Genomic DNA, 72089 nt, shown 5'->3' on the forward strand with positions numbered 1-72089 from the left:
AAGTACTGGGACCTGTTCTGGTGCCTCAAAGCTGGGTCCAAGAAGCAGTCAGAGCCTGGCCTGTTTCTGCATGCAGCAGGGAGCAGCAATCTGTACTGGTAGAAGGTATGTGGGGAAGATTTGGGGAAGAACAGTCTATATCATGTCCAACACCAACTTACAAGGTGAAAACACGGTGATAGAAGGCAAAAGCGTGGCTCTTGCTAGAGCATCTATGAGAGAACCTGTATGAGTTCAGTCAGAGGAGCATCACTAGGAAGCTTTTGTGGGTTCGAACACACTGACAGCCTGTGCACCCATAGGTAAATATCAGGCCCAGTTGCAATGGGTGAGTTTCTATGGAAAAGAAAAAAGCAGCAACAATAAACACTACTAAAATTATAAAAGAATTATAACATTTATAATATAAAATTATAAAAAAATGTAAACATTATAAACTAACTCTATTTCTAACTAATTGCTATTATCAGTTCTCTGGTTTGGGGGCAAGGGAAAGCTTTCCTTTCAGATTTCTTTCAGATACAGGTCAAATACTGTTTTTACTTTGTTAAAACATTTTTCTAGTGGAAAGCAGGAATAGTTGCAAACATCCCTGAACAAAGCAACCTGACAATTAAATCATGTAAATAACAGGATTTCTTGTTTCCAGTGCATTTGTTAGCTGCCTGCAGCCCCATGGAGGGGCCGGCTCTCTGTTACCAGTTTTCTGGCAACCGATACCTTGAAGACTGCCACTGTTTGGACAGATTTTGTTGAAGCTGAGCACTGAGCTCAAAATTTGGTGAGGAAAATAAATAAGCCAGTTTTCCACGGAATGTATTTACATTACCTTTATTTCTTTAGGATAAGGGGCTAAAAATGAAGCAATAGTAATATACTGTCATTATCACTTCTGTGCACGCCTACTCAGACACCCAGACAATGGAGGAAGTGAGGATTAAACCAGAATACTGTCACACAGAATTATGGGAATATTCTGATTTTTATCGAAGCCTGGGTCTTATATGGGAATTCAGTCTGTCAGGCTGTATTTCATAGAATCATGGAATTGTTTAGGTTGGAAAAGACCTTTAACATCATCAAGTCCAATCATTTACCTAGCACTGCCAAATCCACCACTAAACCATGTCCCCAGGTGCCATGTCTATGCATCTTAATTAAATATTTTGAGGGATGGCGATTTGACCACCTCCCCGGGCAGCCTGTTCCAGTGCTTGACCAGCCTTTTGGTGAAGATGTTTTCCCCAATACCAATGTAAACCTCCCCTGGTGCAACTGGAGGCCATTTCCTCTTGCCCTATCACTTGTTACTTGGAGAAGAGACTGCCACCTCGCTACAGCCTCCCCTCAGGCAGCTGTAGCGAGCGATAAGGCCTCCCCTGAGCCTCCTTTTCTGCAGGCTGAACACCCCCAGCTCCCTCAGCTGCTCATCATGAGACATGTTCTCCAGCCCCTTCGCCAGCTTTGTGGCTCTGTGGACACGCTGCAGCAGCTCAGTGTCTGCCCTGCAGTGAGGGGCCCAAAGCTGAGCACAGCATTCGGGGGGCAGCCTCACCGGTGCTGAGTGCAGGGGGCTGCTCACTTCCCTAGTCCTTCTGGCCACACTTTTTCTGACACAAGCCAGGAAGCTACTGGCCTTCTTGGCCACCTGGGCACGCTGCTGGCTCGTACTCAGCTGGCTGTGGCCCAGTACTCCCAGGTGCTTTTCTGTGGGGCAGCTTTCCTTCCAGCCACTCTTCCCCAGGACTGTAGGTTGCGTGGGGTTGCTGTGACCCAGGTGCAGGACCCGGCTCTCAGCCTTGCTGAACCTCATACACTTGGCCTTGGCCCATCGATCCAGCCTGTCCAGATCCCTCTGTAGAGCCTTCCTGCCCTCCAGCAGATCAACACTCCCACCCAAGTTGGTGTTGCCTACAAACTTACTCGATCCCTTTGTCCAGATCATTGATAAAGATATCAAACAGGACTGGCCCCAGTACTGAGCCCTGGGGAGCACCACTTGTGCCCAGCTGCCAGCTGGAGGTAACTTCATTCACCACTGCTCTTTGGGCTTGGCCATCTAAACATTTTTTATGCAGCAAAGCATACACCTGTCCAAGCCATGAGCAGCCAGTTTCTCTTCCGTATAGTCCAAGAACCTCCCAGAGTGTTTCCTCTCTGCTGTATTGTATTTCCAGAAGACATCTGGAAAGTTCAAGTCCCCCACAAGAACAGGGGCTAGCGATTGTGAGACTTATCCCAGTTGCTTATAGATTTTTTTACTTGCCTCCTCATCCCGGCTGGGTGGTCTATAACAGACTCCCACCATAATATCTGCCTTGTTTGCCTTCCCCCTGATTCTTACCGATAAACAGTCAACCCTATTGTCACCATCATTAAGCTATAGACAATCAAAACTATCCAACATATAGGGCTACCCACTGCCTCTCCTTCCTTGCCTATCCCTTTCGGTCTCAGTGGTTTCAACTTGCCAGCTTGCTATGGCCAAAGAAGTTTTTTTTAAATGAAAGAATAAGAAAATTAGTTTGTGCTATTACTATCAGACATCACAGTAAAGCTACCCACTGCAAAAGTATCTTCTGTAGGCTTCTCCAGTTTTTGTGGTAGTTTTGCAGGCAGCTTTATATAGGCATATCTGAGCTACTGTTTTATTTGCAAACTGGGTAGGACTGTGTATTTTCTGACTATGGCAAAGAAAACCTCAGGAAATTAAATGTGTTAACCTGACATTTTCTGAACGTTGTTGATATTGCCAAATCATACCTTTTGGTGAACAAGCTGAAAGTTCATTGTGTCCCCTGAGTTTTTCTAAAGCTCTTGTAAAGCACCACCTTTCTCTTCCAGTGGAGACTGGCTGTGAAGTTAATATATGACAAATTTGGGAATGACTCATCAGCTGTTTGTTATTGTGCATGTATTGTATATTCATTACCATCGCCATACAAGGAGTTTCCAGATCTAGCATGCAGTTGTGAGTCAAGCTGATATTTTGAAACGAGGGAGTTTTGTGGGGAAAATGAGCATGCTGGTGGTACTGTGTTCTGAAGAAAGGCAGATTCTTCCAGTAGCTCAGGAGAGAAGCTGCCGCATAATAAGTTGCTGCTGTTTGAACTCAGGAGAAAAAAGTATCCTAAGAACCTAATAAGAATATTCAATCCACTGCTTTTATAGACAGGCCTCACTCAGTAGGAATGTTCCAGCCTTAAATGTGCAGGTTCAGCTCAGTTATGTGAAAAATTCAATTGTAATTCAAATTAAAATAATAATTTGAATAAATAACTCAAAATCTGCTTCCCAATCAAGCACTAAGGCAGGACTTCCAGCTACCTGAATTATAGGATGTGTCTTTCCGTCTCCTCTGACTATTTTACTTCTTATGTGGGAAACCACTTGATAGTAAACATAACTGTGACAGTTGGGTTGGTTTACATTAAAGCAGAGGTCAGGTAGGAGGACCTTATGGCAGGAGGGGAAGACCTCCTTCCCTTGGAGAGTAACAGGACTTGCTCAAGAGTGAGCAAGAAAATGGGAGATTGCTGCAAGGTGCAGGTAGCAGCAGGGCCAGTTTTGTAAGGGATAGGTGAAATTTCCCATTGACAGGTGGGGATCACGTATATTTTTGTTGCCACTTGGAATATTATGGAGGTGGCTGGAAAGGCAAGCTGCCTGCGCAGCTGCAGTGGGTGGGGAGTGGCAGTCCAGAGGGTCCTGGGCAAAAAACTCGTGCACCAAGGTGCAGGATGAGTCCCGTGCTTTCTGATGTGTCGCCTTATCTTGGAATGTAACTGATATTTCCTGCTTTCTGTCTCCCAAGGAAATGTGCTGTGATCAAGGTAGGACTCAAATGCTAAAGTCCTTTTTGAACTCAATCCTCTTTGAATTGTGTGATCTCTAATGAAAGCTGGGGAAGTTTAGAGAGGAAAACAGCTTATCTTTTCCTTCTTGCTGGATGGATGCCCTTATTTTGTTTCAGATCATTCAGCATTATTTTTGCTAGGGAAATGTTATTTATTCAGCTTTCAAATGTTTGGTCATCTTATTAATTTTTCATATGCAAAGGCTTTGAATATTTCTCTTTGAAATACCATAACTAACCTCGTTTTTTTCTCAGGGCAATGTATTTGGCTCTCCAGTTATGACCTTCTCCCCAAAGTTGCCTAGAAAAATAGGCAGGGACAAATTCTCCAGCTCATAGACATCAGGTGGGACTGCTACAATTTATGAAGTTCCCATTACAGATACTGAAAGGGGTGAACATGAAAGATGTGTGCCTGGGAGAGCACCCAAGACCACAGTGGTCAGAGGGGAAAACCAAGTGGCCGCCTTCTCTGTGTCTTGTCTTGCTGTCCTTGCAAATATGCCCTCGGCAGAGCTGCTCAAAATTGAAAATAATCTGCTTGAACCCATGGAGTTGCAGAGATGGTAACATAAGGAAAGTGGATCTCCTCCCTTGGCTGAGGATGAACTGTCTCTACTGTCGCTTTAGTATGGTTATTGTTTTGTTTCCTGCTGTTATTGCTTTATCCTCTGGTGTTGCCTTAAAAGGCACAGGCGTTTTGATCTTTAGGGCAAATTCTCTGTGATGCTGAAATAAACTAAACGTAGAGGATTTGCCTTGTTTCTTGTACACAGTATTTTTCTTGCTTTACTTCAGGCTTGCTTCCAGGTTTTTTTCCTGTATGAAGAATGTAGAAACAGCACCAGCATGGACTTGCTGTCCTTGCTTTCCACCAGACCATGTACTGCTCCATCCTTACGACCTTTTTTTGCTGAATTTACCCTTTTCAACTTCTCTAGCCTTTATTTAATATTCATCCTTAATTATTCTTTTTTCTTATTTGTTCTCTAACAGAATAATTTTATTTCACTCAACACCCTCCATTACACTGCTGTTTTCTGAGTTTCATATTCTCCTTTTTGAGTTCAGATCTGCTGGCTGCAGGCTCCAGCTGCCTCGTATAGTAAATAAATGCAGGTTCTTTCTCGTTATATGGTATGAATTGCCATTTCTTTCACTCCCCATAACCTGCTCCTCCAGGCAATTCATTTCACACATCTTTACATTTGGAAGCTGGGAACTGTATTATAGATCAGCACTTATTTATTGACTTGTGTCCTGTTATTATTTTGATAGACGTGTTTTGGTGTATGGCACACCCACCTCAGGTATTTGCTCTTCCCAGTTTATTACTTCTGTGTGGTGTTTCTCTTCACTGTTTTACAGCACTCCTCTCCAGGTGGTGGGTGAGCTGCAAGTGCAGGGGAAACCATGCCTTGTGCAAAGCAATAGCATGTTGGTGGTTGATGTTAAAGCAGCAGATACCAAGGGCATATTTGTACAAGAGCAGGATGACTAATAAACTTTTTAAAAGTGCCCGTGTGACTTAATATACCAGCTCATGTCAGTGTTCGAAGATATTTGGAAGCCTGAAGTCCTCTGACTTTCAACTGTTAGTAACACGTATGTGCCTTTGGTGCTTGTACTTGATTATTCTTAAAAATTAAGCAAGATCAGAGACTCATGATCCACATTTGAAAAACCTAATGTGAGCCTGAAAATATGCCCTGATTTGTCGCCACATCAGCACAGAATCAGAAGAAATGGTGACAAAGCAGCAGGTCTAAGGGCCTAAGTAGACAGTGCTGAGCGAGTCCAAGCTGGCCAGTTGGTTTTGGTGTGACACATTGCAGTAGGTATTGCTAGCCCTAAAAAGAAATCCCTTGGTATTTTGTGGGGTTTTCTGTTTTGTTTTGTTTTGTTTTGTTTTGTTTTTAAATGCTGGTTCCCAAGCTCTCCTGCGTAAATGCAGTTCTGTGGAGCAGGGTGTGCTTTCCTTCTGTGCAATGAAGGAGAAGTGAGTGTGCAAATATCCTCTTCTGAGGCTCCAACACACCGCAAAAACATGCTTTTGTCACTGTGTCAGAATTTATAGTTAATATTTGCAAATTCTGGCAATGTACCAGTGAATTTAATACCATCTCACCACAACAGAAATTTTGTATGCAGACACAAACTTTGCTAGGATATAATTGGTACCTATAGCTCTACTTTCAAAATACTGCATTCAAATACATTCTCACGGAAAAAGAAACCGATGAATCTTCAATACCAGGAGAGTCTGAGACCATCAACAGACTTTCAATGAGTATCAGGCTGCATTTCTTCTCTTGCAGTGCTGCTAAAACATGGCCTTGCCCAGAGGGGCACTCAGGAGCAAATACATCCATTTAGAAAAATGAGTTTGTGGTACCAGTGGAGCAAAGTATAGAAAAAAGAAAAAAAAAATGGTGCTTAAAACCCCAGTTGTGTATTCAGAAAACAGACTGAAGGAGGTAGGCAATGATACAGCACAGGAAAAATAGGCATTCAAAACTGAGCACTGGGCGTGTGCTGGAGCCTATTTCTTAGAGGGGCCTGTAGTTTCAAAGCTGTGTGAAGGGATCAGGAGGGCAGGGGTAGAAATATTAACCGGTAAGTGGTTCCAGAAGGGCTACATTATTCTTACATGACATATCAGTGAATGGCACTTAACTATGCATTAGCACATGGGCAAAAATATTAAGTCTATATTTATGAGAAATACTAAGTCTGTGTTTATCACCTTGCAGCCAAAGAGCTCAGGTGCTACGGCAATATAAATGAATGCATATGTGAGGTATAGCACTTGTGGCCCGGTGCAGTACTTTCCACGCTTTTCTAGTGAATTGTCTAGCTCTGGAAAGATATGGTTGACATAAACTTGATTCTTTGATTTTTAAGGCCCTATCTGTAATTTTAGTTTTTCTAATAATTTTAAATAGCTTTTACATTGTATTTCATCTCACTGTATCTTGCTGTTTTGTGGGGCTTTGAGGTGTTCAATTTGTACACACGCTTGGAATTGGAGAAAACATTGGAAAAATTCCCCAGTGCAGAAATGTTTTGCTTTTTGAGGTTCTCCCTCTCTCCAGACTACCATACGCACTTCAGCATCTTCTTTTGGCTTTCCAGATACTGAGACATTCTTGCAATTAATTTTGTACATTTCTTTACAGCCTAAAAAAATCCACATGTTCTTTTTTGCAACCAAACCATACAGGTGTCTGGTAGCTTGGTTAGACACTCTGGTGTGACCAAGTAAATCAGCTCACAAAGGGTGCTGCGTTACCTACAGCTACATACAGAGCTGTTCTCAGAAAGTGTCCGTGTGAAGCTGGTCTGTCTAGACAGCAAACATGCCTTGAATCTCAGTAAATTATACCATCATTCACAGCAAAATAATCTTGAATTATTTTGTTGCTCTTTTATGAATTCAGATGTCATTCCTATTTTAATTCACGTATTCCCAGCTAACATTTAATTAAGACAGGTATTCTGGGGTAGCTGTTTTTAATTTTCTTCTAGCTGTGCTTCCATTTCTGTTGTTGCTTCACTGCTGATTTTACTTTAACAATTGGTTGGAAAGGTTTATTCTTCCTTTAATGTTAGTCTTTAAATACTTGCTCGCGATAGGGGCTCTCAAACGCTTATTATACTGGACTACGTGATGAGAAACAGTCTGCACTGCCGGATCTGGTGGATGATCTCCTGCTATATATATTTCTACACAGACACGTATGCTTTCAATATTTTTGCTACCTGTCTTACTTTACATTATCATTTTTGCAATTATTTATTTCATTGCAAACTACCAGATACCACAGGAGCCACACAAAGTAGCCATCAAGGAAAGGTTGTTTCCTTCATAGCTGTATCAAATGGTCACGGTCTTTGGCACAGTAAGTTACTGAACAGTGCTACTTTTGTTCCTGTGAGTATGGAGTAGGAATGGATTTAGGCACATGGAAGCTGTATTATTAACCTGCTGTGTAATCGTAGTCCAGCAATTTCCCATTGGCAAATTTAATGTGCATCATGCTGACTAAAATACAAATTGGAAAGTATGAACACAAGCAACACCAGGGAATAGTTACCTTGGAACTAGTTAAAAAGCAAAGAAAAGTAACAATGGGTGCCATGACTAAGACTAAGGTAACATTGTTTGCTTGTGATAATGTCGAGTGTTTTTTCATTTTGTCTTCATCAGAATGACATCTACCATAATTTATTATGAATACCCACAACAAAGTTGGATGAAGAAGCAACTGAATCTCATTAAGGTATTTTTTTCTATCAAACCACTTGGTTTAATAATGTGCATCTAAACCACCCTCAGTTTAGGGCTAAAATTGCCTCAATCCTTACAAAGCACAAGTGAGCCTTCATGCCCTTTCCCCCAGGGAGGACAAAGGGCCTTAAACGGTGCTGAGCACCAGTTAATGGCGTTCCATCTCAAGGTCAGGGATTCATCCTGGTTTGCAGTGGTTCAGTGAGGGGAAGATCTATCGGGCTGTGACACTACAATACTTAGCAGCAGAACTAGAAAAAACTCCATCTGTATAGACGACACGTTTCCAAAACTTAGTTACAATATCTTTGTTTTTAACAGAACTTGGGTTAGGAAAAGGAAGACCTTTATTAAGTACTGTTGTCTTGGCATTTTTTGAGCCTGTTCCCTTCACTGTGATGTCTCAGATGGTAAATTCAAAGGCAAAAATGTCATTTTATATTAAAACCTTGATCAGCCAACAGTCCAAACTCTTCCCTGGGGTGACTTTCATAGTGTTATGCCAGGAACAAATTTGATTATTCTCGAGAAAGGACAAAACCCCCCAAAGGTCTGAGGCCTGTTACCTCAGTGTTATACTCATTTGCAACTATTTCGAGATCTGCCCTTCCAGTGGTTTGGAAAACTCGGACCTGGAATGATGGTGACAGCTCCCTGCTCTGAGAAGGTCTTTGTCTTTTGGATGGCCAGTTCAAATTCTTTTTCCCTGGCCGTGAGGTCACCTAATGAAAGTTAAAAGCACTATTTCCACCTTAGTCCTCATAGCGCTGCATGGATGTGAGCTTTTCCCATTCTTTAGTTTGAAAAATTGATAGCTTTGACATCTGAGTCTGAATTATACTAACTGGTAACGATTCAGCAATCTTGTTACTAATGCTCAGATCATTCACAGAAATGTCAATACCAGCTCTGTGACTTGCCCTTCAGAACAGTAAAAAAATGTTCTGAATAAATAAAACCCCAATAGCCCCACACCTAAACCTTTACACACTTTAACAGCCAAACCAGAGCTGTCACGGTGTGTTTCTTGCATGCTTTGTGTGCTCAAACCTGACTGCAGCAGAAACATGGCACTTGACTTTTTGCTGTTTCATGCTTAGATCTATAAAGTTGCCAGGTTGTCTGGAGAGGAAGCCAGGAAGCTGTTTGCAGAGATGGAGTGGCCAGAGGCAGCCAGAATGGGAGATGAGGACTGAGGAATATTTATGAATACTTGAGAATATTCTCGTCTGAGTCTGGGTTCTTTTCCATTCCCATCATCAATTGAAAAGAGCCTGGAGCTAGTGGTTTGTAGTGAGACAGTCGTTAGAAAACAGAAAATGTAAGCAGTAGGGGAGAAATGTAAAGCAAAAGATTTTGTTTGATGCTCATGAAATATTGGAATAAATTCCACTGCATTGTGTCTACGTGCTTAGGAAAATATAAATAGCATACGGTCGTACCAGTCAGCCCTCGCTATTCTGATGGGGGACAAGGAATGGAGTGGAGTGGGAGATACTTCAAGCGCATCACCAAAGATGTGCTCTACAAGTGGTAACCTTCTTATTAAAGCAAATATCAATCTGTATGTACCATAACAATGAAGGGGAACTGCAAAACGATCTTCATTTCTCAAACAAATTTTATCTCCTTCAGATTTTATTAGTGGGTGGATTGCTCCAAGTGTAAAGGATTGCCTGCCCTGCAAATAGGAAGGCACTTATAGCTGAGGCTGTAGTAAACACCAAAGAGACCCAGGAACTTGCTTTTTGGGATCATTAAAGAATTTATCCGCTACCACGAATGAACCAAATGGTTGGAAAATTCCTATCCCAGTTCCTACAGGGATGTAGTTTGATTAAGCTTGATCTTTTTGACACAAATCTTGGAACTATCCAGTATGAACAGACCTCAGGGTGTTACCAAGACCTGGGGAGGCTTGGTAGCAGTGTCATCCTGACAGACATCCGTCTAGCCTGTTAAAGACACACAGAAAGACTTCACAGCTCTGTGTCTCAGTGATTCACTGTTGTTACAATTAAAAAGTTTTTTTTCCTAATATCTCCCTTGAATTTTTTCAGTTTCAGCCTATTACCTTTCAGCCTCTGGGCTGACGAGTGCTGATGCCTACTACACACCGCTGCTGGGCAGACTGGAGTGGCTGCCCCTGAATTTTGGTAGTCTTTCCTTTGACTAAAGCATGTGATCAAGACAGTGAGGAATTAGCCTCTAAGTTGCAGAGTAAAATGCTTTAAACTCTTTTTGATGTGCAGTACACGTAGGGAAAAGGAAATATTTTAAACAAGATAAGCTGTTAAGTGTTATTTAAATGATCTCAGAAAAATCCATGGCTTCTGTAAAGAAGAATGAAAGCTCCAGCACAGTTAAATACAAGCGCTGGTGAACGTTGCAAGAGTGAGTATCACTTACTGTAAATATTATAGCTTCTTCTAACAGCATGAGATGGTTTATGTGTCTTTCATCCCTGCAGATGTACTTTAACACGTTAAAAGGTCAAATTTGCTTTTTTGTTTGTCATTATGTAGATCCTTGCAGTTGTTTTGTAAATGCAACGATCTAAATAATTCATAAGAGCGGAGACGCCAGCTGTCGGTGCCACAACCAGGTAACTCCTAATTCATGACCATCTCTGTCTTGAAGACCACAAAGGATGTAGCTGTGCACTAACTATGCCAAATTGTGGTATGTTGCTGGAGGCTTGTTTGAATTTCAGGGTAAATCTGGCAGTTGCAGACAAGAATAAAATAGGCAGAGAGAAAATATTGATCAAAGGGAATTTTCCCCTTGACATAACTTGGAAAGTGCACCTTAGGTGCTTAATTAGGATCAAACCAGGCAGAAACTATATTGGAAAAAAATTGACAGTATATCTAAAAATAGAAAGACCGTGCCTCTTGTAGGAGCAAGTGTGGGGTTGTCAGGCATAGCAAAAATCAATCCTGTAATAAGATAGACTGATGGCATATCAGAATAGCTGCAGTTATTCTCTGCCTCACGTGGAACCTGACAGTCAGCACGTATTTGTGTCAGCCATTCCCCAAGTTACAAACATTTTTGGCTGAAGTGACTGTATTTTTGAGGAGGAGCTTGGCCTCCTCCTCAGGCAGGATGTTAAAGCAGCTGGGAGTCACCCCCTGTCCCTGTCCCGGTATTGTCCTTGGAGGAGCTGTTGTGGCGGAAAGCGTGTTTGCTGGAAATCCATCTTGAAAGTTAGGAGCTACCTGGAGCTGCCTGTTCAAGGGATTTGGACTTATCTCCTCAAGCACAATCGGGCAACAAAAATCTGCCAAATCAGAAATTCTGGAGGTCAGTGGCAGTCTTTCACTGTCTTTACAGGAAGGCCTATATGCTCTTCAGCTGGAAGATCTTCATCTTAACTCACTGAAAGAAATAATATTGCTGTGTGAGCTGACTGACTGGGGCTTATCAGTCTGTCTTTGATTTTTTTCCTGCTCTCTCAAGTCTGTGCAGGTGTAACTATAAAGGAATCTGGAATAGCAATAGGAACAATGTAAATTCTATTTTTTACCTCTCTGAATAACAGGGAAAATGTAATTTCCAGCTGCCAGGACTGATTAGCACAGTTTGACTGCAAACTTATAGCAGCTGTTGTTTTTTGTGTACTTTGTGTCTATTTGCATACAGATTTGACAATGTAATTGTCTACTGACATAAAGCACATTGAAGGGAAAAAAGTGAGTAAATCCAGAGAAAAAAAGGAGTTCTTACAATCTGCTTCTGTATTCCAAACAAAATTTAAAAATCTACCATTTTGTAGCAGAAGTTGACTTTTTATTCCATAAAGCATACATGGCCAGCTTAGAAGCCTTGGAGCCAAATTTAGTCTCGTAGCGTAGACCCAAAGTGAACCCATGGCACTGACTTAAGGTCAGATCACTTGTAATTCAAGATTTAACAATTTGCTTTACATAGTAAGTAATATTCTCCAGGTAAGGAAAACATGAAGAAAATGGATGTCACTGCATCTACTGTTAGCATGTTTGATTTAGAAATCTGTAACAACTTTCCACATTGCGTGAGCTGACCCATCCTGCGTTGAGATGACCCATATGAGGCTCAGAACAAGCAGGGCTCTGACGGTGGGTGGCAGCCCATCTCTGCTAGCACTGGAAAGGGAGCATATTGCAATACTGACTGCAGTGGAATCAGGACTTACGGCAATCACGACTGTGTGTGAAAACTTTCCTCTCCCTGTCTGCCCTACTTTTCTGTTTCATCATAATTCAAAAGCTTCAGCATCAGGCTGATTTTGGAGGGATTTTGCAGCCAAGGAACTAACTGTGTGTGATAGGAAAATGTGCTGTGGAGAGGAAAAGCTGTTTTTCTTGAAATTTTAAGTTGTGATTTCTGTTAGAATCATAGTATTAGCCTGGGATTAAGTGGAAAGCAATAGGTTAGCAATCATCTTTTGGAAAGACTAACAAATCTGAAAGGCAACTTTTTTTTTTTTTTTTTTTTTTTTTTTTTTCCTGCTTCATTTAAGGCTACCTGATTTAGAATTAAAAAAAACCCCACACCCGTGAAAAATCATCATCCTTTCTGGTACATGTCTCATTTCCCTTTTTTTCTTATGCAAACAGTTTGGTGCTGAAAATGTCTCCCGTGAAGCCTGGTACTGTTTGTTATGGTTAATGACAAGGTTCATGTAAGCTGGTGATCCTGGAAAGCAGATTTTGCAGGAGCACTGGTGCGGTCCCATCCCTGCGGAGGTCGATGAGAACAGGCTGAGGCAAGGTCGGGGTCAGCTGGTGGGTGTGTGCTGCCCAGGGGGAGCAGAAGTAATTCGTGAAACTGTGTCCAGTGCTGTTAACAACAGCTTTCCATATGTACAATTAAAGTAGCGAGAATCAAATTTAAAGATGAATTAGATGCTTTGAATGTGTCTCTTATTATAAACTAATGACCCGTCTGTTCCTTGGCTAACACCCTGTCAAGCATTTTGACCAGTGGCCTCACAGAGATGCCAATATGAATCAGCAGAATCTCTTCAACCGGAGTGAGTATTGGAAATGGTTTCTTTTCCTGTGTTTCCCATTCATTTTAAATATCACTCCCATCACACTAGAGATGTCAAATAAATGACAGGCAGGAGATGAAAATGAAAAACAAAGCCAGATGAGGAGTAAGTGTTAATTAAAACAGGACTTGGAATAAACAGAAAGTTCTCTTTACATATCTGTTGCATATAAACCTTTGTTTATGACCCATTTTGATTTTCTTTACATGGCGATTTGTAATGATTTCTAGTAGCTATTAAGTGTCTGAAATGTAATCTGTCTGTGATAAAACTTGGTCGCTTGTTGTAAGTCACGGACGGCACTGCTATGCTGCGCAGCGTCAATATTCTGAACACAGAAACTTGACATTAACAAATGTATGCTGAAAATTATGGCTTATGACTTGGAAATAAGTGTGTCATACAATACCTATCTGTTGACAATCATGGGAATGAAAGTAACCAATGCCTCAAAAGCCACATTTCTTGTCCTTTGAATTAGCTAGCAGCTTTTGTAAGTGGTTGCCAGTCTTTTCTTTTAGGAAAAAGAAACCACGTTAATACTTACAGTATTGCTTGGGGGAAAAAACAACTGGTTGCCGAGTAGAATTTGATCCCAAATTGATAAGACTTTTAAGTTTCTGTGTGTACAAACATACATACACGTTTGTGTACATAGAGATACAGCTGTAGATATTTTGGTGTGATGTGCAAATGTATGTATAAATAGCTATATATGTGTGTGTTTGTGTGTATTATGTCTGTATACACCTACCTCCAGGATGCATTCCTATTTATCATATAAATATTTAATAGAAAGTGTTATGCAATTTCACATCAGTCTAGAAGCCTCCTTTGATCTGAGATAGTTACTGCCAGTTGTTGCAAATTATTTTGGAAGCTTTGTGAGTTGTGCATATCAAGCTATGGTAACTCCAGCTTATATCATTAAAATGTTTAAGCCCTCAAGATCTGTTAGGCTGCTGTTTTGTTTTGGTTTCCACAAATTAAATCCCCCTTGAAAAAACTAATTTAGCAACCGAAGTGGATCATCGTAAAGAGCATTAAGACCGTAAGTGGTAATAGCAAACAATAATGTAAAAATTTAGTCACCAGTTTCCCTTATGATTTGTTTTATTTTACAGCTTCTGCATAACTTCATCTCACTCGACACGCAGCCTTGTGAAGGACCAGATCTACTTCCTTGCTGGCATCCACTGTGGGAGCAGCATTGATGGGGAAGAAAAAACTTATCATCATCCACCAATGACTCTTCAGTGAAAGGTGCTGGCTGGAGTCTCCCGGCAAGTGGCTTCTGGTGAGAATAATTCCCCACACCATCTGGGCTTCAAGTGGAGATCCAAACCCAAATTACAGCAACTATGAAGTGTGCTATCTATAGTTTATCTTCAGTTTTACAGCTAGTGCAGTGGTTGAACAGCAAGTTGGGAGCTAGAATATAAATATTGGCTTTTTCTTCCTGGAACACACATGTGCTTTGATAGAGTAATTTATTTTTAGAGGATTAGAGTTTGACATATTATTTTAAAAAGGAGTGAACTGACTGAATGATTTCCTTTCTCCCATGTAGGAAGGCCTCAGGGTACCAATTCTGGGCTGAACACAGTGCTCCAGTAAGCAGCATCCCACCACAGGTGTGTCTGGAGTGAAAAGCCTTACCCAGGTAGGAAAAACCCCTAAAGCTCATACCAAGGTTAGGAAAGGGAGGGAGACATTAGTGTATCATTCCAATTTTACATGAGGTTTAGCTAGGACAGGAGCAGGAAGCAGCCAAACAAGTATGAAACGGTGTAAGAACATTTCCTAATCAAAATATCTAGGATTTGGAGTAAAAATATTGCAGGTGTTCACCAAAAAATCTTTACCAAGCAAGCCTCCGAAGTGTTTGTTGGGTGGAGTTACCAGAATTACATCCTCTGGCGTTCTCAGTATTGGTGAGACTGAGATGAAGGTGTGTGAGGTTCTCAACAGGGAAATTCCCAGGGTATTTACAAGCCCATCTAATTTTTGAGCATTTCTATTTGCATATTTTTTGGAAAGTTGTTGGTGATACCCAAAATGTTGCATTGACTCTTTACTTGCATAATAACAACATTGCACAAATGAGGTAAGTCCAGAAGAACACATTAATTTCCCATTCACTGTGATTGATCTGCCCGAAGTGGATGAACTGAAGAGTTAAGGTGGGAGGTTTTAGTAAATATTAGAAACATTAAAGTGAAGAAATAACTTTTTCTGTAACACAAGCTCAGTACGTCGTGTCAGAATGACAGAAATCAGGGGAATGAATACAGTGGGTTTTTCTTCTTTGAAATAGCCAGTCATCAGTGGCAGTACTGCATTCATAACTCCCAGGCACAGATCATTTAAAAAATTAATCTTCCTTTAGATGTGTTGTAACATCAAACGCTTTGGTTACTTCCATCCTGATAATCTCAATCCAAAAATTAGAACATGGCGCTTCCAACATACCTGAGATTATCTCAGCCTGTTTGAACTGGTGAAACTTTCAAGCAGAGTTTTGGCCCCATTTTTCACCTGCTCTGGGGTCCTGCTTTGGGTTCTGGTGCAGGTGATTTTTACTATCAAAGGAAAGGAAAACACATTTGTTTGGCAAACTGTGACAGAGAACAGACTCACTGTTTCCTGTCTCTGAAATAGAGACCTGAACGGGACGAACGTGTCCCTTCATTGCCTTTACCCAGGGATGAGTGACAGTAAGGTAGATGCAAGGTAGGTGAAAGCAAATTTAACTGATCCCAAATATCAGCTGTCATTTCTGCAGCAGCTTGGAAATTCAGATCTACCTTGATTTGTTCATTTATACAAAATAAAAATTGTGAACTCGGCCTCAACCCAACACAATTCTAAAAACACTCACTTGGGTTTTTGCTTAGAAAGCCCTGTGTATAATTTTGAACTTGGGCTATTTTCCACTCCCTTTCCTGTAATCCTTCTTCTAGATGATGCCTGTTAAACTGATGAAGGTCCTCAGCTGTAATGACTGCCTTGCTGAAAAGGAAAATTTTCTCCTATTACTTGCAATGGGGGATTCAGTTGTCACCTGTGAGTCACGGTCAGTGCAGCCTTCCCTCTTTGCAGCCCCCTTGTTCTGGTGGGCAGCATCTAGCACCTCTTCATTACATTTTATTATATTTTGCTGTGCTCTGTGGAGCCCACTTTAGGAGGTGTGGCCCTAGTTTCTTTAATGGATCTAAATTTTCATTATATTGCAAAAAGTTGCATACAATTTTCACAGCATTTCAATGCAGTCTTAATTGGATGTGCAAAACGCAAGTGTAATTACAGTTGTGAAGGAAGCACCACACAAATAGTCTGGCTATTTAGGGGCATAATTATCCAGATTGCATTCACAGAAATAGTAGTTATATCTACAAATCAGTCCAAATGCTTTCTAAATAGTTTCTTCTAGTCCTAACCTTTTTTGTTATGTAGCCACAATGAAGAACACCTTGACTGGCATACACGGATCCAGCCTGCCTTGCTGAGACACTGTGTGGGGAACTGAGAAGCATCACACGCTCTTCTGAGACACACAAAAAAAGACTGAAAATGCACCAAAACCTTTTTTGTGTGAAGACTTGGAGAAGATCTTCTGTGACTGCAGGAGGCCCCCGTTTGGATGGAGGTATGAGGGGGTGGCACAGGGGTGTGGGGAGGGAGCTATGGGATGGATGTACCTGGTGACGCAAGGCAATGGAGGTTTTTAGATCCATTCAATTTTCCTGAATTGATGGAAATGACAATTCAAAGATAAGGCATGGTCTGCTTACAACTTTTCTTTAAGTTTTAATTACATCTTCTTTTATAAGTAAGTACACTAAAACATTCACACAATATTAGAGTATTTTCAAACTTCTCTTTTGAAAGCTCTAGACCAAAGAGTATAATTTGAATATAATTTCTACTACAGGACACAATAAAAAAGATAAATGTATATTTAAATTGCTTGACTAGGTCCTTTTCATAACACACCTCACACCAAAAAAGGACTATTTTATTTAAAGAAGAGAAAAAAGGATCCAATAAACTCCAGAGTAAATACTAAACACAGACTGACAGGGCAGACGTGAGCTTATCAATGGAAAACCACAGATGTCCTCCTGGCGCTGCTCAAACAAGTCTCCCCTAGACCTGTATGCAGCCAGTGCTTCACACAAGGGTTTTAATGGCAAAAAGATGAAAACTCTTCAAGGCTTTGGGATATTAAGGGATTATATGGTTGGATTTTGCCAGTATTGGTAGCTGAGGGAAGAAGGGCTGGAAATGATGTTGAGGAAAAAATAATAAAAAAAAAAGGTCGGAGACATTAAAAGAAGATGTAAAATATGGATGGGGGGGCGGAAATAAAAGAGAAAAGTGTAAAAAGGGTGCTTACAGGAAAAGATTGGTCAGAAGGGGCCAGAGGGCTCTGGGTGTATGGCTGCGGGTAGGAATGTGCACACACCTGTGTGTTTTACTTGTCTTGTTAGTTAAATGACAGCCCAGCTTTTATGTTAAGACCATAAACAGAAAAATTAACCCTGGAAGAAGACATTTTGGAGCACTGGAAATATCTTAGTCGGTAGTGTTTTAACTCGAAATACGTATAAGAATTGTGGTGACATTGTTAGTGTTGTCATTCAATCTGTTACTCTGAAATCTTCGCTCATTTCCACTGACGGATTGATGGTGCGCCTCTCGGGCCTTGTGCAAGGAAGGGCACACCGCCACAGCTGTGCTAAGTATCTGTGTTTTCTGTTTGTGGAAGCCTTAGCTAGAACATTATCAGACAGTACTAAAAACAGGAGGAAAAGAACATTCCTGACTGTAATTAATGTTCATCAGTTTAAACAGAAGATGGAATAACTGTGAGTTGTAAGAACGGTTTGAATATGTCTATTTTCTCATGTTTATTTTCTGTGGGCCTTATTCTGATATGGAAGTGGTGCAAATTAATTCATTCCAACAGCCAGATTTATAAGAATAGTACAATTAGGTGAAGGCCTTCTGATAGCCAAAGAAGTGTTAAAACCTTCAGAGAATAACTAAATGATCCATTATGTTTTGGCAACTGCAAACTCATTTCCTACCTGCTGTTCATTTTGTGGTCGCTATGAACCAATTATTTCAGATAATGGGGGAAACAGTCCCTTTATGAGAATCCGTCAAGAAATCATTATTCCTCTAGACGCTATGTACTGTTTTTAAAACAGAATTTGAGAGTATGGAGTCAAAAATATTTTCTTGCTTTGCTTAGCCTCTTTTTGGAGGGGTAGGGGAGGGAGGAAGGGGCTGGAGGGCTGTCACCATGTTCTCCAGAATCTTTATCAACCAGTTGTCTTGTCTACAACAGGGTAGGTGGGGGTGTAGTACAGCATACAACACCTTGTACTGCCCCCAGCCACAGGTTACATAGCGCAGCCGAGAGCCTGAAAGTGCCGACACCAGAACAGCAGCTCTGCTCCTCAGCAGCAGCTTGGGCTGTTGCATATGATATATATATTTATCCATCTAACTATCTGTCTATAACGCCTATTATCCATCATCTATTTATAAAATATGCCCTGCTGCCTTGCACACAGCAGATATTTGTTGTTACTGCTGCATGCTGGAAAAAAAATAAATACCTCGCTTTGAAGACCAGATATAGGAAACCTATCAAGTCTAAATTGCTATGAAGGAAGGTGAAACCACACTGTGCTCCAGCCCAGGCATGATTCAGCTGGGCGAGCTGGATTATCACCTAAATGACAAGGTCACCGTGGAACCAATGCTGTAATATTTCTTTTGCTACACTATGCTGTAATATTTTTTTGAATTGTTAGTTTATTGCGATGGATATCTCCTGATTTAAGATCAGCAAGCTACGTGGCAGAAATAACTGGTCATGTGTATGGGGTGCATGGGACAGAACGTGGGCACCCCCTGCTTCCTAGCCGAACTCCCACTCTAACTTTGAATACCACTTCTTATCAGCTTTATTTTGCAAACAAGATACTAACAAAAATATTCTGGATACATTTTCTTTCTATAAACCTCTAACTCTTATTGACTTTTCTCCTTAAGTCCAATTGATTTCTTTAAGTCAAAATATGTCCCTGGCAATGTGGTGGCTAAGGGTAACGTGGATCCCATGCCATTTGTTAGCAGTGTCTCCTGTGTGTGGAGCTGATCATTAAAACTTGTGGTTATAGGATGAGGTGACAGTACAGAAAAAGCAGTGATAGTTATCTTTTCCTTGTCTCCTTAACATAGCCAAAGAATAAGGAAGGTAGGAAATTTTTGCCTCAAAACAAAAGTAGACTCTTACATAAAAAAGTTGTACAGATTAAAGCTCCCACTCCTATTAGCTGCTGCTTCAAGAAGGCTCTGCACATTGCTGTAAAAATCACAGACAATCTCCTCATTATTGCTGTTTCTGATTTTTGTTGCTGTAGCTGCCTCTGCCAGAGGTCAGCTGTAGCTCCTTTGCATTAAGCACTGTATGAGCACAGAAATGAGTATTTTTCCCCAGTGTCCTCATGGAGGGGTAAAACAAGTGAGAGGGCAAACCAACCCCAAACTTACAGCTGGGCTCTGGTTTACCCATAAGGGAGTTCCCATTCGAACTGCATCCATCCCCTGGGTGTGAAATAGAGTTGTGGATGGGAGAAAGGTCAAAAGCCCATGTTGGTGCAGCTGGGCACTAGAACTGGAGAGATGCTTATGCAAAACCAGTGAGAGTGCCACCAGGTTTGTCCTCTCTGCTCTTGAATTTGTTCTTTTGTGCTGTTTTCTTTCTTTCTCTCAGGCTTTAAGTTGAAGGAGCTGCATGCTTTAATGCTTGTTTGCCCAAGATCCAATACTTTCTAGGGCCAATTCTCCAAACATCCCTCTCTCACACTTCCAGGGAAGACAAAGCTTGCCCCAGGCTGAGTTGCCAAGGTGGATCTGGTACCCTCCTGCTCTCAGATGAGTGCATGCAGTGAATAATTCCTGACCTTTTTTTCCTGTACCTCAGCACAGGGATGAACACACTGGTTTGCCTCCTGGAGAGACTTCTTGCTAAACTACACTAAAACATGACCAGAATAAATGATTACAGGCCTCCCTGTGCCACCAAGGACTTCAATCAGTACAAAGTGGCACTGCCAGAAAGCTTCTTGATGGTAAATCAAGGCAATGCAGCAATTCAGTCACCACCGCTGTTATTAACTGAAAGCTCACTGGGGTTGTGGGTTTTTGTAGGCTACTGCTTCATGAGTCTTCTATTTTAACAGCCCCAGAAGTCAGCTGTGCCCTGGGGCGGTGGCGAAGGGAGGGTAGGAGCTGACCTCTGGATGCGTGCAAGATATCAGGTATAGCTGAACAAAACACTGTGGTTTTGAGACCTTGGGATTTAACTTTGAACGTGATTAAGGGTCTGCTTCATGCTGGTGCAAACACTGAATAAAAGCGAGGGTAGTGTAAAGCCTCTGCAGAGTCACATGGGAAACCAAATAATTATACAGCAAGAAATGTGCTGGAATACCTTTTTTCCAGACAAATCCACTGCTCAGCATAAATAGCTCTAATAATACTCAGAACAGGATTATGTTGTCTGCCATCCTGGAAGAAATGCAACAGCCAGGCTAAGACACAAAAAAAAAAAAAAAAAAAAAAAGAGAAAATGCCGACCACATGCCTTCCCCAAAATATTCTCTCAGAAAAGGCAACACACTCAGGCACATGCCACAGCAAGCAGCCCACCAATGGCAATGCATAACCCTCTAAAGGTTCCTTGTACTTAAGGAAACAGGGTTCCAAATATTTTCCAAAATAATGGGTTTGTGCAGGTAAAGATACAATATTTCCTGAAGAAATAGGCTACAGTTCTAAATGAAGCATATTTTGTTGAATTTGTTTAATTTTTTTATTTTTATTTTAGGGTACCAGCAAGTTCTACCTGCAGAAGCAGGTATGGAACCCAAGAGGGCCGAGGCCTGTATGTCACCAGTGCTCTGGGACACATTTAGCACAAGATTTTCAGCATTTTCAAGCTGTGAACGCAGTCCAGGTCAGTAACAAAAGCTTCTCAAAGCTCTCACCAAATCAAGGTGCTGGGATTGCCACCTGAGAGCAGACATCAGAAACATTCATTTTCAGTCCAGCACAGAACAAACCCAAGGTGCTGGCACCAGCAATACCTGCAAAACAAAAACGGTCCTTTCTGGTCCTAGTGTGTAGTCCCTTAGGGGCACGGATGGGTGCTTCCCCCTTTTCATGGTGCAAGTTGATTTTTGTGTCAATTCTTTAGAAGTGCTAAATTCTGCTGTTGGCACAGCAAGGAGAGCAGCATAATTTCCCAGGCCATCTTAGCCCTGAACTGTTACCTGGAGTGCTGGGGCTAATGAAACATCTGGCGCACAAATGCCTTACCCTGAGGCCGGGCAGTGCCTACAGACTGGAAGTGTCCTCACCAGCTGGCTCCTACCAGCTGGCTGCCCTTTCCCGGCAGAAGAAACTATGTTTAGCACTAAGAGGCAAACATATGGATTGGCCACTGCACTGCTGTATCCTAAAGCAAGGGCAGAAACTGTCTATAAATGCTTCAAGTTATCAGTCAGGGTGAGCTGAAAGGGAAAAAAAAAAAAAAAGTTTCTTTCGAAAGCAGTGCAGAACAGATGGTGTAGCTCGCACTGCTTCAGCTGTGAGGTAAGTTGCACTGGGCCCTACATCACCTCTGAATAAGTGGTAGTGTCCAGCTTGCCTAAATACTTCCATTTTGGGAAAAAATACTGCTCTTGGTCTGTTGGGGCCTCACAGAGGGGCTGCCAGCAGCGCTGGCTCGCAGAGATGCACACACTGACTTCAGTCAGTGGTATTACACCATCTCTGAGTTTGGCCTTTGCTTCCAGGACTTCGTATGGCAGCATCTCTTTGTTTCAGAAAGAGCATTCCTCATAAATCAGTTCTCTCCTAAAGGACCCAGGAAAAATACAATATTATCTCAATTAAACAAAAGTGGTTTTCTGCAGATCTATCACTCCAAATGGAACAGATCAATGTACGTCCTGTAATTCAGAAAAGGCATTCAAACCTGTTTCATCTAGATTCAAACCCTATTCCTCCTGCCAGTGTCATTTTCAATTTATGGCTGGGGAAAAGCAGGAGGGGTGTGTGTGTGTTGCAATTAACTATTACTGACTGGTTACCCACGTTCTTTTCTCCTTGTTTATCTCACACGAACGATGTTAGGGATCTGATGCAAACAGATCCATTCCAGAAACGCTGGAATGCTGCAGAAAACAGTGGGGTGTTGATAAATGCCCAGGTTGGGTTTTTTTTTTTTTTCCTTCTTCGTAAGTCAGGCTGGTACGAAGATGGAAGAAGGAAAAGATAAACATATAGAACATGATTTCAGAGAGCAGGTGGATGGATAATTCTCAACACAGATTGTAAACCCCTGTGCCATTTTAATGTGTCATTATAGTAATGGGAGATTTATGCTAGCACTACTTGCTGCTTTTTTGCCAAAAGCACACATTGCCTAAATTGAGACTATTGATGTAGTGCTCTCATCATTTAAGGTGCATTAGAGACACTGTAAGAGGAGAAATGTGGAGAGGGACGTTGGGATGCTATTAGTGAGTTGCATATGAAATTAAATGGGAAATGAGCAAAAGGCCATCTCATTGTAGCACAAAACTTCTGTCTCTGCATGAAAATAAAATCCTTCTTACTCCATTTGCACTTTGTATGTTGGTAATTTGCACAGCACTGACTGGTATTACTCATTCGGCATGGCTAATATTATTTAGAGCATTTTGAAAAAGGCAATTTAATTGCCTGAAGATGCCATAATCCCTCTACTAAACATCCCCTAAATGGAGACCCAAACAGCATGAACAGTGCAATATTCTGGTGATGGCCTGTGCCATCAGCTTTGTCCAGGAAAACTTCATATTTATATATTTTTTATAGATATATTTAACGTAAAATTTATATATACATAAATACAAAGACAGATGAAAGTAAGGTAGGACAGATGGAAAGATGAATGGAGGAGACTGAAAGACAGACAAAGGCTGAAGGAAGAACAAACAGAAGGTAGGTTGGAAGAACAGAGAGATGGAAAGAAGGACAGATGGGATGGATGGATGGATGAAGAAGGACAGAAGGATGCATGGAGGTATTGATGGATGCGAGGATGGAAGGAAGGACAGAAAAAATGGAAGTAATACTGGTAGAAGAGAGGAACAGAAGGGTGGGCTGGAAGGAAAAGGAAGGGAGGATAGAGAGGAGAGGATAGAAGGAAGAATTGAAGGGCAGAAAAAAGGAAGGACAGAAGGAGGGAAGAACAGAAAAGGACATCAAGTATGGACAGAAAGAGGGAAGGCAGAATATGTGGAAGGACAGATGGGAAGATGGATTAAAAGATGGAAGAGGAGATAGGATGGAAGGAAGGACAGTGATGGAAAGACAGACAAATGGGAGGAAGGACAGTGATGGAAAGACAGACAAATGGGAGGAAGGACAGAAGGAGGGAACAATGGAAGGTTGGAAGGAGGGACAGGAGGAGGAAAGGGAGGATGGAGGGTGGAGGGAAGGACAGAAAAATGGAAGGCGAGTACAACAGAAGGAAAGGACAGATTGAAGGAAGGATTGAAGCAAGGAAGGCCAGATGAAATGAAAGGCATGTACAAAAGGAATTAAGGACGGGTGGAAGGACAGAATAGATGGATGGAAGGGTGGAAAGAGTGGAGCAAAGATGGAAGGAGGGAAGGATGGATGGACAGGAGGGAAGGAAGAAGGAAGGACAGGTAGAAGAACAGAAGGAGGGATGAAAGGATGGCTGGAAGCAGGGAAGAAAGGAAAGAAAAATAGGAAAAGAAAAATGAAAGAAGGGGAGATGAAGACTGCTGTTCAGTGGGTTTGTCAGCCCTGTACGTCCTGCATCCCTCCAGTCTAATGACAGCATGGGAGACACTCTAGTTACAAGTGACCTAAGAGGAGCATGTGTTTTGAGCAGGCAAGAGGAATAATTTGAACTTCTCTATCTTCACAAATGTTCTCACAAATTAACAAAGCCACAGCGTTAATGGGAAGGCTGTACAACGTGTTTCAACACTGAGTAGTTTCAGTACTGTCTCTGTCATATGACACGCATTTCCTCTTGTATAGCACTACACAAAAACGGGATCAGGAGAGAACAAGCCAGAAAAAGAATTTGCTGTCGGTGCCACAAGCATTACTTTCCCCCAACAAAACCAGAACTTCGGCAATCATTGTAACGTGTCAAAGCCACTCCTGAGAGCTGGTGTCAGAGCCATACAGGCAAATTTTGCAAAGGAAAATTTGAACCTGGCCTAAACAACTTGAATATGCTTTTTAAATATACATTGCAATTCATCCGAGGGATGGTCTAGCGAGAGCAAGAATGACCTAGCTGCTTCAGCACTGAACCTGGCTCTGGAGGGCTGGGTTTAGTTCACAGCTCTGCCACAGGCTAAAATATTGGACATGATGCGTGCCCTCTTTTTCCTTCTGTAACAAGAGATTATTACTGCAGTACTTCACACTGGTGAGAAAAGACAGAATTCATTAACCTCTGAGTGTTCTCAGATACTCTGATCACAAAGGTCACATATAAATTACAGTATAAATGTAACTAGCTATTTTAGTGGGTTAGTCTAGGAGTTACCACACCATGAAACATTCATATTAAAATGAGCAGCTAGCAGTAGATCTGGTGTTAGTACCGAAACTAAAACACCCCCCCCCCACAAGCTCCTTCATTTAACATTTGCTTGTGTGTATTTGTTTACATCAAAGATGCGTTGTAGTTTTAAGTCGTGATCCATAGTTCTCTATGATCACAATTTATTGTGATTTTAATCACACCCAGTTTCTGCAGAGATTTTGCTACCTGTCGACACACACAACAGAAAAGTGCTTTTGAAACCGCACGCCAAGTTTGCAGTTGTCAGAAACCAGCCTACCTGCTGAAGTGGGAAGTGTACCGTGTTACCTTACGGGGGGCATTTGTCCCCCTGGAAGTACACAGAGATACTGATCCACAGATCCCTCTAGCAACAGTTTTGCAGCGGTTCCCTCTACGCAGGCATTTAAGCAGACTAGCTCGGGGCAAATGTCAGTACTGACTCAGGCTCAAGTGTTTCAAACACTAAAAGGTGAACCTACCTTTTCCACGCCAGCATAGTTTCTCTCCACTCTCCCTTCTCTTTAAATACGGAATGTTGAAATCCAAAACTCTTAATCTAATTAAATCTTGAACTGTGGTTAGCTCATTTCTATCTCTGCTTTACATTTTATAGTTAGGCAATTTCTGTGAATGGGTCAAATCAAACTCTGAAGCAGCATGCGGTGTGTCCAAACATGAAACAGAATTATCTCCATTTTGATTTCAAGTACCGCAGAGAGAGAAAAGGCAAGGAAAGTGCTAGCATTAAAGAATGCTTTTTTAAACATTTTTTATTGCAATAATGATTTTTTTTTTTTCTCCCAGTAATGACCTTCCTTCCAGTTCTGTCTTTTTTCTGTGCTGTTGTTTGAAAAAAGTCAGAATGAGCCCCTAAACAAAAAAAATAAATCAAGAAAACGCAGATTTCTGGAAGGATGGTCCTCGACCTGTTCCTGCTGATTGCTCTGCCTTGTGCCCAGAGCAGTGGCTATTACAACCTTCAACTGCCTGCAGAAGTTTACACTGAATCAAACATAATAATATACTTTTTGCATAGAACTATCATCCTTCACTGAAGAAAAACATAGTAGCGCTCCCCAAAGTCTGGAGAAGTTCTACGACTTTCTGAGCACTGCATGAAAAATCTGAAAAGATTTACAAGGGAAAATTTTATTTCTGTCTGCAGAGCTGTAAAAGGCATACATGTTCAATTTCACACACATCTGCACTCCCTCGGGTTAAACGCCTCCATGTTCTTGTCCTGACCTCATGACAACCACTAGCCACTCTCCTCATGAAGTTCCATGTGACGTGCAGTACGTTTAGCCACATTTGTTTTTTTCCAGTAGATGATTTTCCAATTAAAGCAAATTAAGTCTCTAACCTGACCTCATTGTTGCCATTTCTTGTGATTTTTAATGTCTTGCAATTTTACTTTCTCACTGAAAGCACCATCCATGGGATCGCACATCATGGGCTTGCAGAGCAATTCCATTTTTATTAAAAAGAAAATCTTTGAAGATATCATGCAAAGATTGAAATGATGAATGTGAAAAGCTAAACGTCCCTACAGTTACTGTTTCCTAAAGCCTCATGAGCTTTTCATGCTTCAATCATGATGATAATGATTATTTAATGCTTGGAAGAGGGTGATGAAGACATCAAGCCAGACCCTAGTTCTAAGGATTTCTATATCCAAAACACAGAAGGGAAGTACTTTTCTACCTGGTTTTTAAACTGGTTTTGGTGTATTTTGGGGTGGGGAAGTATTTTTAACCAAAACTCTTCCGCTCTAACTATTCAACTAACAATTTAATGACCATTCCATTTCCCAAGGGGAAAAAAAAGACCACAGAGGAAAGAAGGCAAATTAAAGACTTATTCTGGCGATAGGTGCTACAGCATGAGCACTTGGGGCTAGAATTCCCTGCCCACGTGTCCCAGCGCAGTTGCTCAGCCATTGGTTCGCCTGTTCTCCCCGAATTGGGGAAGAGTTAGAGAATGAAACACAGGTGCTGCCAAAGGCACAGCGAGCAGCACCTTGCAATCGTATAGAATGGTTGTGATTGACTTCAATAGCAGCAGCAAACGCATCCATAGTACTTAACTGTGCAATACGTACCTCATGGCAGTGAAAACAGCACATAGAATTCAATGAGTTCAATGGGAAGAACAAAAAAACACATGTAAAAGAGATTTGACCAAAAGTTTCTCACTGGTCTCGCTCTAAAGCACTTTTTAATCTCAAATAAGTAACCACTATCCACCTGCTTACAACTAAAATTCTCAGTGATACACAGACCGCAGACTAGAAGTTGCCAAGGGAACTGCATTCACTTCTGATGCTACGTGTTGATTATTGCAATCTGCTTATTTTTCTCCACCCACATATACCTTAAAATTAGTATTGCCCTTCATGGTCTAATTACCACGGTGGCATTGCTGTTCAGGACATGCAAATGAACTTGCTAACTGAATCGAAGCTTAAGCCGCTCTCATTTTCAAAGCAAGACATCAAAAAAAATCTTCAGAATTACTTTGTTGGTAGGTTACTTCAAATTCCTTTTTTTTCCACACTGATAGCAAAAATATTCAATGGCAGCTCTAGCTGAGATGCATAAATACAGCATTCCTTGCCTGTGCTTGCTCTGCAAAACTGAAAGTATAGAAGGAAACATTTTGAAAGCTATTCCCCTTGCTGTTTTCCCAACTCATGAGTCTCAACATATTGGGTACTGGCTACACCATCCCAGTCCCTTTAAATTCAGTGGGAGATTTTATTATATTGACCTCAGTAAAGCTGGGATTTCAACTGCATGTTAGGGAGGTCACCAGCTCCCTCTTCAAAGTCAACCAGAGCTGGATTATGTTGTCCCTGCACGGTCGAACTGGTGAGATGCCTTCAGTCTGTGCTAGCCGGAGTGACAGCTTATGCTTTTGGCCAGGTCTCCAGGCTACACAAATTACAACTGCTCCCGAGTTCGTACATGGACAGCTTTTGAATCTGGAGTTTTACTGAATATTATTAAAAGATTTCAAGATTTAATCTTAGTCCAGATTTATTTTCCTGCCCAGCTTGGTCATAGGACTGTGCATCATTTGCAGAGAGATTCAAAGCGATGACATTCAGATGAGATAGTCAAATGAGCTAGCACAGCTGAGAGTGATTATTTTTCCCATTAGTGTAGTAGTCAGAATAGTTTTGTTGATGCCTATGTGCGTTTTCATTTCTCCACTTGTTTTCCAAACGATACAAGAAACATACCACATGACAGAATGATGGAGGAAATTAAATTAATAGAAAATGAGAAGCATGAGCTATTTTACCACAAGGAGGAGACCAGCTTGCATTTATCTTAACTACAACTTAGAGAGTTTTAAATATACAAAATCCTCCCCCCCCAGCTCAAAAAATCAATAGTGGCCCAGAAATAAGTCCAGGGTAACCTGTCTGAAAGGCACTCCAAATATACTCAAAAGCAAGATAGAGGACACAAAATGAAAGGCCGTGGGAGCAGGGGCTGACAGGACTTGGGTACATTTGGGACCTCCTCCTCTTTGCATTTTAAAGCAGAAAGATACAGAGATACCCACCTGTGTCCGTAAGAACACAAGTCTGTGTCTCGCCTTCACCAGGGCGCATGGCAGCCGTCCCCCTGGCTTTACTGGAACAGGACAAACGAGATGCAAGGAAAGTACTTTTTTCTGATGGGCTGCTGGTGGGAAAAGGATCCACACTGCTGAGAATGTATTGTACGTCTGATAATAGTGATCAATAGCTGTTGAGAGCACTCAGAGAAACAGCTTAAACCCAGTCTCACGCTGGCGCAGTATGCAGCCAGACAAACAGCATGCCTGCCCACCTCCAAAACCAGTGCGTGCACACACAGGTAGATCGGGGGGGGGGGGGGGGGGAATAAAAAAATTCTTTTCCCCCTCAGTTCCTCCCTGGTTAAAAAATGGCTCAACCCAAAAATGAAATTATATCACGTAGCTCGAATTCTGCTGTCCTATCCAGGATCATGAGTCACAAACCTGGAAAAAAGCAGCATGATCATTTTGGGAACATGAGTGGTGAAGCAAAGGAACCATCCCTTCGTTTGGCCCGCAGAAATAAATATTGGCAGAAAAAAATAACTGAACGTGGTGGCGCAGTCTGTCCTGGAGGTGCATTTCCCACGGTCCCACCGAGCCTCTGGGTAGATATCGAGGAATAGTGGCAGGTGCGTGCAGGTCATCTGACCTGCTAGAACGAAGCTGGAGAGCTACACAAGGATTGGAAAATTGAATTCTGTAACAGGAAGGCAGAGCTGACTAATGTAGATAGTTTTGTGGAACTCAGATAGGTCATTGGATTTTAAGTGGTTTTAAAAATTGACTGTTAGCAGGTGATCAGTGCACAGTTCTCAGTTTGATTAGCTAGCTGGAGAGCTGACAGGTTTTAATACAGATATTCTTATACTTCTGTTTTTTTCCTACAGCTGCTTAAATTTAACTAAAATGACTGAAGCCTACTTGTTCCAGCCTGCAGGAGTAACTTTTTTAAAGTGATTTATATAAGTAGAAGTATATATAAGTATGTAAGGCTCTATATAAGTAGAGCCACATATCAAATTTCTTACCTCTATACACACCGCTAACCCTCTCAGGAGGCTAGTTAGCATGGGGAGAGAAATAAGCAGTGGATCCAGCCTGTGAAGTCAGTGAGGTGCTGCCAGTGGTTTTGACAGGACTCCTGCAAGAGGTGCGGGGTGAAGAGAGGTGTCAGGGGCTGCAGCAGGGCTGACCTGCTCTCAGGAGGCGATGCTTGTCGAGGTCACTCACCTGAGCAGGACAGCGGTAACTGAAGGTATGAAGTGTCTAAATCACATAATGCAATAGGGTGACAGGAGATGAATAAGTATTACAAATCAGATCTGTTCCCCGTCCCCTTTGCAGCAGTGAAAAGTACAAATTCATTTAAGTCAGAAGAACGGTGTGGTGATCAATATTCTGAGGTGTTTTCAAAATTAAATCTTTGTTTCACAGACTTTCTACTCCTGAACTGGGGGTTCTCTGGTCCTCTTCAGAAATCGGAGTAATTCTATCCCAAGCAAAGAACCTACCCCCAGCCTCTATTTAATCTCATAGGAAGCTATTAATCAGTGCTATCTGTAAGCTCCTATGAGCTTACGCTGTCACCCCTCTAGTACCCTTCTAGAAAATGCTGGAAAGCACGTCTACATGTATCCTTCAAAACTCAAACCTAATGGTCGATTAAAAAAAGAAAAACAGAGGAGTTTTCAGACAAAGGAAGAACATCTTTGTTGACAGCAATAAAATGTAACTTGTCACCAGAGTTGATATGTTGTATTAATGGCTCTTTTGTGAAAACACAGAGCTGAACATTATAAATATTGATGTGAGCACACTGCTGCTGGAAGTGTGTGATAGATGAAACTTTTTAAGGTGAATACAAAATTGTCTTCAGTGTTTCTCCAACTTTAAGTTAAAATATCCCCGTTTAGTTGGAAGCCATTACATTTACCGCCAGGAACAATTGTTTCTGCTGATGCAGCAGACAGAGCAGGGAAAAATATTCCTGCCTCCATGTGCTAGCCACAGCTGCCAGCAGCCATAAGGAACGCAACCAAGGGACAGCGCTCCAAATGAGCTGGAGTGCTAACACGTGTTGTAGTGTGTTTGGGCTTTTTTTATTTTTTGGTACAGAACTGTCTTGATGTTCACAGTGACAGCTTGGTTGCCGTGGTTACTTGTGAGCCAGCCTCTACCTTAATCTGAGGAGCCAGGGTACGTTTTCTCTTCTGTACTGGTGATTTCCACGTGGGCATTCCTTAAACTCAGCCGTGACTGTGGGATCAAGTGTCACAAATCAGCATCCAACTCAGTACGTGTTTACAGGGAAAAGGGTCTAACAGTATTCCTGATACTTCCACAGAAAAAATACAGAAAAAACCCAATCACCCTACCCTTACCAGCATTTAAAAGTTGCTTAGAAATTTTCTATGTAGTAAATACTAAATTAATTATTTTAAGGCAGGCGAGGCTAGATGGACTCTCTTTGATGTAAAGACTGAGGTCTCCCGCAAGAGCTCCCAAGCCTACACACCACTTCCCGCGCCCATCCAGCGGCTGCTGCCCTGTTCAGGGGGCTGAACCTGGTCTGCCCCAGCACATGCGCTGGGGTGACAGGTAAATAGGGCTTGCTGAAAAAAACTCATGTGCCAAAAAAAGGCAAGTCAATTTAAATGCAGAAGAGAGGGTGCTAAAACGGTAAGGTGTCCACAAATAGCACCAGTTGCTGCCATAAAGGGACTAAAAAAAAAAAAAAAAAAAAAAAAAAAAAAGAGTAGTTTTAGATAGGATGTAAAGCAACGAGGGATTTTCAACAACCCCTAGAGCAGGGACTGCATTAAGACATAGTAAGGGAGTCGTCCTCCTACAGCCCTGTATGGGCACAAACCTCTGTGAAACTGTCACAAGCAAACCACCCCCATGCCCCAGAAACCCCCACCCAACCTCAAACATTTGCAATACTCTCAAAGAACAGGGGGAAGAAACAATTTTCTACTCACTTTGCAGATAGGAACCACGGTACAGACAGCTGGTCATGGCTCACCTCTTTCTGACACCACCACGGTCTGTCCAGCACACCACAAATACCCCGAGGTGACTGGCGGGGACCAGAGACGTACAGCACCGTCCAGCGAAGCTGCAGCACTGTGGCAGTGGCAGACAGAATGCCCCAATATGACTTGCATTAGTTCTGTCATTCATGGAAAAGAAAAGAAAATCAAAATAACCCAAGGACGTGAATATGTGACTTAAACCTACAGGAAATTCTACAAAGCTGATGAGTAGTTTTGACCTGTCCCACTGCACTGAAATACAGTAGAATCTGATGATCACAAGCAATTTCAGACCACGATTACTGTTTTTAAACAGATGAACTCCAGCTCGTAATTCAGCAATAGTAACACACTGTTTGGAAAAGGTAAAAAGCACAATGATAAATGTCAGGTGCCAGTTCTCAGCTTGCAAATGGGACACTGAAAGATGAAGTGATTTGGCCAAGGCCATGAAGGAATTTGTAACAGACCTGGAGGCTGAGACCACAGGATACAATTGCTTTGCTGATACTTGAGCTGCAAGAGCAAAAGCTCCACCTGAAGTGACTTGGAGAAGAGGACAAATAGCAGATCTGCAGCGGAACAAGCACACATGGAAAATAAATGGCAAAGTAGCTTTTGGAAGTATTTATAACTCGAGAAAGAAGAGCAACATGTTTCAGATGTTGATGGGCATCAGCTTTTTACAGGGGATTGCTCAAGAATTTCTGAGCAATCCATATTAGGGAGTCCAGCTAGCAGAAATAACAGATCATATAGATTGAACAGGCTTGGTGTGTGAGGGGATTGGACACCCAAACAAAAGGAAAAATGCAGAACCTAAGCCACAAGTACTTGACAGACAGGGAGATTGTGTGTAAATCATTTTAGCTTTTCTACATTTAGGACAGGGGAATGTGAAGAAGTTAAATAATAGCTATTCCTTCTCATGCTTTAGCTATAGTAACTCACATGATTTATGCTTAAAGTTAATGTAATACTATATGTTATACAGCATATATATGACATGGGAGACACATGAACAAATAAACACTTACCTACATCACAGAAGAATTTAGAGACTGTGACCAAGATTACAAACCACGGTCTAGAGCATTCCAGGTTTGCAACAAGAAAGACTATAAACTGGTGTCAGGCAGGTTTAACAGAGCCAGTGCCATGATTTCACTGAAATCTAGAACATGGTCTTCCCTCTGGGGAAAGCATATTTAGAATATTGGGAGGCAAAATCCAACCCTAGTGAAAAATCCAGTTATTTTATCCTCTCTGTGGGTAGTAGAAAATGTTTGTTGGCTAAGATGGGTGAATTAACCTAAGAATCTGCTATTAATTACTAGTATAAATGTCAAAGTTTTATTTAACTGCAAGACACAAGTAAAAAAACCCCAGCATTTACAGAACAGCAGCTGTGAAGAACAAGGCCCTGCAGGTCCAGAAAAACATGGGTTTTCTGAAGTTCATCTTCAAGCAATGTTATTGAAATACATAATCAGGACTTAATCCCAAACCCCTGTTCTCCAAATGTTGGTGTAGTACAAGAACAAAAGACCTGAATTTTTAACTGGTGTGTACTTTAAAGAAGAGTCTGACTGCAAAGACATACCTGATAGGTACAGAGGAGAAAATGCCAGAAAACAAACCCCTTGACCTACTTCTGTAGCGGAGAAAACAAGCACAATGCAGTATTTTAAAAATGCAGGGATATTCCAACAAGGACTTACTCCTGCTTGCAACTATCTTCAATCCAGCTGTTGAGCTAGGTGCTGTAAATCTTGGCAGTATTGTACTGTACATTTCTACGGTACTCGGATAAAGAAATTTATGCATTTTATTCAGGCAAAAGCCATGCCACACATCTATAGGACTGCTGCAGATTTAAGAATTGGACCCAGAGGCAAATAAATAACATAGCCCATGACATCACTTGTGCAGCCCAGCTCCACGAGCAGACCAACACATTTAGTCAGTGGCCATAAGGACAGGAGGCCAGAGACAAGCAAATCTTTAGTACATAGTTTCCTCTGCCTTGTAGATTGAAGCAACACTCAGGAGCTAGACTTAACTTTACAAGGCAAACCCTGATGCCCCAGGATTTTATCATTTGGTTTGTCAGACTCCAGGGTATGAATTTTAATCAGATTCACGATAGGTGAGGACCAAGCTTACTGACTGGAAAAGTAAAACAACAGTTTTCAAAGCCAGAACCACTAACTTAGCTGCATCAAATTATTTAAACCCCAAATGTTTGCTTTCCCTAGGTTTAACAGCCTGGGAACTAGGATGATCCCTGCAAATGTTTATTAGGAGGCTCAGTCCAGAAAGGCTCCCTCCTTTTCCCTGACCCAAAGATTATTTCTTGAAATTTCCCCACAGTTCTTTCAGCCATCATTTCCTTTGCTCTTCCTGGTCCATGAAATTTGGATTACTTTTACAACCCTGCTTCCCAGCACTTTTCCGGGCACGTGAGTCCAAACCACACAGGCTCAAGAGGAAGCCAAATCCTGCCTTCCTGTGGTTGGAGCGGTTGCTCCAACCACTGCTTGCTGCAGAGAAACCTGGGCACCCATCAAACCCCTCCCACACTTAAAAAACGAAACCCAAAACAATGACACAAGTTTTTAAAAAGTGAGGCAGAATCCCTTTCACGTAACACTAAGGAAGCTGGCAGGACTGAGCGAGCGTGCGTACTGTGTGCTGAGGAGAGCTCGGGCGGTTACTGGTTCAGCCTCTTCAGCTTTTGTAGCTACAGTCCTCAGAAGGATCCTTGTGGCCATGATTCTGCAAGCTTCTTGTTCAGCTCTGCTTCATAGGCTGAGTAAATCCAAGCAAAACAGAGCAGTAAAAGGAATTTTTGGGATAATTTACTACTTCAGTTTAAGTTAGGGTTTTTAATCATTATTTACCTTTATATTTTAGATAAAGACTTGTGAGTAGCCAATTACCCAAGGCAGCATGAGCAGCTTTAACAGCTGGGTTCAATGCATGAGCTACCTTTAGAAAGTACTGCCTTATTTTCTGATAGAAAGTGCTACAATTAAATATAGAGGCCGTAGCCCATACCTTAAAAAGGAGAAAAAATGATCAAGATAATCTGTGTGGAACATAGCTTTTGAGGATAAAAGCTTCCCAACAAAAGAGGGAGAGGTCATTGGTGTATATTTATATAATGCCAGGGCCAGGTTATTTGTGGGCTCCACTGAAGCTGTGCCAACATACACCAGCTGAAGAGCCACGTCTAAAGAGCTCATGAAACCTGTAGTCCCGCCAGCACATTGCCCCGGGATCTGAATATTTGCTTTTCTGAAAGATTCATGATTCTCTTAATCCAAAACGGTACCTCAGATTTTAAGACTGGATGTGAAATATTGGTGTTGCCTGCACTAGCTCTTCCCCCACGTTTAAATCCACCTCTGTAATCCCTGCAGAGCCTGGAAAACTGCAAAGGTCCATCTAGCTGGAATGTGGCCCTGACAAAGGGACCAGGGACGAGCGGGAGGAGGCTGCTCAGCAGTGCTTCCTACAGCCCCATCTGTTTTCTGGGCTCCTGAGCCGGGCTCTGCTGCCCCTCACAATGAGGGCCTTTTGTTGCTGCCGGGTTGGGTGTTTTGCTAAACGCATAGTAAAGTCAGATGAATAATTTACACTGAGTTTTGATTGATTTTGTGTCTTCTTTGGTTTGCCAGGGAGCAAGGAACTAATTGAAGTTCCTCATTAGAAATCACTTCTGCTTAATTCCTGCAACTGCTTTGAAAGCAACTCAAATTCTAGACGTTAAATCTTAAACATAAGCCTTGTTGATCTGATGCTCCTGTCAAGATACATATCCAGCTGGGTGAGCATAACTTTGCATTTTCCTTGTGGCCAGTGTTTGAACAATTCTGAACTAGGAAACAATTGCCCAAGTAACCTGCAATACTCAAACATTTGTTGCTTTAAAACCACCGGTGAAAAAGGGTTTAGCATTACAATATAATAGCCCTGACAAAACAACCAGAAAAGGGACGTTAACCCTTCGCCCTGGAAAGGGCCATGAACTTCCTCATTTCCCGGCATCACCTTTCCCCAGCCCCTCTTTGTCTCCTTAGACCAGCCCCTGATACTCTCCTCTTGCTGCCACAGTGTATCTTGTCAGGCTGCAGTAGCCATAGAAAATAAAAGCTTTACAATCTTTTAGGATTAAAGCGATAGGCGTTTTCTATATTAGCATATGTTAGCATTAGGCATCAAACATATGTGGCCGATGACAAGGAAACTCCCAGAAGTTATACTGAAATTAGTCTCAGTTCTTGTGCAGATTATTGTCATGGCAATATACATTTGGAAGCAGTCACGGTTTGTCAGGAACAGTATAGTCTAGCACTTAGGTCTGCACATCTTGCTTGAAGATCCACAGCCACACAAATGCTTTACTGCTGAATATTTAATATCACAGTCATAGCTAAGGATATTATATATCCGCACCCACGGTCTGAGTTTTCATCCACACTCTAAAGGAATGGTTCTACTTTTCATTTCATATGTGGGCCAAATCCAGAAATACCATTATGATAAACTTAGGGAGATTTTGGACGTGGTAAGACAGCACAAAAATATTAATCCTGCATTTATAAAAAACAGGTAACACTAAACTATTACAGTAATACTTTTTAGTCTTAATCTCTCCTGTTCCTTTTAAAACATTTAAAAATATATTTCAATTCAGAGCAATTAAAGGCCGAATGTTCTTTCCTCTCACTTAGAAGCGTGTAACCTGCAAGCAAGTTGGATGAGATTCTTTGCCACACTTCTGTCCTCTCCTTGATCTCAGCGAGCGCTGCAGGAATTCCACGTCTTTGCACATTTTGAAATCTGGATTTACATTTTGTCTTCTACGTTGCTGGAAGCAGATGTCCCTGTGGCGAAACCCAGCGTGATGCTTCAAAAGCAATGCTAGTGCAGCTACCCTGGCCAGATCTTCCTTCAGCATCATACAGCAGCTCAGCCTGGGGGTTAAAGGGGGCTGCCTGTATACCTGCTCTGCCCTAGAGGAAATTTCCTCCCGAACACTTGAAGCTCACAGTTAAAAGTTCAAGCTGATACGATAGTTTTCTCTCCCAGTTAACTGTGGAAAGTATCTTCTGATCACCTGCTATAGAGATTAATACATTAATGACTAATTGTATTCCTCTGAAGATGCCAAACTGACTTTCAAGTACTTATGACATGTTATATGCAATACTGACCAGTCTCAGAAGTCAAGAATTTGTGCTACTGTAGAATAATAAGCTATCGAGTACCACTTGGGGAAGGTTCTGCTGTGCTGAAGTAGAGAAAGAAGAAAAATAAAATAAATCACACTTTTCAAACAAGAAGGAGTTTGATAGATATCCACCAGAAAGCTTTTAGTCTTTCACATGTATTATGACTTGGTATTTTGCTGGGCTTTTCTGTCATTATCTACAATATATTATTCAGGCAAAGGCTGTTCATTTTGGAAAAGTGAAATGCAATATTGAAAGGGTTAGAGACTTCTTCTAACTATGCCATCCCCATTAGCTTACTATCAGAGTGCTAAGCATATGCTATAAATAATGCATAACTTCATCCCTTTGCATTTTTTGAAAAAAACCCAATGTACTACAAAATTACAGGAGGGAAGAGACATTTCCGTAAATACATCCAACTACTATAAACTATCTAATCAATAACTTTTGTAATACACCGAGCTGAACAAATGATGGTTAGTGAATAATTTAATGAGTTTTGGCAGTTTCTACTCCAGAACTGGTCGTGCACAGTTTAGATTTTCTCCAGCACATTTGTTCTACAAAATTTCTTCTAAATAATTTGTATGAACAATTATTCTCTTTAGAATATTTGTGAGCACTTCACTGTGTCTGTGATTAAATTTGAGGTCTTTCAAACAGTTTTAATTGGGTGCATCAATCAAATAGGATAATTTCCTTTTTTTGACAAAACTCTACTGATCTTTTTTTTTTCCTAATTTTTAATCCATCACCTAACCCAGAATGATGATTACTAATCTCTATGATTTCTATACTTGGATTTGGAAGAACATTTAGGGACGTGTTGATCTCTGAACTGGTTAATTGCTTTCCTGAATAAAGGTAGGTATAATATTAGCTATAATGACTCTCTAAATTAGTTTCTTTAGCTCATTAGAAAGTTAGTGTTAATTTAAAAAGTTATTACCCCACCTATCCACTTTCTTCACGCCAATTAAAAAACAAGGGACTTGGTGCAAACTGGCATTAATCATTGGTTTAAGATAATATATGGATAAGTAAAGCTGCTGATGTATAGGCACATACCTAATTCTGCTGTCCAACTACAGCACCTGCAATAACTACTTTGTTACAAGTCATGTTAGCACGGACAGTGCAGGATGCAGAGTATTAACTTGCTGCAGCTACAGAGGTCAGAAGTCTTTCATACATGCAACCCCCTGAGATACGCAACCTGATTCAAAACCTCCCTCTTTTATTTCACTGTTACTCTAGTCAGGTCCCAGTCATCAGGGACAACAGCAGGTCAACATCTTTTCAAGTGGGTGGGAAGAGCCCAAACCCCTTTAAATCAGGTTTTTGGAATGTGAAAGTCTTTGTGCCTGTCCACAGGGTACTAAGATCCTTTTAAATCTGATCAAAGTCTCTGGCAAAGGCTCAGCAGCCGGGAAGCCAGCTAAGCCTTGCTCATTGCTGTATTACTTTTTCATAGAGTTGCCTTATAGAGCTCTCCCAGAGATACACAACAATCTAGTCCAAAACACGACAGTCCGATAGGTTGAAAGACTGTAAGATAACACAGAACTCAGCTTTTATCAGTCCAAGTAATATAAGACGTAACAACATTCCTTACCTAAAACAATGGAAATTCAATTTGGTAAAGACAGTGCTGGGTCACAGGTCAAGGAAGACACTTCAGGAAAGGAAAAAAACAAATATTACGTATAAAATCTGAAATTCAATTCATGTGAATGTTCAAAAAATGTGGCATTGAATAGCTGAAGATGAGAATGGATATTGTAATAAAAGCTTTTTAAAGGAGGAGAAATATTTGTTTATATTGTCAACGTCTATTTCACAAAAACATGCTACATTCCAACTGGCAAATTCAAACTAAAGTTACGTTTCCAAATCTAGGCAGGTTTTGGCCAGCTATTTCAGTCTTTCTAATCTTCCTTCCTCCAGATTTGCCATTAATAAATCAAGGCTATTTGGAGTACATAGAATGATAGTGGCAGCTGGAAAGGAAAAGGATGTCAAGTTTTTGGTTTACTTCGGAAATCTTGTGCTCTTTAATTCACTAACTTTGTGAGCCAACATTGAACACACAAAATTCAGAACAGAACTAAATAGTAGCAGGATTCTGAGTTTTCTCCTTTTATGTATGAATTCTGTAAGGTCAGCAACGATGACAATTCTTCAAAGCATTACTTAAATGTGGTAGGCAGAGAGAAATGAGGCAGCAAATAGATACCCACATCAGCACTGACTTCTTTGTTGGCAGCCTCAGCAACGTGATGGCCCTTGAGACTGAACCAAGACAGCAGATACACATATATACACATACATTCGCATTACTTTGCCAGATTCATGAAGCCAAAGCCAACATGAATTGATGGGCCAGCACAGGGCAGCTTGCAATACCTCTCTCAGATCTGTGAGAGGAATATTTCTTGACCTGTGACCCTGGGTATTCTACTGAATATAGCACTCCCACTGAAGATATATTAATCTAAGTGGTTTTACAGATCCTTCTCTCAGTTCTGCAGAAGATGAACAACTTGAGTGATGTTAATGATGTTACATTGGAATAAAACAACATAAATGGTACAAAAAAGTAATAACCACTGTTTTCAGAGTGGCCCTTTGTGGAAAAAAAATCAATATATTTAAATTTTGAAGTCTTAATGATAATAGAAATTTATAGATGACTATTGCCCATTATCAACAGCTCTGAAAATTACTCAGACATGCACATAATAGTATCTCAATTTTGGTTGACTTTGGACAATTGTTTCATTGCTCCTTTCAGCTTATGTTTTAGTGCATTAGTTCACCAAGTGTTTCTTATCTGCTCTATGTTTGTTATTGTTGCCAGTGATGTGTGAAATTGGAGACTGACTGAAATTTCGAAATTTTCTTTGGTAAAGTTGCATTGTTGGAGGATCAAAATATTGACAGCCTGATTTTATAATTGTAACTCAATCTTCATGCCTTAGGGCTGTCATTTAAATTCTACTTCAGGTTTATGTTATGCCATTTATGGCTTTTCTTCAGTAATACATTGACTGAAGTTGCCTTTGGACGCTGTTCACTAAAGCTGGCTGAAACTTTTTGGATTTAATGTTTTCCAACTTAATGTTTTTCACTGAAAAATGCTGCTGTCCCTAAACCTAAACTTTCTCCAGATTTATGCATTTTTTTATGCTTGACTTTCACAGGAGACAAAACTTATGCTCAAGTGTTTCGTTTAGGAAAAAAACCTCTATGTCTGTCTTACAGGAATGAAAATTAAATGGCTCAATTATTCATTTCAAAGCAGCTCTTCCTTCTAAAGCTTGTAAACTACATTTTAGTGGAGGAGAGGGGAAAAGAATGGAATATATTTATTGAACTAAAGCAACTGGAAGAAATTAGTATCATCAGGAGGGGTTTTGTTTGTTTGTTTTATGCCCATTTCAGAGCAGACACAATTTTTCAACAAGCTTTGCTGTTCATGCACCAGATGGCTTTATTTTTCCAATACTTTCTTTTCCTCACATACATTTTCACTGCAAGTATTTTGCACATGGAAGCAGGATACGTATGCTTTTTATTAACCTGCAAGATATTCAGCTATACAATAATTCATCCTGGCATCTGATCAAAATTTGGTGAACCAGACGATTCAATGTATATTCCTAGAAGGGAATAGAAGGAACAGCCAGATTATCCCTATTCAGCAATTATCATAGCTACAAAATGATCTGTTTGCCACCTAAATACTTTAGGAGAATTAAGTTCAATTAATAAATAAAAAATAGGTATCAGCATATTCTTGAATTCCTGGCACAATTCCCCATTTAGCAGCCAGTTGATTTTCATGCCTCTAAGAATGCAACGAGTTTTTAGGTTAGAGCAGTTTGGCCTAATTCAGCATTGCAGAGAAACTGATCAGCTCTTGCAATGGAGACAGATAACGTGCTATTAGAAAGTGTAATAATCCATACAGGTTTATGTATTTAGCTAACATTTTCAGAACTGCCTTCATTCTCAATGTTTATATGGCAAAACCATTTGAAAATAGCCACAGGAAAGCAAATACTCTTAAGGTCTTCCATGCATTGTTAGCATTTATTATATATAAAGTTATAAGAAAGCATCAATGTATACATGCATCCATTCATGTATACTGTGTTTATTAAAATCCATTTTAAATTAAGGGATGGAGGAATGCAGTATGCACAGTGAAACTCATGGCACCCAGGATAATTTTTTCTAAGAGGTAGCCTATCAGTCTTTTAAACACTTTGCAGCCTTTATTTTGGTCATCTCAGCAAATTAAATGCTTAATTGCCACTAGGACTACTTTTTTCTCTAAAGCTAGTGCTCATTAAAAAAACCCACCTACTGGAATTCAAATTAGTGAAGGCAATGCAAAGCTGGGATGCTACAACTCATTACTGGCATAGCTTTTTTTTTTTTTTTTTTTTTTAATAAATCCCGAAGGGACTAAAATTGTTTCCAAAACGGCCTTTTATTCACCATCACAGTCACAAGTACATTTTGCTGTGCAGCCTGATTTTAAGAGGGGTTCTTTTTCCAGTTTGTTTTAAAGAGAATGCTTCCTTTCTCCCTCTCGCACTTTTCCTTCCTTTGCTTCTCTCTTGTTTACACCTCCGAACTAAGATTTCTGCGTGTACAGACTCCTCTTGCCCTGACAGGGAAGCTCTGATCCACAGCCACGAGAGCTCCCAATCTGTCAGATTAAACTGTGATGGGGCAAGTCAAGAAACTCACTCTCCAAAGCATCAACAGAAAGAAACGGATAAAGGCAGATCCAGCAAGAAAGATCAGTGTGACTATGCAATGGAAGAAAAACCAAAGAGAAGGAAAACCAAAATGCACATGTGTTTCTCTGCTGCTTTTTGAGGAACGATCTTGGGAAGAGGGGGGCTGAGCGGCAGCTCAGCGGCTCTGCAGGATGTCGGAGTCCGGCTGCGGGGGCAGCTGAACCGCAGGGCTGGCGGCGGCTGCCTCCCGCGGGGGCCGTGCGCGGGGCCGGTGGGGTGGCCGAGGCATCTTACACTCTTTCTGCTTTAGGGTTTCAGACTCCAAAGCAGAGGGACTGGACTACCAACACCAGAAATTGCATTGTTTGCTGTGCACAGCTGGAACAAAATCTACTTTAACCAGCTAGATTTTCAGCAGTACTTGGGACAATTTCCAAAATGAAAATACCAGACCCTCGTATGATTCTTCTCTCCCTACAAGGCTGAAGCTTTCAGACATCACATCCCTCTGCTGCTTCTATTATTTCACCTCATTCTAAGACTTCAGTAGATGGTATCTTTTTATTTCAATCACATATTTCTGAAGAATGTTTTGCTTTGAAGATTTATTCCTTGAACCACTGGGGAGGAGAAACCAAGGAAATATCTGTCATTTTCCCAGCTATGTTTATTACAGCCTGGCCAATTATTTTACAAGTCATCTAAAATTATCCTCTTGATTAAGCCAAAATATTACCTACTCTCCACTGAAAATTGTTTCTACATCCTACTTGCAGGATACGTTCAAGACAGGTTTTTATAGGGGAAGTAACTACTAGTGTAATATACTGGGAAACGCAATTATGTTCGTAACCACAGAAGTTAACTATTCTTCCTTTGAGGTTTTCCCATTGAAATCTTTCAGAGGGAAATTAAAGTTCTGTCAATTTCCCATGAGAAATTTAATTTCCTCTAAATATTTCTCTCTAATAGGGAAAATTTTTTTAAAAAATAAATAAATCACTTTGGTAAGGTTCAGTAGAATCACTTCATTTTAGTTTGCCAGATGCCCTCGCTGCAGCTTTGGTCAGCCTGGTGCGCCACAGCATTGTCAGGCTGTGCATTGCCTCGCTTTGCTTTGACACAGTCTAGGAGCGGACCTTACACTGTGAGGTTTGACTCCTTTGTAAAAAAATGGTTTTAGCTCATTTTTCAGAACATGCCTTCAATAGCCTTATTTCCTTAACATTTTAACCTTTCAAAAATAATCCTGAATAAGCAAAAAGACGATAATTATCTTTTTTCCTCCTGGAATGGAAAAAAAATAGTCAAAAGCTTGTACATTTCCAGATACAAATCTCAATTCTGTGTGGTTGTTACATGAGGACTAAATAACCTCTAATTCTTTAGTAATGAAGACATAGCCTTTAAACTGATTACGAGTAAGTCTTCTTCCTTTATGTCTATTATCTTTGCATTACCATGATTATGATTATGTGGAGCCTTAACCATGGATTTAAGGCCCACCATATTTCACGTGAGAGACCAAGTTGGTTTTTTTTCACATCGAGGAGTAGTTTTCAGTAGAAGGAAATATAATCGCTCCTCTAATCCTCAAATCCACATCCCTGGATTTGCCTCTAGCCTTACAGAAATGTTACATACTGCTGTTGATCTTCTCTAGCCTCCTTCTCAACTGACTATGGCAAAAAGATCTCCCTTCTCACATTTTCACTCGATATATAAAGTTTTAATATAAACCCACAAACTACAGAGCCATACATGAGACTTTGTTTATGACAAGGACATCAGTTAGAGTAACCTACAGAAAACTGCTTTTTAGAAAAGCTTCAAGGTAGCAACACAATCTTGTGACAAAACTCCCCAGCTGCTGAAATAGAGACAGCTTTTCCCGACATCTCCACTAGTGCAGGCAAAATTTTCTGTGCCTCTGCTTTCCATGCCTGGAAGGACTATTCTGCAGCTTCCATCTACCCAACATGGTCTAAGCCAATTCAGGTGCAGGTTTTTCTAGACACAGGTACCCCTTCCTTAAGCCAGCTGACTGTTTGCTTCTGGTACAAACAGGCCCTGACCTGTGACAGACCCTTCTGAGCACTCTTCAGCTCAATCTCAATCAAGACAAGACACAGCATCTCCCATCCATTACAGATATGGGCTTGGTTTCCTCAAGTCCTTACAGCATCGCTAGGTAATTTAAAACCTGGACCTGGGGAACAGAGTGGTTTTGAAGAAGGAGACTCAGATCTTGCTGCCATTTCTACTCCTATTTGCCATAAAGAAGGGACAAACTGACTTTAATGAGAATACTTACTATCAAAATTGTAGCAAGTGCTAATGTTTAACTATCTGATCACATTATTAAGAAATTACTCTATTTTGGAACCACAGTTTGACATTCTCAGAAGATATATCACCTTCATTAAGAGGCAGAGAAAGGTAGAAACCAAGCTTGCAAACAAAATGTGATTTGTCACTGATATGCTAATATAGTAGCAAATACATTGTGTCATCTGCCTCCTTGCTCTAGGACTTTGCAGAGGTATAGCTTTCTAAAGCATGGGAACCACGTGTTGCTTTAGCCTTCCCTTGGCCTGCGGTAGCTGGTTTGTTGCTGTAGTAGCTGATTCATATTGGCATAAAAAGCCTTTACTTAGTATGGTGAAATAGAAGGAAGGCTGGATTTTAAAAAAATAAAGTAACAAAAGCAGAATTAGCCTTGCAAATATTAATGCTGCTGCATTAGCAAGGGTATTTATACACTGAAGGTGAAAAACACCGTAGTGAACTTCTCTGTCTTGAATGCCTGGTAAAGAGGAATCACTTTTGCTCTCATTTCTCGTTCCTTGTTTTGAACAGATATCACACAAGACTACATCACACAACAAAAATCTGCCTCAAATCTTATTTTAATTTTGTGGTCATTCTTTTTCATTTTTTTCATATGTTCTCCATCTCAGAGAACTCATTTCCCCAGCCTGGTGCTGGAGATTGCCTGTCTATAATGAGGCTCAGCCTTCAAAATGTCAAACATAATGAAAAAGAAAAAAGCCATAACGGAATCAGCCGTAGGGACCTGAGAGGCCTTCTGGTTAAACTTCAGCAACTCTGCCAGTTCTCCGGCTACAAAGACAAACAAGATTTCTGCCTACATCAGAAGGGCAATTCAAGACTACCACAGGACATGAATAACCCAAGCTGACAGCATGTATGCAGTGGAGAGGGCCGTATCTCCAGGTTACTGTCACTCACGCAAAATGAGCAACACCAGCTTGTCAGACTTGGCACCAAAAAAAGTAAGAGCCCAAACTGTGAAAATCATGCTGCACAAGGGCATGTGTTCCTGGTTTGGGCATTACAGACAACCTATATAAAAAATGGAAGGGAAAACACAGAGTTCTCATAAACAAGTTGATGGAAATTCTGTAAATGTTCTTCCTCTAAACAAGTTGATGGAAATTCTGTAAATGTTCTTCCTCTCCCTTCCTATTACTTTCTCTCCCTCCACAGACATGCCCCAGAGGCAGCTCAAAAGAAACACCCCCCCACCCCCCGGTCCTTTGCCGGTGTCCTTTCACCTCCCTGGGGCAGAGCAGCCCAGGAGGTCAGAGCTGGAGCAGGGGACACCGGGTAGATGTCCCATATGACCACTATTTCAGCTTCAGGACTGGCAGCCCACAGCCTGGGCTCCCTGGAGGACGGTGCTGCCACCCAGCTGGAAAGTAGGCTATGCGAAGGCCAGCTTACAAGTTCGTGAGGATATTTAGGACAGAGAACGAATGGGTAAAATGTCTTGTGAGACAAGCTAAGAACTTGCCAGTGACTGCTGGTGGTACGCAGGCTGAGTGCAGAACCTCCCACTCACTCAGTTCTGTGGAACACCAACAAGTCCAGTGCAAAGCCTGACACTTGGTGGCCTTAGCAGGCAGTTTTGGAGGGGACTGAAGCGAACAGTCTGGTATGGTACAGAGCATTTCCTTCGTGCCTGTGTGCCGTGAATGCAAACAGCAGGTAAACGGCTCATTAACGAACATGCTAACGTTCGGGGCAGAATACTGATTATCCTGCAATACAATCAGCTCTGAATACCCACGAGTATCTTGTCACCTCCAGTACAGAATGTCCTTGTGAGAGTGCCGTACTATTTAATACATAAGGATTAATTTCCTAAGACATGAATGGGTACACCAAGTGGAATAAAAAGCCTTTGAGAGATGAGGAGATGCTGAGGAGCTGCACAGTTGCAAGACACTTCAGGGGTGAGCACGGAAGTGGCTCTGGCTGGTGACTGTGGCACAGAAGGATGAAAACACAGTGAACTCAACAAAACACAGGCTGGCGGAAGAGAAACCTGGTGATTAATAGATGTACGCTTGATTGATCTCACTACATATATAGTGCACTTTTCACAAATTATTTATCTTAATTTTATATTAATCATCAATATATTCAGCTTGACCAGAAAAATATTATTTGCATTACTCAACACAAAGGAGGATTTTTTTCCAAAGGAAAGCTAATTTTACGTATAATCTATCATTTGCAATTAGCCCAGTGTCCCTGGCTTTTGCAGATAACATTGATGGCAAACTGCAAGAAAAGCCTCCTCTTATATCCCCTAGCATCAGCTACAAAAGCTCAGCAACCCCCATTTCCTAACTCTTTGCTGGCTACCTTCTCTATAGTAAGAAAAGAAAAAAGTTGTGTGGGTCAGGAGGACTAGCACACATGGCGAGTACTAAAACTGCTCTATGGAAAGAAAGCATTCCTACTGTTCGTCTAGTTGTGAAAAGAGAATTACAGAAGTGCACAGAGGTTCCTGGAATAAGTTACTTAAAAAAAAAAAAAAGAGAGAGAGAAAAAGAAGTGAAAGCTAATAGAAGGGAAAAAAAAAGGAGGAAAATCTGAACAAGTCAATTATACTGATGTTACAATGGTCAATATTATAACTGCAGTTCAATCACAACAGCTTAGCTGGTCTAAACAAAACCCGAAAAGATACTGTTGTGGACAGAGATCATTATTTTTAGCCACAGCGTTCATCTCTATCCTTGCTGTGAGTGTCTCAGGTCACAGATTCAGACAACACGGGCCGTACCACGCAGCACGCCCGGCGGGCAGCAGTGCGAACCCGGCCTAGGTGCTGGCTGCCCTGGAGGGCTGGCCAGGCGGGTGGTGCAGGGGGGACATTCCCCCCACCAAGCCCGGTGGGCCCAGTGCCCCAGGACTCAGGCGGGGACCTCGGGGCAGCGAAGGTACCTGTTGCTGCTGAACTCTGCAATTTACATGGAAAGAAAAACATGCCAGTCTAGTGCTAGTGAGCATGCAAACGTTTGATTCCCGGATCCAGTATGGCCAAGATTTCATGGCATTTTCCCCATCGAAGAACAAATAAATGCTCAAAGCTCTAGCGTTTTCTGGGTACACTGATACTTTTAACACCACTTCTGGAACCACTTACAGCTGAGGTAATTCAGATGATGATAAAACTACACCTGTTCATGCCAGCAGAAGAGCTAGTCTCATAAACAACAAGCTAGATTATTGCTTGCAGTGAATTACGTATTCAGTGGATATGTTTAAAATATTAAGAATAAAATGGTGATGATCCCCCCTCCCCCCATAATTTAAAATACATAAAGGATATTTTTGTTGCCGTTGGTTGCATTTGTTCCTGGAACAAGTAAAGAGATAGCATTTGATCCTCCATTAAGGAGCAAAATGAAGACTAAAAAGCTTTCTGTGCTGTAGCACAAGAGTTTCAAGCGGTTTTTTAATATTAAAAATTATTCAGTTTAATATGCAAGGTCCCCCCCCAGTAATTAAGCCCACAGAGACTGCTGATATCTTCCAATGCATGTAAGTATTAGCAACTACACAAAATTGAAAGATAAAAGGTGATTTTACTCTTTATGAGGTACACTGTGGTTTATTATTAATGTCAAAGCTGATCAAATTCAGGCAACATCATTCTCTACTAATACTCAAACCTCTCCACTTTACAGAATTGGAAACCTTACTTCAACACACCATGGCCCTGGAATATTTAACATGTTTATACTGTAAAACGATAACAGCTAGCTCTTCGGGTGATTGGCCGCTATCTTCAATGCTGCCCTGCAGTAACTTTAAATATTAGCTAATCAAAGCCTTTCCTTGAATGAAGTGTTGACCTCAGTATGGTTTTACCTGAATCCCGTCCAGTGGCTTTAATTTCATTTAGCAGGTGATGTTAACATCCAGAAGTAAACAAATTTGTTACTTCTAGGGGAAAAAAAGCATCTTTAAAATGAAGGAAAACATTAAGCAGGGAAATTACTTTCTGTTTGAAAATAGTTATTTTCAGATGAGAAAAAGGCAAATAGATATGTATTTTCAAAAGGCTCTCTGGGAAGAATGAAGCTCAGGTTAAAAACAATGAAAAACTTGGAGAAAGTTCTTATTTTCTGAGGAATATTTCTTATTTTTCACTTGTATGAATCACCAGAACCATGGCCTGTCAAATTGCCCTTTGCATTTGTAAAACCACCTTCATATTCCCAATTGAACCTCTCCATATTCTCACTGGTTAAAGAGTACCACAATTCCTGTCAGTGATTATTGTTGTGCAATGGCAGCAATTAAATGGGTAACTATTCATCCTACAATATGAACATTTTAATTTTAAAAATTATTTGCCACTTAGGAATATTAAACAAATACGAATGACCGAGTGACAGGAAAAGGAATGGAACAAAAGTTGAAGTGAAAAATGGCTGGGAAGGGGCTTTTCAAGATGAGGTTTTTAAAATGATGTTAGTTTCTTTTTTTTAACCTCCAAGACAACCTAGCAGTAATTCATGCTCAATAAAGATGCCCCAAAGGACTTCACTGCTCTTGTACATGGTGAAATATGTTTTATCATAAATCTTAAGACTAAAAGTAATTTCTTTCACGTCATAATCACAATGAAGAAAGAATATAGAAATGAAAAGTTACTTTACGTGTAACTGCATGTGTGACCTACATACCAACACCAGTAATTTCACTGGAAACAGTGAAATTCCAGATCAGAGAGACTGCAAAATTCTTATATCTACTTCAAATACAGACGGTTACATTAAACCCTTAACTTCCAGCAACCATGCCTTTGTCCCAAATAACAGCTGTAGTATTCCCTTGGTAAACTTTTCCAATAGTCAGCTAGCTTTCTTCTTAACTACACAACGTAGAGTTTCACCCTGAGAACAGGTTTGCTGACTTCAACTTCTAGACAGATCTTTTCTTGTTAGACAAAGGAGCATACCATGAGTTATCTCCTGCTCAGGAAGGTGCTCCCCTCTTGAGGTTCAGGTATCTCTTAGATCACTCTTTGATAACATATGCTGAGATTGTTTAAACTATTCCTTAGATATCTATTTTCTACATCAGCAATTTATATCCTGACCACTAGTTTTAATTTGCTGTTTTATCTTGGGTTTTTTTTTTTTTTTGTGTGAAAATTCATTTACCTACCATTGCATTTACTGTAAATTGCTGTAGAGTTTGTCAGCATCCAAAATCAACAGCAACAAAAAGAATATTGAATAAATTTGTTTTGACTTGTATTTTGAAAGCACTCTGGAATAAAAACAGCAAATATTCAGGGCTCATCTACAGCAGGTGGGGAATGCCACACTGGAAAATGTAACAGATGGTTGATTACATATAACTGTGGATAAAAAAAAGGATATTGTATTATTATCAGTTTAATGTTTTCACAAATTTCAGAATTACGTTTCAAGATATACAAGGATTTTCTGAATAACTTTTTTTTTTTTTTCCCCCCCCCCTCTGTCCTCTGAAATATATCTTTGTTACTGCTTAGTGAAAGAGCGGTCCCCCTACAGAATTCCTTAGTCACAAAATTCTAATACATTAGATTCTAATTTTTTGTCTCTACCCCATTGCACGCAAACAGCAACTAAAAAGATTATTTGATAGAGGGTTGGTTTTTTTAAGAGGTTTAGTATATCTGTAAATGACACTAATCTGTGAGCTGTACGGTTCTCTGCAGCACACAGGGCCTAGCTGAATGGAAAATACACTTCGTGTCACACCGCCTCACATACCGGCTGGAGTGACACACAATTTACAAATGCTGGAGACAGCAGGTGATATTAGATTCGACCTACATTGAAGATGCAATTCTTCCATAAGTTTTGCAAAACTGAGGCAATGAAGTATGAAAGAAGTGTACTTAGAAACGCTCAATAAAGAACAGATCTCTCTCAAAATTCAGCTCTGTGTGTAAACATCAGTATTTTAAGCTAAACATTTCCAAAACTAATTTCATCTACTTTTTAAGTAGTTAATTTCCTTGGTGCAATTTCATTAGGTCTTAAACGCACTACAAAAGCTGTGCATGACATTTTTTGAATATTTCTGTGACCTTTACCAGGAAAAGTATACCTAAGAATAGTTTCCTGTAGCTAGTCAAATACTGCGTGCAAAGTAGGTTGACAAGAAAAGCTGGTCAGCATTCCTTAACGAAAAATCCTACTCTCATGTACTGATTTCTGACAGCAGCACAGGTATTTAGGCCCTTGCAAGAGGATTTTCAGTATGCACAGTATAACTTCTGCAAATTGTCCAGCAAGCATACTGTACTGCTTTGGAGTTTCAATATTTGTTTGCAGGAAGAAAGGAGGCTTTAGCCTGTTTAAGGCTGAGGGAGGGAATTACTATTCAGGTAGGAAAAGAAAGAAGCTACTCAGAAAATCTGAAGGATTTTATATCTATCTTTCTCTTCAAACACATCTGCATTTAAGTGCCTTTAGCCCATAACAACATTAATTGATTTCCTGACCTGCTCAGCTGAATAAGGAAAGAAAAGAAACACTTTCCAAGAGAATGAAAGTGTGAACAGACATGCTTACCAAAACAGGGGGGAAATGCTACGAGACTTTGAACTTCTGTGAATGAAACTTGTAAAATATTAATTAATCTTTGTTGTCAATATAACAAAGAAACATAATTCAAGAAACCATGCAACATGAAGGAAAAAAATATTTTTATCTAGCAACTAGAATATTAAAAATATTTCTCATTCACCAGGCGGGGAGCAGGGCTTGCCTGGCTAGGCGCCTGCCACATCTGATACAGCATTTATGGAGAGAATGGGAATTTTGTGTTGCTGAGTGTATGTTCCATCCTCAGTCAGGAATACCTTGGTGATTTGGAGAGGTGGTTAGGTTGCATTCCTGTTATTCCAAGTAAGGGAATCAATACTAATTCACTTATCTTTATTTTATAAGTGGCTAAAGAGATGTAACATCAACCTCCAAAAAGGGAGAACGCTTCCTGCACTTGTAAGAATACTAATAAGAATTGGCTGAAGGTAATGACCCAGCAAGATCTGTTTGCCAAAACAAATTAATTATTAATCATGAGCTTGCTGATTTAAAAATATTTGACCATTTTAAAATAAAGGAAAAATATAGCCTAGAGAGTGATATCAAACCAAGACCCTACTGAAGTCATGTGAGAAAATGACAGTATATAGCATATTTTTTGTAACCTGAAACATATAGTGACATTAATTCAAAGCAGACCCTTCTCAGACTGAAGAAGTTCAAATCTGCTTTGCAAACTGGGCTGTTCTCCATTGAAATGAAATTGAACACTTGTACTTAAAACTTTGGGCTCAGATAAACTGCTGTGGCACGAGTCTCATTACAGAGAGGAAAATTCCTTTAACGATAGTATGTGAGTCCGACCCACTGTAAGTATAGACAAATGACAATTCAGTTGACTTGTGAAATACACTTGACAGATTGCACATTTCAGATCAAAGGGCCGCGGCTGGATAGAATAATACTCTGTATTTGCAGAAATATGTGCTTTACTTCCTTGGTCTCTTCCCTGAAGGTCTCCAAGGGCTAAGCACTTAATACTCCGTAACCTTTCCTGGAAACCCTTTGCAGCTAGTACAACAGTCACTAAGAGAGACAACCTGAACCACAGGAGAAGGTAACATCCTTTATCTCCAGCTTTTGAGTTAGAAACTACCTTATTTCTAAATCCATCAAATTGCTTATCTGTAGAGCAAATTCTTTTTGCACAAAAAAACATGCAAACTCCTCTGCTGCTGCAGCCAGTGAGACCAGCATTTGGTCCCAAAAGAATACAGACCAAGTCAAGCTATGATTCCCAGGCTGTTTTGCTTAGCGTTAAGCAACATCTTGATTGCAGTAATGTTCATTCCTCCCCTCCTTCCCACCTCCCAAAGCCATTCTACAATATTCTTTTTTCAAGCCCCTTCACTTTCAGTTTTGTCAAGGACCGAGTCTTTTATACAGAGGTTTCAGTTGGCTTAAACTATTGAGTTCCCCAGGATAAGAAATCAATAACCATTTAATAGTTAAGCAGCTTACAAGCAACAATTGAGCTCTAGATGTGGCAGCAGAAGAGAATTTTTGAAAATCAAAATGCTAGAACTAGCAAGGCATTAGCATGCGTCATGCTTATCTCTATGTGAAGACCAAGTATCTCACTTACAGGATAAATACTCTTAATGATACTTTCCAATGTTTACTTTTTTCCCCACTGAGTGCATCCTGCTTTGGTCTGGGTGAGGTAAATCTGATTTGGAGCAGGTCATCAGCAATATGGCTTTAAGAGAAAGACAACTCCGAAGTCAGACAAAGCCTAAGCGGTAAGTGCTTCAATTACCTCTTCCAGTAAAGCAGATATTTTTGATCAGTTAATCCCCAGCAGATGACCTGTATCTGTTTTGTTCTCTCAGGATACATTTTGCTGTGGGTCAGCTCCTGAGAATATCTTTCATGACTCTGCTGAAAAAGAGCACTTAAAAGAGAGTTTATGTGCCAGCCATCTAAATGCAGCAAGATATTATGGACAGGTTGTGAGTTCAGCACTAAGAAGCTACATACTACGTAATAATATGATCTAGAGAGAGAGAAAGACTCTTTGCTATATGCCTTCACACACAGATATATCCTTTGGTCTCAGAGGTATCGCTAGCAGAAAAGAGTTCAAAGTGCAGCTTAGGCAGGAAAAAGAGCTCAAGCAAACTTCTATACTGACCCTAACCTAAGGGCTGTGTAGATTCCCCTGAATCTACACATATGCATTGACAGACAGTGATATTTGGAAACAAGCTGTTTCCAAATAAATTTTCACTTCTAGTTAGTAGCTGAGAAGTAATCCCTGTAGAAACAGGAGAAATAAGTATACATATATATATATATATATACATATACATACACGCACACACATATAAATATATAACTCCTGTCTGAAATCTTTAAGATCATGGACAAATTTGGCAGGATAGGTATCTCTTCACATCGGTACAGGAAGGCTTAAAAGAAAATAATCCCTACTATTTTATAAGCAGTATGAACAGTTTGACAGTGAACACATTCTTAAGTTTTAAGGGAAATCAATATGTTATTTATTCCAAGCCTTTAAGAAGAGGCAAGAAACCTGAAACGAGGATTGTCTAGAGATAAAGAGCGTGGGTCCTTGTAATCCTCAGCTTGCTGTTCTATCCTGAGAAAATGTACTTATTTGTTGCAGATAGTTGGCTGCTCATTAACATCGCTAATCTGTTGACCATGTGAATGATCAGTAATTTCTGAGTTTGCAAATAATGCTGTTTCCCTGAAAACTCTCATTATGAAAGGTTTTTGTCATCTACCTGTGCAATGAAGACATTGCTGCAACATAATGTACTAATCAATTGGCATTGTCCCTTCCTGGGTGATAATTTTGTTTATTTTCCTGTAGTCTCCTCATGGCAAAACACAACTGAATTGAGAGTAAAGGAAACAGCTGTGATTCCTTGATATTACTGCATGTATCCCCAATTTGCTTTTTCCATAGTTTCTCGCTACCTAGCTAGCTGGGAGTGAGCTACTCAGAGCATGTTCTAAGATGCACTCTATTTGATATTTGCATATGAACAAAACCACTTCAATTCTTATGAACTCTTGGGTTTTAAAATCGCTTGATGACTTTGAGGCGGTATTTCTCTGCTTTGAGTCACTCCAGAGCTGATTATGTTGCTCATGGTCTGCAGATGACTGGGCACCCCCTACTGACTTTGCAACAGGATGGATTTTCCTAGTTGTAAAGGCAATCCCAGCGATTCCTCTGGGTTCTCTTGAGGACATGGTATGATCCTTCCAAGGCAGGTGAAATTGCAACTTTATTTAGTATTTGCAGGAGTTGAATAAGAGGCAGGTATCCTCAGTCTTTTACATAAGCAAATACCCAGTGACAAATAGTTCCTGGTAGTACCCAGCCTCTAAGATACATTCTTGCAGGCAGCCAAATCTGAAAAGTCATCCTTAACCTGGTACCAATCAATAGAACAGCCACAGCAGCTAATCACACACATTACTGAACAGTGCTGGGGAGCAAAATTTGGAGCATCGGAGGGACCTAACAGCCAAGATGCTCGGGCAGGAACCAGAAGCCTCCTGCTCCTAGACACCGTTTGTCCGATACCCCTTCTGTGTGTACCAGCAATGTGATGGGAATAGCAATGCTGTGTGCAAGGTCACCAGAAGTCTCCCAGAAGGAAAGCACTGCATGCAGCCATTTGGTATCTTGAGGAACACGCTCCAATCTCGCTATCCCAGATACAGAAAACAGAGATTCAGACCCAATTTTGTTTCTTGCAGAGCAGCCAAAGTCATGATGAAAACAGATTATATGAGAAATATCAATAAAAATGCATTTCCTTGATAACATTACCTGCTTTCACTCAGGATATAAGGGGTGTTGCTTCTAAGTGAGTCTGTATTTTATATCTGTACTGGCAGGAGACAAAAGGGGCTGGACTGCTACCCATACCGTGTCTAAGTATGGATGAGTATTTGAGCTCTAATGAGTAATTGGGGGAATGCTAAGCATCTGCCATTGCTGCTGAACTATGTAGACTGCCAGCTCTCAAAACTATATGTAAAGAAAGATTAAAGCCACGGATTTTTTTTTTATTTTTTTTTTTAAAGGGATACTATGGCAGCTGACTGTATATCTCTGCTCTGGACATATTTATGTCTCTAAGCATTTAATACCTGTATTCATGGTATTATCAGCAGAAATATTTCCTCTAGGCACTTGCTGACTCAAGAGACACAGGTGAGAGATACTTGCAAGCAGGATGATCTACGCTACTTTTTTTCAAATTTAGTACATGACTTACATAAATAAACCCTCTCCAGTTGCCAGGGTGTTATGAAGATGTCTAAGCACAGCTTGGGGGGGGTGCGTTTCTAAGCTAACACTTGGACCTCTGCAGCATGCAGCATTAAGACACCAACCCACATGCACCTGGACTTGATAATCTGTAATGGATACATTGTGTTAAGGATGGCTGGTCCCAGGGGTGATACATCTGAGATCCACTCCACGTGGTATTTTTGGTCAGAGCTCTTAACTACAAAGACTTACTAGCAGAGTTTTCCAAAAGAAAATGTTACTATCATGTTTACTGGTCGATTACTGCTAATGAAAACAAATAACTTGCTTAATTATAAATCTCGTGCTAAGAAACAAAAATGAAGTTAAGCAAGCACATTTCTTCACCATTTCCCCCCTAGCAAAAAAATTAAATTTTTCATTTTTTAAGTATGCTTATCTTAAATTATTGATTTTGTTATAATTTCATTATTGAACAGTCTACAAATTTTTAGGAGTTTCAAAAAGCTTTCACAACACCAGTTTCTCACCACACCCGATTTAAAAGCCTGCGAACATATGAAAATTGTTTAACTTGAAACTTCCTTCATATCCCCACTAGCTACAGAAGCATTTTGCAGATGCTTTCTTGTACACTGGTATTTGCCAGCTTTGCCAGGAACAAAATGATGAAGAATTCAAACCTACTTCATCATGGTCTATTTAATTCTTTTTTTCTCAGACCATGACAGCCTTTCCAGAGGAACATGAAAGAGGATATTTAACAGAAGGCTTCCTTTCTGCAAGTTATTACTTTCCTGCTACCATTAAACAAACCTGATAACCAGACCTGTATCTCCTGAAATTCTATCCTTATTTCCTTTAATTAGATTTCTTTCTGATTTTTCTGAAATGTTTCAGATTTTCTTCTAAATTTTTTCTCTTTGATGCCCACCTGGAACTTAAAATGCCTTTTATACTGTAACGATTCTGTTTGGTTTCTGGGTCCTTAGGAAAGCACAAAGCTCCATACATACAGGTTAGATAAACTCTTGTCACCTGAGCTCCCAGGACACTCTCCAGCAACAGGTTTGAGTTGATTCAGTGCTAAAAGAATAATACAGCTGCATATGTTTAACCTCTCTTTTCTTGTCTTCCTCCTCCTCAAATGATTTAACTGCTGGGTCATCTCAATGATTAACTCCAGCCATATTCTTGTAATTAAACTTCGAATCAGAGCCTGTGACTATTTGCACTTGGGTTGGATTTACTGCTGTTTGGATTTGTATCATTGTATTTAGCTTTTCCAAAATAACCGTGCTGTTTTATGTTTTTGACATAACACAGACACAGAGACGTCTTTTTTTCATCATCTCTCAAGTATGTCAACTAATCAGCATTTCTATTCCATGGTTACAGTCTCCTAGCAACAAAACTTTATCTTAAGCTGACCCTTGTTTTGGAGGCCCAGTGCCCAGAACATGTTACAGCTCTCCTTTTTCTCAAACACACTTAGTGCTTTCCTTGTTCTCTTTTTGATTATCTACCAGCTCCATGTTCCTCACAGAATGGTTTGCATTGCAAGGGACCTTAGAGGTCATCTAGTTCCAACCACCCTGCCATGAAATAAAGCATCAGGAATATGCTAACATTTACACTCACACTACTCCTACTTCTGGTTGTTCCCTTGCAAATGATTCACAAGTCTGTCACTTAGCAAACCCTTCCCTTAAAAAAAGAAAAAAACAACCCCAGACAAACCCAAAAAATAGCTCTGGAGGTTGAGCTGCACTCTGAGTGCCTCACAAAGAGCATTCACATGTCCCAGCTGCCCCAACCTTATGAGCCAGTGGAAAGAGGCTTAGAAACTGCCATTTTATACTGGAGTATTGGTTTCCTCAGGACAAGGGCTCCTTTGCTCCTAGGGAACTTGCAACCTCTCCTGCTTTCAGTGACCAAGGTGGGAGAGACACACAAAGGAGAGCCTGACTGTCACTGTGCAAGGAAACAGCAGCGTGGTCTAGGTCCTCCTCTAGACCATGGGACTCGCAAAAAGCCCTGTACACACACAGCCCCGGCCTGAGTTGCGTGTGAAGGACCAACGCAGCTAAAACTCTCTTCTGGTCTAGGTTACTGGTTCTTCCAGGCCACTCTGACAGTGCAGTCAAACACTTCAGTCACAGAGGTGCAAAGACACGGAAATGGTTGTTGAGTGGAGCTTGATACTGTTTCACGATTTCTTTTTTATTTTAATGATGTGCATGGGAACTTTTATACTATCCCGTCACAGAGATCTCTCTGTCCCTCCGGTCCCTTAACCTCCTTTCTCTAGCTGGCCAAAGAGAAAGGCGGATCCACCTGCATCGCGTCCAGTGAGAAAATCAGATGCTGACGAGACAGAGAGGCTTTGCAAATATTGCAATTAGTGCATAGGGAAAATGGGCAGGAACCATAAATAAATAAAACCCCAAACTTTATAACACTGACAGCTTCATGGAGGAGGACACCTGCACCTCACGATAAGTCAGAGCAGCTTACTTCACACGATCATTTGTAGCCCTGATTGCCACAGCTTTGGATCTTGTCAGTTCAGTCCAAAGTAAAGAATAGCTTTGACCTGTCTCTCACAGTCCAAGACATAACTCACACATGCTATCTAATGGGGGAGGGGCACACTACCTCATTAGCTTCACCTGGATGCTACACCCCTCCACCCCATCCCCACAAATATAGGTTTACAGATGCTTCTTGAGCCCTGCTTCTTAAGACTCTTATGCAAAAAAATGTTGTGTAAAAGCTAGAGATAAAGTGAAAGACTTGTATGGGTAGCAGCAAAGTGGCTTAGGTAGTCATGACAACCATGTCAGTGCTTATAAAACTTCCCTTCTTCATAATCTTTTTTGCAGTTTAGATAACACACACATGAGCTGTAAAAAATGAATATCTGTTCTGCAGGAATAAAATAAAAAAATAAAATTCTCATCAAAACCAAAATATTGGAAGCTGACACACTGACAGTCGTTTGGCATCATTAACAACAAAATTTTGTCCAGTTTCTGTGGGGGCTCCTCAACGTGTCCAGGCTTAAAAGGGACCAACAGCCCCATCCCAGATTTGGGGGTGAGCAGGGAGAGGAAGGAAGGAGAGGGTTAACACTGCCTTTTAGGGAAGAAGGTCAGACACTAGGAGTACTATTATCATGTTCAAATTCTGATGTGCTTGCTGTTTCCTTCAGCACCTGGCTCCAGAAGGGCTCTGTTGCTCCAGTCCCAACACAAGGGACACCTGCATGATCTGTGGGTTCCCACAAACCATGCTTCCTTTAGCAACAACCAGCATCCATATTCTTCTTTCAATCTTCCACATTTTTTACTTTACTTTTCCACTTGGTTTTCAATGCGGAAATTTTAAATCCCTCTCAATCTTATCATTCACAGGTGGAAACCAAAGCACACCAGAAATAAATACTCCTCTGTGTCCAGACAGAATTTAATGGATTTGCTTCCAGCAAAAAGGGAGTGACTGCTGTCAACAAGACAAATCACCATCTTCCTAATCAAATGATAAACTCAAGAAAATTGCAAAGCTTTATAGACCAAAGTCTGCCAAGGAGTTGTATGTTGCTTCAAAGGGAAGGAAAAAAAAAAAGTTTGGCCTCTGAACTCTTTAATAACTGAATTTACTTTCACGTATTATTCACGTGAACTAAATAACACATGAATCATTCACTGAAGTATCATTTACTGGGGAAAAGAAATAAAGAATTTTCTTTTATAATAAAATATCTATGGTCAACATGTTTATTTTGTCTTCTTTCTCTCAACTAAGAATAATAATTCACTGACATCCGGAAGAATTCCCAAATCTTACACAATACTGAACTTACAAGGCCTCCATCACCAGTCTTGGGGAAAGAGCTCCATCTTCTGGGAAACAGCCCTTCAGTGGTCAGGAAGGGACGGGTTCCAGTGGATCACCCTGTTCCTTCTCCAGGATGACATGGTGAATATTATGGGGTTTATCAGAGATTTTACTGGTGCAGGATAGCTCATCTCAGAAATCAGTCTCCTGTGGGCTGGTTTGTAGATGGCAGGATTGTCAATGCAAAGAAGAGGGGCCGAGTAAATAGCAACTTGCCAACTAATCCACTGCAATAAAAGCATCTCAATAAAACCCCCAAAAAACAGTGGGCACAGCAAAAGGAGCATCTTACCCAAAAGCTCAATGCTGAGGCAGCTGAGTAACCAAAATCCATGATCAAGCTGGTCTAAAATGCAGATATCATCATTAGGATGATCTCTGTCACAAGCAAGTTCCATAGTTCACATGACAAGAAGTTGTTGAACAGGCTCTAAACATCCAAACAGAGTGACATCAAATATGAAAATATTTACCAAGTTTAATACAGCATAGAAAACACCTAAGAAGGCATCTTCTCCAACAGGTAAAGACTGGAAGGTAGCTACTAGTATTACATATTGGAAAAAAACTGTCTCGGGATTTGGGGTACTGTATTTAACAATGTATATAAACAGCAGTTTTGAACGGAAGCTTTGCATTTCTTTTCAACACAAAAGCAACCACATAATGAATGTTCTTGTTTCCATTAATCACAAATACTGTGTTATACAAAGGCTGTGCGTATTTCCATAAACTAGTGGTGCTAATGAAACTTGTTAGGTAGAAATCAGTGACTTAAAGTTGCGTTATTATGGGATTCTGCTTCAGCCATGTAAAAATTGACTAGAGTCAAATAAATAAATAGCCAAATTGTCTTCCTATGAACATCAATACCATTTTTTTGAGATTTTTTTGTTAATTATATAGAATATAGTTACTTTTAGTGTTAGACAGTCATTCGCACGTAGCTTTCAAGAGCACTGGGATAACTAGCTTCATCTTTAGATTCCTGTCTACTTGCTCATTAGCTACAGGAAGATCATCTTAAAATACCTTCAAGGGTAACTGATCTTGTTAAATGTCTCCACGTTTTTTTTGTTGGTTTTTTTTTTTTTTGGAAAATAATAGTGCTGTAAATAATACAATGAAAAGTAAGTTCCCTGGTTGATACCAGGGAGCTGTGCATCGTGCTCCTGGACAATGTGTAGGGAAGGGGACTCTTACCAGGCAGCAAATGAGGACAAATAATCATTCTTACAGGATGCTTATGATAAAAACCTTTCTGTACCACCACCTAGTACCATTTAGAGGTGGGAGTTCTCTAAGAACACCAATAAAATACATTTACCATTACTTCTGGGTTTTTTTGGTGGGGTTTTGGGGCTTGGCAGGTGGTGGATGTTTTGTGGTTTTTGTGTTTTTTCTTTAATGATACTGACTTTAAGGCTTTGATGCATAGTTTCACTTTCAGTACATTGATTTACCCCATGGTGAAAAAAAGCCCAAGCTGCTTGTACAGCGAAGAACCTATTTGAAGATTTTAGGGGGTTTTTTTTCCTGATTGCAGAATGTCTGTGAGTGGAACATAACGTCACCAGATTGATTTAATCACAGGTGATGTTTCATGATTTTTCTTTTTCTGCTATGTGAATCGAATTAATTGTGTTGATGTCCTAAATCACATAGAATATTCTCTGTCAGTTGAAGCCAGAAGATAAATACTTCAAGAGCAGCTATAAATCCTATTTGGACTGAGACAATCCTAAAGAGAGGGTCTGCAATAGGCATGGTCTAGAGTCCCTACTCAAAGCAAGAACCGAACAATAGAGCAACTTCACTCTACAAAGGCATTTCCAGTCTTGACAAAATACTTTCACCCTCTTCTCTGCCCCTCTCCTTGTCTGCCTCGCCAGCTTATAGATAGAATCAGTGTCAGAAATGTATCTTTAGTTTAAATGTTTACTCTCTTAGCTCCTACTCAAAACATTATCGTCAACTTTTGCTGATTTTTTTTACGATGCATCTAACTTTTGTGTCAGCTGGCACCAGCATTTAACACCTGCACATTTCAGACAAATTCTGCCTTTCTACAGGGGCGCTCCAGTTTCTCTTTTACCACAGCGACCACACCCTCCATGGAGTCTAATGAAGCCTAATTTATTAAATCACGGGGTTTTCCCACCACCACTTCTTTACCCAGGGGATTCAAAGAGAGCAAAAGGGAGATCTACTAGGTGCCTGCACAGACTTCCCTCCCTGTTTCTCCTTCTGATACTCAGTTATGGGAAGGTCAGTCTTGATGTCTGTTCAGTAAGAGTATGGGAGCTGCTCCCTCCACCCAGAGCTGCAGCAAGGGCAAGGAGGAAAAGGGCATCGAATATCTGCCAGCCCCCCTGGAAACTGCAGCCCGGCGTGAAAGGCTGCTGGCTCGTCTTTGTTGAGATGAGTGCCAAGTCATGCGAAATTGCCCTAGAGAGGAGAGGGAAGACAAGGGAGAAGGGTAAGGGAAGGAGACACCCGGAAAGTACATGCTGTGAGTGCCAAAGAACTTCCTTTCAGCACTGCCTGTGCTGGCTGAGACGTTCCCTCCCTCTGTGAGGTGCTGGGAGCCTCTTGTTCCCGCAGACAACACAGAGGCACATCTGTCTGCTCCAGAAATAGTCACCCAGATGTGTTTTACCCAGTGTCCTCCATGCTGGCCATCCCAGCCTTACCTGGGAGGCAAAACACCATCCTCATTTGCCATTTGTTACAAAATGAAGTGCTATGTCATCCAAAAACTTTGGGTTTCTTTAAGCTTTGTCTACAAAGTCAAGGAGAGGTCGTAACTGCCTAGCTTGCCATCCAAGAATAACTTTTTGCCGAGCTTTAATCAATGAACTTGAAAAGATTTGCTGATCCAGACTATAAAATACAAGTTTAGCTCCTCATCCCTGGTACAAACAGTTCTTTGTAACACAGATCAACAGGGAAACCCCCACTGCAACTCCAATATAACACATAAATAGCAAAAAACACTAACAAGTATTTTATTAGAACTCTATAGTAACACTGAAGTGGTTTTGCTGTTTCTAGAAGTCATATATCTGCATGAGGCAGCAACAGTTTGCTTTCTCTTATGTTTATTATCCATGTGGGCAAAGAAGATAAAGAAGAAAAAAGAGAAATATCCCTGTCATTACTAAAGCAGCTACATTGCTGGGTTATAGGCTGAGTTGCAATGTTTACCTGCATCTTTTTACAACACAACTTCCCAGACAATGCAACTCCTGAGATGTCACATTTAATTTAACAGCTTGTGTAACGGTTGGGACAGCATCACATAAATAGCTAACAGAAACAGAGCTTCTAAAATGACAAGTCACCCTATTCCAAGGGATTTAGGGCAGAATTCTTTTCCTCTCTGAAAGGCAAAAAACCCACTTTAATTAACTTTTTCTCCCTACCGGTTCATGTAATTTGTTCTTGGTTAAGCATATTATGGTCGAGGACAGTGTTGCCTACAGCCATCACACACATGCAATCAAATTTACAACAGCGTGTGCCAGGCCTGATTTTGAGTATCCCCTTTTCCTGGGAAGTCCCAAGGGAAATTTCCACCTGCCCTGTGCCTGTTGGAGCCACATCAGTTTTCTGCCAGGAGAATAGCTCGGGGCTCTCAGCAAGCTTTGCTGCCTGTTTTCTAAATGGTGTAAGTGACTTGGAGCATACTGAAGCACTCAGCAGCCACGGGCTCGATGTCACCAGGGAATAAGCACCCTTATGTTCAGCACTGAACAAGTCAGGAGAAAATATTTGAGGAAAGCTGAGCCAATGCCCTGCTGAGATACAGCCATACATTTTTTTTCCATCAGCTCCTGCATCTCCTGTACTCAGCAGATGTTAAAGTCAGGCAATCAATTATGAAAAATAAAAATTCAAATATTTACCCTGCAACATCAAGCTCTGCAAGGGCCTGAGCAAATAATTATTAAATAAGAAATTAAGGCTAAAATGGAAAAGGCAGCACAGTACTGTTACTGTTGTGTCAGACACCAACCAAATGTCGGGGCTTCTGTGGGAAGCACAAGGTGTCCTGTAATACCTCAGCAAAAATACCAAATTGAGAAAAACAAAGGTGGCACCCTGTTGTCTTTAAGGTATAGCTGACATATGGTATATTTTGCCTTGTCTGCGAGTAATTTTATTGCCTGTTTTTGCCTAGCTGTTCTTTTTCAGCGTGACTTCAGAAGAATGATAATTAATTTCAAAATAACTGTGGGCTCTTTTCAACTTTTCCAGACTAACAAAGGAGGCCCATATTGAAGTACATCCACTAGAGTAAAATATAATTAGGAACATTTTACCGCCTCCATTTCCCAACCTCTAAAAAGGGTTTTCCTCAGAGAACAGAAAATTTAATGAAATAAGAGGTTCCATGTCACATGTAAGTTATCCTTTTATACCACCGCCTCTGCATTTCACATCGCACAGCGACAGGCTAAAGGCTCTCATGCTTCCCAGAGCTTCCTCTTTATCGTGACACAGACATGCCATAAGGGGACACTGAGGCACGGAGAGGCAGCTTGACCTGTCCAAAATGTAGCAGTTGAACAGAACAAAGTACAAATGATAAATCTTCTGGCTCCAGCGCCCTGCTAGGCTAGCTTGCTTTCTCTGACTCTCTAAGCCTCTGAAGAGGGTGTAATAAATTGTTTTGCACCTTACTGAGGAAACACTTGACTTTAAACCTCTGTTAGTGTCAGATACATATCCCATGGCATTAGGCCCATCAGAAACATTTGCCTGGCCAAAACCTGACGTGCATGAAATAGTACTGTTTGGAATGGAAGTCCAAAGGCCCAAATGCTCTGGGCCATGCTCTAACCATTAGGAAATACCAGAGAATCCATACCTATGACACCTTCCAAAACATGACTACTTTATTGACAACTTTGCAAGCTCTAGGATCACAAAATGTGCAGGGATGCAACAGACCAGTTTGTTTTTTTATAACGATTCTGAAAATCAGCCCCCTAAGCCACTGTCCTCTAAAATCAGGCATGCTTTTTAGATCTTCCACTGCTGGACAAGTTCCTCAGTGGGAATTAAAATACAGAGGCAAATGTGCACCACAATCTGCAACCCAACATCAGGTATTTAAGCTTTGCAAGAGTTTGAGGCAGCTGTGCTTCCCATCCAAGAATTCAAAGGTCAGGGGGATGGGACAAAACACTGAGCAGGGGCTTCTTCTGCGAGAGGACAGGAGTGAATAGGGAACCCTACCAAATGACACCAGCACCCAGGGCAGAGCAGCCAAGTTGTCTGTGTCCAAGGAAATCTCAGCAAGTAAGGAAGATAATGAGTCAGCCAGGCTGACCTAACCAGGAAGACGCTGCTGCCAGCACATGGGTAGCAAATTTGTAGGAATGTACGCGGAAATATCCTCATGCTTTTCTCTCAGTTACTGCAATCCAGTAATCCGTTTACGTATATACTTTTAAAATATTTCTGCTGACCCGTAAGCTAGTTCTTGCCTGAGACATTATGCAATGAATATTAAACCAGAGATGATGATCGTACTGAAGTTCCTGAAAATTCCCCCAGTGCCACCTTTCAAGAGCAAGATGTTAAACAACCCTCCTTTCCCGCTCATGGAAAGACATATCACTCTGATTTAAAAATTCAGATCATAGTGCGATTCAAAGTCAGAGGCACATACAAGGTACTAAATTTCCAGAAAGACCTGGAAAATGGCTGGGATCATCCACTGCTGAGTGCCTGGAACAGTATCAGGCATTTCCAACGTCAACCCATGTAGAGTGGACCGACAGCTCTTACTGCAACACTGGTCAGACTGCTCTGAAGGGTTTGCTTGCAGGACCAGATGCTGTGCTTTTAGATTGAGCATTAGAGATTGAATCATGTGCCTCCAAGATAGGTAAAAATGTTGTTATTCACTCTGAGGGCTACAGGGTCAGACCTTATATTCAGTATCACGTATGGATAGAACCTTGCCTTGCAACCACGGGAATCAACAGTAAGCTTTCCCCTTTCTCCTCTATCCCATTTCACCATAAAAATTGATAACTAGAACGATGACTTTAGAATTCAAAACACTATCTTCTTTGCTGTCAGACAGACAACTGCAATACAAAACTGAGAGAAGCTACCACTTTATCAAAAGGCTATTTATAAACATTTGAGATTAGCAAAACTTACTCATATAGACTGCACTGCAGCCATCTCTCCATACTCATGTAAATTATCTCATTTTGACAGAATTTCAGCAATCTCTGGCCCAAACAATTATATTCTTTTCCACAGCAGTTTTGAAATTTTGAAACACCTGGAGAGAAATGGAAAAACTGTTAGCTGTCTATCAGCAGAACTCTTCTAGAGATGGAACAGTACCATCTTTCTTGCCATTTATTTGAGATAAACTATTGATGTGCAATAATACAAAGTGCACTGTATTAGAAAGAGCACAAGCAAAGACTTCACACTGAATGACTGCTTTCGGGCTTTTGAAGTTCTGTGGGCTACTTGGGCTTCATGAAGTTTAAATACCCACTGATTTCTGCAGTTAAAAAAGTAGGTATTGTGTATCTGGGGAAAATACTCTCAGTGGCTCTAAGTAACGCACTGGAGGAAAAAATTAATCGTGCACAGTTGAATGCATTTCTTTAAAGGAAAAGGATGGCCACTGTACAACCTGCACGCAGCCCACCTCTGCGGCTCCTTTTGTGCTCCGCTAATGAAACAGAGAGCAGAAATGTTGTCAGCTTTCTGAGGGTGGTGAGGAGATAAAATTGTTCCCTGTTTCACAGCAGCTCTTAGGAGAAGTAACATATAGGGGACTGTGCCCATGTTATCCTCAGCATTTTCTCCCCTGCCTTTCCCATTTTTGAATCTATAGAATGTTTAAAGCCTGGGGAGAGTTTGCTCTGAGCTCAACTTATTTATTTGTGAATTTATTTGGGGCATTTCCCATTAAATGTTGCTGTGGAGACTAACCACTATGAATACCAAACCCTTCTTAAAAGGTAGTGGCCGGGGTCTGAAAGCCACAGACACCACAGTAATATTTGGAAAAGGGAAGGAAAAAAGGAAGAACATTACAGTTTGGCCACATCCCCCTGCTTAATATTCCTACCTGCTTGCTAAGCCAAATTTGAAGAGAAGCAGGAATCACATTTTACAATAAGATGCTACAAATAAAGCACTTTGAAATATGGGTTGCTTCACCGACATTTTGCTTATGTGGAAAGTAAATAGCTTGTAAACAGTACCTTTCACCACCTTCATTCTGGATGTATGTAAACTGCAGAGTGGCATGCTCTGAAGACTTCTGTAACTGGCATTATTGCTATATTATTCAACATTTTAAGTGAGAAGAGACATTCTCTCACTTTTTAAAGGTAATACAATTTGAAGGCCACTTACCTCACTCTGTAACCTTTATCTATACATACGTTTCTCCAGGGAAGTATAAATCAAAATCTTTATGTGTCAAATAGCTTAGTGTCAAAAGGTCAATGAGTCATATACTGTAACTACACAGAATCCTAGAAGTTTTGTGGAATTGAAGCAGTAGCAGCATGCAAACAATAAAGCAGAAAAACACCCAGAAAGTGCTTTTCCTGCTCCAACCAGTTCATTTCAATTATTAAATGGCCACACCGCAGCTTGTCTCCTTTTTGCATTCACTTCTTGTAAGCGTTCTAACAGAGCAGCTTTATTGTCAGGCATGCAAGGCCATTAAGTAAATATTGGAACACATTTAGAAAAATTGCATTTTGCACGGTTGTAACATATACTGGCACCAGAAAGGGAAGTTTGAAGACTTATATTTATGTGGTTCATGTAGGAAACCTATCAAGTAACTTCTGCGTTCAGGGAACCCAGCTGGACTGTTGAAATTCTTGGCTGAACTACTTCTGAATGACATGCCCCTTCTATATGATTCTTGGTCTGTCTTTGGTGAGTAATTCTGAACAATATAACATTATAGCAGTGGTTAGCCATTTGCAAACAATTTACAGTAGTGAAGGGTAGATCTGAAAAGTCAGTTTTCCCCTATGCTTACTTATTTACTGCATTCTGCTTAAAAGGAAGTACTTTGGATTTGCATTGTTTGTAGCACTCACTGAAGAGTCAAAGGGGCTTTTAATTTATTTCCACTTGTTATAGTGTTTTGGGTAAAAATGAGAAGACCCAGTGCCATTGCTTTGACTTGTTATAAGACAACAATAAAAGCAGAAAGATGAGAAAGGGACGTGTTTTTCAGGTTACTACCTATGCTTAGCGAGTAAGATTTGACAAAGCATTTCCATCAGGACAGCCCTGTGTACCATGAATTCACTGCTGCAAATTGTAGGAGATTTTACAGGAATAAGCCATGGGTTTCACAATAAGCAAACCAGCAGCAGGTATACCAGTAATTCAAAAGTCACTCGGGGTTTATAAAGATGTAAAAGGAACCATAACTAATGCTAGATATAGCCTAGACAACCCTACAGCCTTATAGCTGCTGTTTCCAGGGAAATGCTAATGACAAGGGACCTTTTCTGCACTACAATACTGTTTGACTTCCATACATGTGTATATATTCTACAGGAGCATCACAGACAAATCCACCACAACAACGATGAGGAGTTACCCATGGGATTTAATGCAGTTTCCAAATGGTTAAAAAAAAAATTAATAGTGTTTTCCTATTCCAATGTTCTATGTATCTTTGATAATCATTTGTCTTCTAAGAATAAGTGGCACTGGAAACATGCAAAACCTAAAGATGTCAGTATACGAAGTTTCCCCAGACAGTCTGAAAGACCCTTGTCTTTTGAGACTGCCTGATTAACAAGAAATTTTGATAGCTACAACTACAACATATTTTGCATGAAAGCAAATGGAGATATAAATGAACATGGATCACAGTGGAAGCAGATAGTTAAGACTTGTTTCAGCTTTTCAAAACCAATGTTTTTTTTGTTTAAAAAAAAAAAAGAAAAAAGAAAAAAGTTGTATTTCAGAATGTTAGATTTCCACACCCTGCACCCCCAGTTTGTCTGGTACCAAAGCGTTGACATCAGTTGCTTGTACCACAAACACGTATTAGCTTGAGCAATGTGGGGAAATAATACAGACCCTGTGGGCACAAATCCAGAAACTCAGCAACAACAGACTGGCTGTACCTGAAGGAAAGAGGAAAGTGCCACATACTTTTAATAATTAGTGAAACATTCTCACCAGCATGAAAGTGATGTTATTTAACACCATGATTTAGGTTAATTTTTTACAAAAGAGGAAAAAAACAAACAAACTGTCCAAAATTCTCACATTAGTGACCTAAGCACCATGAAGTATCAAATGAGAGCTCCATCACAATACCACACTGGAAACACAGATGACTTAGCCAACTGAAAATTCAAAGTCAAATGATAATTTGTCTTTAAATAAATCATGATTATATACACTATTAAGTCAATTTGAAAACCAGGCTTAAAAGATGCATAATTAACAAGATGTCTGTTCCACATTTATCTGTAAGAAAATATTTTTAGCAATCCTGTCTATCACCTTTCCTATACCACGTCAGACATGCACTCCTTAACATCACCTCAAAGGTCCTCGGCTTTTATCCTGCCTCCTGAGCTCCCTGAATTATAAAGTTGATTTATGTCCTCTCCCAGCCAACAACACTAGTCCTGAACATGTAATACTACTCCATACAATACAATAAAATCCCCATATCTAAATTGGTAGGCCCACGTCTAATACCCTTTCAGATTGTAATGAGAAAAGCTGCTTTGGGTGTTCCTCTGATGATTTCCCCAAAAGATGACTGAGAAAAATACAAGGCTTCTATATCTGAGATGCAAATGAAAGCTTTTTGCTCATAAACCAGCCAGGCGCTGTTTACTCAGTGTTTGCAGTAGTAAGAACAGACATTTCTTTGAGATGGACTGTTATTGGAGGACACCAGAAATAAATTTATTTTGCGCTAATCATTGAGTCAATGCCAGACAGACAAGCTGCCATTGCTCAGCTAGGAAAGACTAAAAGATGAGAAAGGCTGTTGGACTAGTAATGCTGGCTGTGCCAGGACAGAATTCCCCCTTTTGCTCGTTACTCTGGGAAATTAATTCGGATTTTTGCAAGTAGCAATGTCCCAATGCCAAGTCCATCCACTGAGCAAGAAACATGGATCCACTGAAAAGTTCAGGCTGGACAGGACCTCAGCAGGCCTACACCCTCCTGAAAGACACTCCCACACTTTTAAAGGCAAGGCCTGTGTTTGGAAAAGAGATAACAGAAATAAGGTATAGCAGTTCTTGTTCTGCAGTCTCTCCGTGTGGGTGTAAATCCAGACTAATTTAATTGACTTCCATGAAATCCTTGTAGAACATCACAGATGTAAGTAAAAAGCCTAAGGATGGATGGGACAGTAATATGCTGCAATGCTGGAAGGAAAAGAAATCTAGCAATATGAGTGTTAGGGTTTTTTAAAAGCCTGATACAGAACAGTACTTCAAAGAACAAACTATAAAAGCTTCAAGTGTGTGATTATGTCTCATGAAAACCAGTGCAACTAAGGATATATCTTATAATAGGCATGCTTTAAAGCACAAAACTAATTTTATTTTTTTTTTCCTGGAATTGGCTTTAGTATCTCTTCTTTTCCTATTACAATTATCTAAAATTTCCCAGCTGGTATCATTTTAGCCCACTCCCTTCCAAGGCTCACCTTACTCATTCTCAGGAGCACTTCTTTATAACAGCACTCTGGACATTTATTTTTCCCTGAAGTTTTCTTATGTCTAAAATCCTGCCTTCTTTTTCCTCTGTGGAAAGCCAGAAAGACCCTGAAACCTCCCATATACACTCACAGAAGTGACTTTTTAACCCCTTCCTTGCATACTGAGGTCTGCTAAACGTATGTGTGAGCTATCAGCATAGGTGCTGGTGGACTGGGGAGCTCAGCAAGTCGCACCAGGTGGCATGCAAAGAACAGATTGTTATGTTTGTGGGGGAAGATAAAAAAACCCAAACAACCCACAACCTAGGAAATAAAGTGATGTTTGGTTAATGAAGAATTACATCCCTCCTGTTATGAGCTGAACGTGCCACATTTGAGCCTAAAGCTCTTAACACAGTGATATTACACAGATGGTCAAGTCACCAATCACAGTCGAATTAACCTGAACTTACCCTAGTAGAAGCTGAGTCACTCACATCACACTTGACTCCCAAGACGTCCCGATGCAGAATGGCTCTAGCAACTCCAGCAGCCACCGAGTGCTTCAAGGTATGGCTTAAACTGGATTTCCATAGCCTGTGGTGGTGACCGCCTACATGCGGGTGTGGTGAACTATGCAGGCTGATCAGAAACAGAAAAAACTATTAATTGCAAGTTATTCACCCAGTCTATAAGAAACACACATAAAACTCCTGAAGAAGCTGCAGTAGGTAAAAATGACTCCTACATTAATTGAGGGATATATATTTACATCTTTTACTGAAAAATATATGCAACATGCAACTTCTATTTTAACGACAGCTTTCTGTTGTCTCAGCCCAGTTATACAAGCTCCTTTCTCTGCAAGCAGTGCTGTCAACTTTGTGCACGTGTAATTTTCCTCTAATTCTTAACATTCTTGGAAGTACAGTTTGAAACTAATAAAAGCACAGTTCCCGAGGTTAATGTATCCCCTGTTCACAAAAAAAAAAATATGTTACAGCCACTTTCACTGTTCTCAGTCCTGTGAGGTTCACTGAAGAAGTAAGACCTAAAATCGGCAAGTTTCCCTATGTTCCACCTTACTTGGGTTAAACAGGAGGTGATGATAAACACACTTTTCATGTCTTATCAGGTTAATATATATATATTTGCCAGAAAGCTTGTCACTACTACTGCTGTTCTAAGACCAAATGCTAGAGTGTCTTCAAGAATCAAAATAAATTCCTCCAGTTTAAGTCCATTTAAAGTGTCACAGTTCCATCAGATTTGAATTAAAGTCAGGTCAGCTGAGCTATTGAACAAGACTGCAAAGCACCAAGCTACCTGCAACTGAAGAAAAGAATGAGCATGTTCTCCCATCAAAAAAACTGATGACCCTCTGTTCTCCCAGCTACTTCTCAAAACCTCTTTGAAAGGACTTTGGGGGAAGGATGCTCCAGGCCTGGCATGGATGACCACATCGGTGCAACATCCCCACCATTTCTGCAGCTCAGTGTAGTTCTAGCTTGCTGACTGGTTTAAAAAGCTGCAGCAAGTATGCATTTGCACCTTTCTTTCAAGGCTTCTCTACCATTTTCCTCACTCTGTCAAAATGAATATATTAGGAGTATCAATAGGAAAAGCCCCAATTATTCCCTGCTGCAGGCCTACCAGCCTTGGAAACCTGAGAGCTGCTAGAGCTGCGTGAGGTCCTGATGGTTCCAGTAGCCACACGCTTGCAGAGCTCATAATTACCATCACGTTTATGAGAACATCACGACCATTACTATTTTGGAGACTGGATTATGTTTATGCTACACAAGTCCCACACTTCACCTGCTGGTAACTAGCTCCCCTGACACATTCACATGGTTTTCACGTTCTTCAATTTATTCCTTACCATCTGCTAGTCAGATGCTCCAACTAAATAAATTTTTACTGTTCGAGCTCTCTTTGAAATATGCTACTTTGCCCTTTTGTAGCTTCTCTGATCCGCTTCAGATCATTTACTTTGCATGCAAACGCCCAGCATGTTATTTAAAGCGGTTGCTCTGATTTAAGCAAATGCCACAGAAAAGTCAGTGCATCTTTGACCGGAGAAGGGGAAACCCAGGCAGTGCTCACACAGGCCATTGATCAAGTGTCAGATTCACAGACTTCAAAATTGCTAATATAACTGGCATTTCTCCCCATCACCTGTTACTAAGCAAAGAAACACTCCTGGACATCATCCTTTCTCCTTCAGATTTACTTTCACGGTGCAAAGAGAAATCTAATTTACCTTTGGGAGAGAACTATCAACTGCTGCAGCATCCAAGTTACCACTGGAACATATATAAAACCAACACACAAATTTAGCCCAGTGGGACACGTCCTTAGCTGGTGGGTGCTACCCTTGCTCCTTTGACTCCTGTGGCCTGCACTGTTAAGTCACTTTCTTATCAAAAGTAAGTCCCAAAGAGCAGACCTGGCTCCCAACTACAAGGACCACCTCTGAAGTCCTTTGTGGCTCATAGAGATTGCCCAGCTGTAAAGCAGCAGATTTTGGGGTCGACTGCAAACAGGGAACATGAAAGCATTTTCTTAACATACAGGGCCAAATCCTGCCTTCACAGATGCTGCTGTCCCCTTTGTGCTGTGATGAGGCTCTAGACTTAGACCACTGCAGGTAAAGGTCCGATTTAATAGATAGAGCATCCTTTTAAAATCAACCACTGAGGATCTTAATATTCAACATTTTTGGAAGGTGCCCATCCATGCTGCACTTCAGATGCAGCATGAACTGAAAGCCACCAAACCATTAGCAACCATCACAATTCCTCTGCCAAGTCTTTAGGTTTC

The 72089-nt window shown here is 40.7% G+C and overlaps 1 long non-coding RNA gene across 1 annotated transcript; it reads left to right on the forward strand.

Annotated features, from left to right (window-relative positions):
- The first annotated feature begins 7898 nt into the window (after window positions 1-7898).
- LOC119156286 lies at window positions 7899-58380 on the forward strand. Its single transcript, XR_005107048.1, has 11 exons — window positions 7899-8139; window positions 10673-10752; window positions 13104-13164; window positions 14310-14482; window positions 14756-14848; window positions 16642-16834; window positions 20189-20336; window positions 21095-21223; window positions 47482-47565; window positions 51365-51466; window positions 58084-58380. It is a non-coding gene; the product is annotated as an uncharacterized LOC119156286 (long non-coding RNA).
- Window positions 58381-72089: the final 13709 nt, after the last annotated feature.

This window comes from Falco rusticolus, chromosome 12 (assembly GCF_015220075.1).
Source record: "Falco rusticolus isolate bFalRus1 chromosome 12, bFalRus1.pri, whole genome shotgun sequence".
In the NCBI taxonomy this organism is placed as follows: Eukaryota; Metazoa; Chordata; class Aves; order Falconiformes; family Falconidae; genus Falco; species Falco rusticolus.